The 68,886-nt window shown below is 54.0% G+C and overlaps 2 protein-coding genes across 2 annotated transcripts; both read left to right on the top strand.

Annotated features, from left to right (window-relative positions):
• Window positions 1-22,509: 22,509 nt before the first annotated feature.
• On the top strand, window positions 22,510-57,451 carry BRD4 (bromodomain containing 4). The gene is made up of 19 exons (XM_012662735.1): window positions 22,510-22,824; window positions 26,401-26,538; window positions 27,875-28,010; window positions 29,705-29,994; window positions 30,573-30,935; window positions 31,727-31,855; window positions 37,323-37,532; window positions 38,205-38,404; window positions 38,870-39,165; window positions 40,239-40,349; window positions 49,867-49,919; window positions 50,183-50,402; window positions 51,025-51,522; window positions 54,315-54,427; window positions 54,514-54,676; window positions 54,777-54,907; window positions 55,036-55,241; window positions 55,322-55,583; window positions 55,865-57,451. Exons 1-19 carry the CDS (start codon window positions 22,540-22,542, stop codon window positions 55,931-55,933), a joined length of 3,873 nt encoding a protein of 1,290 aa, XP_012518189.1. The 5' UTR covers window positions 22,510-22,539; the 3' UTR covers window positions 55,934-57,451.
• A 3,251-nt stretch (window positions 57,452-60,702) lies between these two features.
• Window positions 60,703-64,104, top strand: EPHX3 (epoxide hydrolase 3). The gene is made up of 7 exons (XM_012662753.1): window positions 60,703-61,150; window positions 61,335-61,420; window positions 61,803-61,960; window positions 62,117-62,245; window positions 63,291-63,394; window positions 63,484-63,620; window positions 63,731-64,104. The coding sequence occupies exons 1-7, from the start codon at window positions 60,908-60,910 to the stop codon at window positions 63,954-63,956; spliced, it is 1,083 nt and encodes a 360-aa protein (XP_012518207.1). The 5' UTR covers window positions 60,703-60,907; the 3' UTR covers window positions 63,957-64,104.
• The last annotated feature ends 4,782 nt before the right edge of the window (window positions 64,105-68,886 follow it).

Consider the following 68,886-nt stretch of genomic DNA (forward strand, 5'->3'; position numbering starts at 1 on the left):
AGGGCTCAGTTGCACAACACTGTGCTTCTAACTGACCGGCTGTAAATCGGAGTTTCCTTGACCCTCTCCTTGGATTCAATTAATTCATTAGAGAGGGTCACAGACCCCAGGGAAACACTTTCTTGCTGGTATCACAGAGGATACAGATGATGAGTTGCAAGGTATCGGGGAGGGGGCACAGAGCTTCTGTGCCCTCCCTGGGCATACCACCCCCAGGAACTTCCATGTGTTCGGCTCTCTGGAAGCTCTCTGGACCCTGTCCTTTTGGGTTCTTACGGAGGCTTCATTACATAGATGTCATTTATTAAATCATTGGCCATTGGTGATCAACTTAAACTTCAGCCCCTCTCCCTTCCCCTGAGGTGGAGGGGTGCGTAGGGCAGAAGGTCCCAACCTGTTAATCACGTGGTTGGTTCCCCTGACTACCAGCCCCCATCCTGAAGCTTTCTGGAGCCCCCAGTCTTCAGTCAGTTCGTTAACATACAAAAAGACACCACTTTAGAGATTCCTCGGGTTTTAAGAGTTGTATGCCAGGAAACGGGGATGGAGACCAAATATGTATTTCGCAGTACAACTTGCTACAACTCGGATAAACCTTGAAAACACTATGCTAAATCAAAGAAGCCAGACGCAGAAGGACAAATCTTGTGTGATTTCACTTACATGAGATACCTAAAATAGTCAAATTCATAGAGACAAGAAAATAGAATAGTGGGTAGTACAGTGATGTTATTGTTTAGCACCTAGAGTTTCTGTTTGGAATGATTAAAAAAATGTTGGAGGACACAGATGATGGTTGTACAACAGTGTATATGTACTTAATGCCACTGACCTGTACACCTAAAAATGGCTAAAATGGTAGATTTGTGATGTGAAAAAAATAGGTGTGGGGACAACTCACTTGTTACCGATCATATCCCCTGAGATTGGGGGCTGGGGCTGAAGGCCCTAAGCCTCTAAAACAACTGGTGCCACACAGATCAGCTAAGGCCGTTGGCCCCTGCCATGGCTGTTAAATTTTTGGCTGATTTTTTTTTTGGTAAAATGGTGTAGCTTTCTCCTGGACTGCTATCAGATTGCCAGCTGCTGCTTCCTGCTCCTGTGCCTTTAACTGCTGCTCTGCCCTTTTAATGGGCTGCTTCTGATCTGGTGTACTGGGAACCGAGATAAGCCTGCCTTCTCCCTGGTGTGGGCTTTGTGGTGGCCTTACCCGGTGCCACCCTCCTGGGACTTCTGGTTTGGGGCTGCATTGTGAGTCTCAAGGGGGCAGTAACCCCTCAAACAACCACTCTAGTTACCAAACTAAACTGTACAGTTTCAGGTTTGTTTTTTAGCTTTGGTTTTTACATGTGCATCTGAGGTTCAGCTGATCTTGTTTTGAGTCAAAGGTTAGTTTATTATTTGTTGGTTTTTTTACTCCAGAGGTTACCGTTTTGAGTGGTGCTGCCATTGGCCTCCTTGATCTTTTGGCATTGCCAGCTGTTGTGAAGACCCCCAGGCATGCACTTGGCATGTGTTCTGACAGAAGGAGTATCCTTTCAAAGATACTTAACTCCAAGAGGAGTTAAAGAGTAGAACACTTAACTCCCAGCAGTGAGCAGAGAGTTGCTCTCCTTCCTTTGCTGGAATTCTCTCTGGTCTAAAATTGTGAGACCCAGGACCTAGAATGCTTTCACTTTGGGGGTGTGGCTTTTCAAAGAAACTTCTGTAGATGTTTTCTTATTTGCTCACAGTGCCTTACTAGGCATGCAGTTTTCTCCATAGTCCATTGTATAGTCCGAATAATGCCAAGGGCTTCTGGATGCAGCAGTTCCAGCAGCAAACAGAGATACTTTGGCATACAGATAAGTCATCCAAGTCTGTAGCCATGGGTAATAGGATGGCACTGCCTAAGTGGCTGTGAAATGAAGCTCTTTTGCCTTCGGCCCATGGGAGCTGTGAAACTTCTGAGAAGACCAGGGTAGGGTCATTAAGCACAGTGGCTTGTTGCTATAACTCTTTTTGTCTTGTGTTTTTTAAAGCAAGACAGGGTCTCACTGTTACACAGGCTGGAACTCTCCTGGGTTCAAGGGATCCTCCTGCCCCAGCCTCTCCAGGGTATCTGGGATTATAGATGCAAACTACCACACCCAGATTTTTTTTTTTTTTTTTTTTGTAGAGACAGCATTTTGCTGTTTCCCAAGCTGGTCTCAAACTCCTGGCCTCAAGTGATCCTCCCACCTCAGCATCCCTAAAGTGCTGGGATTGTAGGAGTGAGACACCGCACCTGGCCTTGTCTTGTATTCTTGTTTTCTTAATTAAAAGTGGAACAGATTTGTGAAGTGAAAAACCTGGCTTTAATTAGCTGAGTAGCTGTCATTCAACTCTGCCTACAGTTGTGTTTATTTACAGAATCATTTTGTTACTATCTAGCAAAATAACTGGTGTACCAGAAGGAGTTACCACCCTTCTGGCTGGAATAGTGTAAACTTGGGAGTTGCTGTCATTGTAAACTGCCTGAGGGACGGAGTCAAGGATGACTGAATATCACTTGTCTCAGGAAAATGTGCATATGCTTGTTATAATCAATGTCTAGGCAAAATAGTAAAGCGTGCAAAACCACCGCAGTTGTAGTATGAGATTGGTTTTAATAAGCTGTGTTATGTAAATTCTCAAAGGTGTAAGTAAATTCAGTCCTTTTTCATCATCTTTGAAGATGATAGTTAAAGGTGCTATCGCCGAATGGAAGTTGTGGTATTAAGTAAGCCACAAACCCCCAGTATTCAGAACACATATCTATCTGGGGAACCAGCTTTAGAGTAATTTACACATGGATGAGATGTTCCAGTGGAGAAAGTTTGTCCCCTGGGCAGACTGTCCTCTGTGTAATGCATAATACAGAGGAAATGGGAAGAGATGAGGAACCACAGAGCCTTACTTGTGAAGGTCACAAGGAGTAGGAATTTAAAAGCCTTACGCCATCCGCCCCTTGCTCTTTCCTTTTCTCCATGGTACTTACCACCTCCTGGTACATCACATAATTTTAGTTGTTATTTTTTCTTTCTGGTTGTCCCTGTGAACCCACAAGGGTAGGTGTCTTTGGACTGAATTTCAAGAGCCTGCAGTGTTGCAGGGTATGTAGTGGGATGGATGAATCAGAAATGCTAAGTTTTCACCTCAACCAGGAACACCTCAAGTGACAGGGAGGTACACTGAGTCATCATCCCCAGGGACCTGCTGCATAGCCAGCCTCAGTCAACCAGGAGTTGGTTTGCAGCCTGTTCTTCACAGCAACACTCAGGAGCAGGTCCGATAGACAGGTACATGGTAGTAACTGGGTGAGGTGTGTGAGTGGTGGTGAGCACTAGTAGCTGGGTCACGGGAGCAAAGTTAATGAAAGGAGCAAGCTGACCCCTTGTTATAACCCACTGATTTGGGGTTTTGCAGTGTCTGAAGTGTCACAATGCTTGCTTCTTCCCATCTGGGTCCTGCTGGGACCAGTCAAACATACCATCTGCTTCTATAATGCAATAGATTTTTTTCTTTTTTATTTATAAAGAACACTTTTTAAAACCTCTCAATTCAGCCCTTGTGTGGAGATCAAATCTGTAGTAGCCTATATCTCTATCATTGTCTGTTGGAGATAGTGAACCCAGTCATGAGGGAACTTGTGTCTGTGGGGGGTGGGCACTGATATTTTCATAATTAGGACTAAGTATGAGAATGGAAAAAACCAGAAACATGAAATCTGTGGGCTCAGAGTGAGAAGGAGGTATGTGTGCTGTGAGCTTGTCCCTCTAGGGCAGAGCCTGGGAGGGCAGAGTGTGGTGGGGCCCCAAACTGGTCGGGTCAGTTGTTTGCCCCTGGAGGGTCTTCCCACAAGTTGGTGTTTTATATGTTAAAATGAATGAAATTCCTTTCTTCCCCAGGCCTGGAGCACATCTGTTTGGGTGGTGGTCTGGGTGTATACTTGCACCCATTTATTATTAAAGGAGTTTGAGTTGGTACTGCATTTGGTGAGGGTTTTTCTTTTTCAGCACCCGTGATGCATTTCTTCACCTGAAAGTATAATGCATTTTGATGCTATTTCTATGGCAACCACTGAACTCCAAGGGAACAAATTCTATTTTTGTGTTTTAACGTGGTAACTGGATTAGTGAAGGAACATTGAAAATTCCATTATAAGTCAGTGCTGCGTTTTGAAGAGAATTGAAATAGTCGAGTGCTAAATTTTTAACATTGACTCCATTTGAGCATAGTTCTAATAATCTACTTAACTTAGTCTTGGTTTTAAGTGTCATTAGGTTTTTTGGGAGCAGGAGGGAGGCCTTGATAGGAGCTTATTTTTAATCCCAAATGAATCCTCAGTAAAGTCCTTATGGACTTCATTCTCTGGGTTTCAGAAGTACACACACCTCAGTCGTTGCGGACTCATGTGTCCATTGTGTGACTGGTGACTCCTCCCACCTTGGCAGTCAGGGGTGGGTGTGTGTGTGTGTGTGTGTGTGTGTTTTAATCTGTCCTGACTTGAAACCAAACCTCTCCAAGAACTAAAACAAAAATATGAATTCCTCCTCACTCTTCAGGCTACTTCCTCAAGAAGCCTTCCTTGACAGGCCCCCTGTGTCTTCCTGTCTGTGTAGGCGGAGGCCTGACTGTAGGTGGCACCCTGTGGGCAGAACCCAGAGACTGGGGACTCCAGTGCCCTCATGAGCACACTCCTGCCATCGCCCGAGATCCGTACCTTTCCTAGCTTCCACTCTCCCAGTTTTATCAGATTTAGCTATTTTAAAAGTGGTCTTGAGTCGGGGAAGTAATGCCCACCTATTTTCTGATCCTAGCCTTTCACTGGAGTCATTTGGAGATGACATAAGAGAAGCATATCAAGCCTGCAGAGATTCTTTCTTCAGGGCCTGGCCTCTGGCTCCTGGGCCCTACTTGTCTGAACCCAGGACCCAGATAACAGTGGCATGGCGGGCTGGCTTGGGAAGGACGGGGGAGCCGAACAAAGGCAACCAGAGGTAGAAGATATGAAGCATTTCTGGTGTGGCTCTGCATTTTGCTTTCCCTGAATTGTTATGGACAATGTGGCTATAGCTCACTTTGTTTAGCTCCTCCTGTTTGGGGAACCTTGCCTATTGTAGCCACCTTGGCATGGTGGGGATCCCATGGCTATGGAGGGCTGAGGAGTTGGTGCCTGCTCCTCTGACCTTTCCCTCCCCTCAGCAGATGGTACTGTTGCATGTTCTCTGGCGCCAGTGAAAGAGCTCATTCATGCCATTCACTGAGCAGTGTGCTCAGAACTCGGCCCTCGTCCATCTGCTGGGGAACGCTCCCGCTGCCCCACTTGGTGGCCACCCTCGGGTGTTGACTTCCTCCTGTCGGCAGACAGCTCTGCGTGTCTGCTGGGGCTGAGCGCTGGCCTGTGTAGCAGCAGCTGCTTGGCTGCCATGGCGAGAACAAGGGAAGACTGTGAAGCCGAGCCATCCTCTGTGAGCCAGCAGGGTGTGGAAGGCTTAGGCAGCGTCAGTAGTTCTGGGTGAATTGTGTGTGTGCCTCATAAGTAGCGTCTGGGAAGGAGCTACTTTTTGATAGGGAGTAATCGTCCAAGTTATAACTGCGTTCCAGTCCCCTCCTTCTAGTGATAAGGGAAACCCAGGGGCCCAGCAAGGTATTTGCCTAGGCTTTGGAACCTTCTTTGGAAGTTAACTTTTCATCTCCCCTTCCCTCTTTTTGTGTATTTACCTTGGTCCTAAAGTTCCTTCAGTATCTGATGCCTTTGTGGGCCAGGCTGAGTGGCTAAGGCAGGAGGATTGCTTAAGGCCAGGAATTCAAGACCAGCCTGGGCAACATAGTGAGACCCCATCTCTACGGAAAATTGTAAAAATTGGCCTGGTGTGGTGACACACACCTGTAGTCCTGGCAACTTGGAAGGCTGAGGCAGGAGGATCACTTGAGCCCAGGAGTTCAAGGCTGCAGTGAGCTATGATGGTGCCACTGCACTCTAACCTAGGCGACAGAGCAAGACCCTGTCTCCAAAAAAAAAAAAAAGCCTTTGTGTACCTTACTTGTAACATTTTCTAGGGTAGATTCCATTTCCTCCCCCTTTACATCAACTGTTCAAGTCTTGGAGGACAAACCGTCTTTCCCCTACTCTTCTGATTAAGTTGCCAGCAGCCTGAGTCCATATGGCCCATATCTGCTGCCTTTTTTTTTTTTTTTTTGAGACAGAGTCTCACTCTTTTGCCCGGGCTAGAGTGAGTGCCGTGGCGTCAAGCCTAGCTCACAGCAACCTCAAACTCCTGAGCTCAAACAATCCACCCGCCTCGGCCTCCCAGAGTGCTAGGATTACAGGCGTGAGCCACCGCGCCCGGCCTCTGCTGCTTTTAACCTGCCTTGCTGTGTTGCTGTCTGAGATGCTGCTGGTTTGATACCCTTATCTGGGTGTGCTCCTCTCTGGACATAGATTTTCCGAAGTGGTCTCATTTAGCCTCATTACTGAGCTGCTGCTCTGCTCTGCTCCGCTCCCATAGGAAAGACCCAGGTAACCTGTTTGGGGTTTTTTTGTTTGTCAGTTTTTAAATCAGAGATGGAGCTGTCTTTGGAAATTTGGAACAATTTGATGGTTCAGCAGTTGAGATTGATCCCAGCTTCCTCATTGGCCTCAACAGTTGGGAGTACAGTTGATTCAACTTCTTAAATTATCTTTGAGTCTGACCACATCCTCCTCCTTTTTTTGATTTTGTTTTGTTTTTTTTCTTGCAGTAGCCTCCAAGCTAAACTTGCTCTCCATCCCCTCAGCAATGTTTCCAAAGCATGGGATGCCTAACCCCTAATTAAAGTGACTTTAGCTACTGCAGGAAGATCCTCGTCTTCCAGTTCCCTCAGTCCTTCTGCTCACTTTGAGGAAAAGATGCATCAGGTACTGATCTTCTTTTGTGCAAATCAGGAGCACCCCAGAACCTTGGGCCTGCAGCCATGGCTGTTTTCATTGTACTTGTTTTTACACTAGCTTTTGCTTTATAGCAGCTGATGCTACTTTTTAAATTAGTGATTCTTTTTTCTTTTTCAAACTTTTAATTTTTGTATTTACTTTTTATTTATTTATTTTTTTTAAAGACGAGGTCTGGTTTTGTCACCCAGCTGGAGTGCAGTGGCACAATCATAGCTTACTGCAGCCTGAACTCCTGGGCTCAAGTGATCCTCCCATGTCAGCCACCTGAGTAGCTGGGACTACAGGTGCACACCACCATGCCCAGCTAGTTTTTCTTTTCTTTTTCTTTCTTTTTTTTTTTTTTTAAGAGACACAGTCTTGCTGTGTTTCCCATGCTGGTCTTGAACTCCTGGCCTCAAGTGATCCTCCCACCTCGGACTCCGAAAGTGCTGGGATTACAGGTATGAGCCACTGTGCCTGGCTTAATGTTGAAAATTTTTATATCCTTTAAAAAGTAAATTCACCAATTAACATTTTGCCACATTTGCTTTATTTATCTGTGCATAATTTTCCCCTCCTAAGTCCTTTGATAGTAAGTTGCAGATGTGATATTATATCTCTGTATAATTCAGCAAACAGCTCTTTAAGAATAAGGGCATTCTCTTGAAAGCAGAAATCAGAACAGATACTCACACACCCATGTTCATAGCAGCAACTATGCACAATAGCCAAAAAGTGGAAGCAGCCCAAAGTGTTCATTGACGGATGAATGAATAAACAGAATGTGATATATCCACACAGTGGAATATTAATCAACCCTACAAAGAAAGGAAGTTCAGAGGTGCTATAACGTGGATGAACGTTGAAGACATTATGCTAAGTGAGATAAGCCAGCCACAAAAGGATAAATACTGGGTGATTTGGCGTATATGGACCTAGAGTAGTCAGAGTTATAGAGACAGAAAGTAGAAGGGTGCTTACCCAGGGAGAGGGTGGGGAGTTAGTGTTTAATCGCTAGGGAGTTCAGAGTTTCAGTTTTGCAAGATGAAAAAGTTCTGGAAATGGATGGTGGTGACTGTTGGCTGACAGCATGAATGTACTTAATGCTACTGAACTGTATCCAGTGAAAAATGCTTAAAATGTTAAATTTTATATTATATATACTTTATCACAGTGAAAGTAAATAAAAAGATGCTTAGAGTTTTTTACTTTTTTCCCCCTTTGGAATATGGGCATTGTCCTCTAGAACCTCAATAAACATTGTTACAAACAACAAAATCAACAATTGTATTGCGTATTTAGATTTCCCAAGTTATCTCCAGGAATGGCTGTCTCCCCCATCCGCACAGGTTCACACATCACATGTGACATGTTAATGTTTTCTTTTAAATAAATATGTTTTAGTTTGTAAAAAGCAAATTGATTTAAAGCACAGGTGGGTTGGTGGGTGTCGAACTGACTGGGGTCTAACCAGCCCTGAATGTGGAGTGGTCTGGGTCCCTGCGGCCCCAGAGCCACATTCCTGTAAGTACGTTTGGGACACCTTGGATATGTGAATCTACATTTTCAACTGCAAGGTTTATGGAATCTAAATACAGATAAAATATTTAAGTGTGGAGAGCATACTCAGATTTCAAAGAGTAAGATAAAAAGTTATATATCTCAGCTTTTTATAGTGATTACATGTTCAAATGATATTTTGGATATATTGGATTCAGTGAAATACACAATGAACTTCACCTCTTTGTTTATGTTCACGTGGTTACTAGAAAATTTAAAAGTGCAGGAGTAGCCGCATTACATTTCTGCCGGACACATGCACATGTGGTGCAAGTGTGGAGTTGCACTTCCATGCAGCAGCCCTAGCTCCTACCCTCCACCCAATCCTCCTCTTACTTCCCTTTCCGTGCTGCTGAAGTCTCTGGGTCCTGTTGTTTTTGGTGAATTCTTAACTGGAGTCTCTTTCTCATCCTTTGTAACTAGGCCTCAGGCCTGAACGCCCTGGTGCCTGATCATGACCTTTGCACAGCACTGGGTCAGCTTCTCCTTCGGGTGTTAGGCTGGTGGAAGCGGGGGGGCTCCGCGGGATCTCTCATCTGCTAGTGGGAGAGGTCAGAACTTTTTGGTGTTTCTGGATATGTGGGAGAAGCCCCCTTCCCCTCTCTGTCTGGCACCTGCTCAGGTCACAGGCATGGAAACCATTGGTGGGAGGGCACTGGGACTCAGGAAAGGGTAGGGGTACCCACTCAATTTGGCTCCTTCCCTGGATGAGACGGGCCCAGTGTGGCATCCGGGAAAACTTGGAGAGTGATTTGGAGGGTGGAGCAAGGGCGATGTGGGCCTGGTGCTGCCTGGCATGTGGGTCTGTGGCTTTCTCCACACATGCTTCCTAAGCCAGTTGCCGAACCAAGGGGAGTGCCAGTCCAACTAAGCTGGGTATCTCTCCTGGTGTGCCTCTTGCCCCCACCCATCCCTGGCCATTTAAGTCTCCTTTAAAGTAAAAAAGAAAAAAGAAAATCCTTCCGGATTGAAAAATGTATTCATGTCACTTTAGGAAGTTGGAGAAAACAAATATATAAAGCAGTAATAAAAATTAGCCAAAGATATCCATCTTGCGATCTCTTTTCTACTCAGGGGCATGCATGCATACACATTCTCATTTATTCGCTTACTCTTTACTGTAGACCCTGGTCTAAAGCTTTAAATGTGATGAACATTCTTTCTGCATCCTTAAATATTTTTAACATTTTTAGTACAAAGGTGGCAAGGAGTTCCAGAAATGCTGCAGGTTCAGGGGGAGTGTGATAGTCAGTGCCCTGGGATTTGGTTTCTGTCGGGCTGAAAGCTCCTCACCAGTAAGTGGCTCTTACGCCTCTAAGTGGACTTGAAGGACAAGCTGACCCCATCTGCAGGGGAGTAAATATAGGCTGTGGGGCGGACGCTGAGTCTGCAAGATGCCAGCCTGCCTGCACTTGAGGCTCCCCTGGGGCACAGCACCCAGGGCTGCTACCTGCGGGGGCTGGAGACAGGAGCCAGGGGACAGTGTATGAGCCCGGTGAGGAGATGAGACATGCTTTGTACCTTTTCTCTCCGGCACCTCCATCCACTCCCCTTGGAAGTTAGGTGTAATTAATGGCAGACAGGAAGATGAGTTCTCAGGAAGCAACACATCTCTGCCAAGTTCCTTGCTTCCTTAGCTGTTCTCATGTGAATGGCGCGGGTTTTGTTCGTTTGTCTCCTTTGCATTCTGAAAATTAATTCAGTTAGATTATCTGGGCAGAAGTAGACATTGAATGTTTGCTGGGGGCCCCCCAGCAGTGTGTGAAGGGGTATCTGGGTGTGAAGGGGTATCTTACTCTTGTCTGAGGAGAGAGAAGCCTTGGAACGCAGTCACGGCAGCAGGGAAGGCGGGGTCCCTTGGTCTGTTTCCCTAGGGCGGCACTGACTGTCAGAGGCTTCTGTGAAGATACAGGACTGGCCTTTTCCGTACCCCTGGGGCTGTATATCAGGTATAAATCTGGCGGTTTAGACACTGTTAGCTCTCACTGACTGGTCATCTTTGGGCTTTGATCAGTCTTTAGTTCCTGCTTTGTCAACCAAGGCCTGGGGTCTTTCCAGCTCTGACATTAATTTTGTGTCACTTTCTATATTTCCTTTTCTTTGAGAAAAGTGATTCTGTACCTGACGAAGGGTAAGGCAAGGTGTGAAAGGAAAAATCGTCTTTCCTAGAGCCACTTCTTGAGAATGCTTGGATGGTAACTGATGTAACCTCCTCCTTTTTTCCAGATGTTTGTTTGAAAACTCAAGTTTCACAGTGAAGGGCACAGGCCCAGGGTAGTATCGTTGAAGAAAAGATCATCCCATTAACCCCAGCTCTCTATCAGGGTAGCCAGGCTCCGGCATCTCTAAACACCGAGTCAGTGTGTATTCTGCCTTTTGTGGATCGTCTGTTCCTGGCTCCTTGCCGTGTCTCCGCATCTCCTCTTGGCCGTTGAAGGCCTAGTTTGGCTTTCCTTCCCAGCAAGGACTTTCGGTGGCTGTGGTTAAAGTGATCCTGGCGAGTGTCAGGGTCGTGGTATCTCTGGAAGCACTTGTGCTAGAGGGCTTTGTGTCCCTTTTGTGTCCCCAGCGAGCATAGGTGGGTTCCAGGGATGCCTTGAGTCACATTGTCCACTGCTCTGCTGCTTTGAGTAGAAACTTAGAGGCATGATTTATTCTTGCTTAGCTTTCACCCAGGCTGCTTCCCAGTGGGCGAAGTTCTAGGAAAGCTGATTGGAAGGTCACCTTCCCCACTCGTGGGTCTGTTCCATGTGTTCAGTGTTGTTTCTACTTACACGCAACAGGCCTGTGTGCTGAGCTGGCACGTTCTGGAACATTTCATCCACAGGCAACGTGGTTGTGGGCCATGCAGATCGTTCATCTCCCTCTCCTCAGCGCCCCCTCAAATTCCCAAACAGCTTGACCTTGACACATAGGTGGAAGTTGGCGCTAAGGCGCTTCCTTGGTGCGTGTGTGCTGGAAATGTCATAGTTGTCTTTTTTATGGTTTTAAATTTTGTTCCTGGGGATCATGAACTTGATTTTTACTCTTTTTTGTTTGAAGTGGGAAAATTCCAGAAGACTAGTGTGACGTCATCCTTGGAAGCTTTCTACCAGGTGCAGCCCAAGACCAGATTACCAGCCTAGTTTGACTGAACCTAGGTTTTTCACTCTTTAACTTTTTTCTCACTTCAATTCTTTGTGTCCTCCAAGAAGCCTCATCTCTGACTCTTGCTGCCTTGCAGATGCTTTCATTCTCCAGTGTCCCTGAGTTTCCTTCCTACTTGGACACCCCCCTGTAAGCAGAGGGAAATGCCCAGCCTTGCTCCCCACCTCGACACATTGCTCTCTGCCCATCTTGGAGTCTCTCTCAAAGAAGGGTTTTTCTACATAAATCCACAGTTTCGTTAACATTGTTTTACATTATGGTGTAGATGAATCTCAGTGCCGCATACCTGGCACCAGCTCTGTTGGAAAACAAATAACTGAAAAGGTATCAAGTGAAGACAAGTAAAGGAGATGGAGTAATAGCTTTAAAAGAGGCAACCAGGAGAAAATATCACTCTTTACCTGTGAAGGGCACAACCTGAGACACACCCAGGGCACAGCCAGGGTCAGTGGGAATGCATAGTTTGAATTAACGATATTATATTTCTGTCATAATCTTTCAGCTTCTAATTTGGGAACTTAGATCACGGCTGCTTTGGGAAGCAGTCCCTGGGGGCCAGCTCACCAGACAGGGGCAGACAGACACCAGCAGAAGCCAGTGGGGGCTTGTAAAAGGGGCAGATCGCACAGAGGCTGGCACTGCTGGCGTGTGTGCTGCTTGGTTGGTGGGTTGGCTGGCTTTTCAGTGGGAATAGGTGTGGTTGTCCACAGGGGTGTGGACCTGTTACCATATCCCACTTCATTGTAGGGTTCCACGTGCCCGCTTGCCTACACGGTGTTGCCTCATTTTGTCTGTAATTTTGCATTCTGCTTTTCTAATGCAATGTCACAGTGCCTGACCTTCCCCAAGTCTAGAAATCTATGGACTAGGCTGCAGACTGTGGCTTGTGTGCCAGTCAGTTTCATTGGCACATAGCCAGGTGCTTTTAAGGTTTGTCTGACAGCTTTCGTGTTCTGGCGATGGCAGAATGGAGTGTTTCAACAGACTGTGTCCTGCATCGCTGATAGTATTGACCCTTTAGCCCATTATAGGAAAAGTTAGCCTAGCCTGCCCCAGTGGGAGTATGTTTCAGCCCAACAGTTTGGATCTTGAGCACATCAACGTTTTGTTTTGTTTTTGCTGCATACTTCTCACAGGAACATTTTAAATTCACAAATCCATCAGTACCAGACGTAAGCCGCATGTAACAGTGGAACCTTTACTGTGCCTGGGCTGCTCATGCCTCCAGCTGCTGGCAGCTTTTGCAGGGCCCTAGTTTAATTGGCCTGCTGATCAGTTGCTAAAGCAAAGAGACGGGAATTCTGGCTGGCAGGGTTGTGGCCTGCCCAGTCCCTTTGTCCTCCTGGCTGTGCAAGGTTCTTGTGCATTTGTGTCCCCTCCAGTGAGGGACAGGGAGCTTGAGTGTGGCTCATGCTCTTCTCTAGCAGAAAAGCAGGCTGCAGGGTCTGAGGTAATGGGGCCCTGCTTGGCAGGTCCAAGGGATGGGGGGCAGGGCACATACAAGCTGCACGAAGGAGGATTAAGGCCTCTAAGAGCTGCGTCGGCGCACGGCCACTGGCCCGGCTCCAGGCGGTGCAGTCTGGCTGATGACACGAGTGCTGTTCTCACCAGCTGCCTGAGCCGGTCAGATGGAAAAGTAATCCTGTTTGTGCTCCCCCACTGACACAGATTGCGCAGTTAAACATGGCAGTCGTCGTGAACGTGAGGTAGCTGCCGCTCTGCACCCTGCGAGGGAAGCGGCCTTCTGATACCGAGGTGTGATGAGCATTTCAGCAAAGATATTCCTAGGATGAGATAAGATGTAAATTGACAATATTGAGAAATTACCAGGTTTTTACCAGAGTCGGGGGCCCTGTCCCCTTCTCTTTGTCCCTGATTAGAAGCTAGCATTTCCTCAAATCTTTACACAAGAACCTTGTAAGGGTCGAGAGGTGACCTCCTCTGCCTGACTGGTATGTGCTACTGTGACCTTGTAATTTCCTGAGGGGCCGAGATCAGCTGGCATCCGCTGGCATGAGGCTTGGCCTCAAACAGATTCAAGCCATGTCCCTTCGGGCCTCTTAACTGCTTGAGAGAAGTATAAATGACAACTTGGTGTCCACTCCCCTGTGCTGTACTCCAGGGCTTCCGCAGGGGAGTGTACCTCAGATTTCTCCTAAGTCGGGGCCTCGTCTCTTTGTAAGCAGATGGCCAGGTGCTGTGGGAAGTTGTCTGAGCTCTGATTTGTTTACAGGGATGAAATAATTCTTTGGCAATATCACTACGAGAAATCTGCCTTGAGACCCAGCTTCGTGGGCCATGTGTCACTTAGCTGCTTCTTCAGATAAGGCAGGCCCGCTGATGGGGACACAGAAGCGTGGTACAGCTGGCCAAGCCAAGGACCCACAGTGCTTGGTGAGCGGAGACAGCTATGGAGCAGAGCCCTGGAAGCACACGGTGCCAAGTGACCTCCAGCTGACTGTGTCATTCTACCTCTGTGTCACCATGGGGATGATGATGATGAAGATGAAGCCGCTGCCTGCTTTTTAGGGTTGCTGTGAGGATTAACTAAGCCGATGTAGGTCAAGTGCTTTTTATTTAGGGTTCCGGCCCAGGAAGCAGGTACCTCCTGGCGAATTTTCCTAGTATGTGTCATGATGGCTTGCGTAAAGCTCAGCTAAGTGTAGTCACCATATTTCACAGGCAAATTCAGAAAGCCTTCCCTTAACTGACACTCATCTTTATGACTGCTCCTGTTTTCCCTGGCATCTTGTTGTCTACATGCTTGTCACTTTAGGAGGCAAGTAAGTCTGAATGGACAGGACAGAGTTGAGGCAGGGTCACTGGGCTGAGAGACCAGGACTTCAGATGGAACTACAAGTACGAAGTATAGCTGGTCCCAGCCTGCTTGTTTTATTCAGTCGCTGGAACTGGGAACTGAATCTCCAGAAATCAGCTGGTTTCTGGGCAGTCATTTGTGGTCTTTAGTCTTTTCCTCTCTTGCTTGCCCTCAGAATGCCAGCACTGAACCTGCCCTGCACATCTCTTTATCTTTGTCCTGCCTCACCATCTCCTTCCTGGTCTGGGAATAGGTTTCTTGGAGCCAGGCTGCTTTGCGAAGAGTGGGCTCAGAACAAAGGCCCTGGAGACCCTAAGAGCCCCAGCAAAAGATAGGAGCTAAGTGGGGGTCAGGGTGGGACAACTACAGCTTTACAAGTGGGAGCTCCATCACGGTGGAAAATGTCCAAACTTTCTGAACTCGTTTTAGATTTTTTGTTTTCTGTACCTTTACATTTCTGGACTATTGGCTAGATTATAAATAAGGTTAGTGTCAAAGTAAATGAAATATTTTCTGTTGAAAGTTGGATAACGTTACCGTTGTGTTGTCTATTAAATACTATACTTAAAATTTTCCCAAGTCACTTAAATATTATGGTAGCATCGTTGAAAGCAGGCATGAACTTGGGAAACTTTTACGTTTTTATTTTCAGTATCCCAGAGGTTCCCAAACTTTCTTGATTCGCAACATCCTTAAATGTCTCAGCTTTTTCAGTGCTCCTAGGCCAAAGGAGAAATACCCAACATTTTGTTTATTAAGTAGTTTGGTACAAACAACTGAATAAATACTAATGTCCCAACAACTGTTTAGCTGTTTGAAAATATTTAACACAGGAGTTGAAAGGATAAATATTCTTACATAACAATATCCTTATGTAACAATGGTTACTTTCTAATGGGGTGTGTGTGTGCCTTTGGGCACTGCGCAGGTCCTCAAACCTTTGAACCAGGTTGGACACCACCACGTGCATTTCCTGCTCGTGTTGATTTTTATATGGTCTTTGCTTTTTATTACAGAAACTTTTGAACACTAACCTTTGCAAGCTGTGACTCTGTTGAGAGGAATATAGTGCAATCTAACGTTCAAATTACTAATTGCCTTGTGCTAATAGTCCCTGCAGTGTCCCTCTGAGTTCACCATGATATTCTGGGCACCTTGGCATTCAGTTTGGGAACCACAGCACTGTCTGTCTAACTTTGCTTCATCTTGTTCTTATTCCTATGAACCAGGAACACATAGGATTTCTATTGGGAGTAGATGCAAAAATAGAGCGAGCATCCAGTTGGATCATGTAGCTTCTTTGGGTTGGAAAAAATAGGTGAAATTTTTTTCCTGCCCTTTGACCTTCAGCTAGCTTTTAAGACAGTGAATGGTGGCTCCTGCTCTTTGCCACAGGTCAGTGTGAAGATGGAGAGGGAATGGGAGCAGTGTTTTTAATCTTTTAGGTAGAAAACTGGTTGAAGATACCTGCTCTGTTGCTGCTTTGGCCGCGTCTTCTCCCATCCCTCCCTGCCCCACCCACCCCACCATAGGCACAAATACTCTCTTCCTCCCCTCCCCAGTCTTGCTCTCTGTCTCTCCTTCAGGGGTGCTGCCCTGTCCCTGCAGGTCAGTGCAAGTCCCTCTCTCCCTGTACATGGCCAGAGCAGCTCTGTCCTCCTCATGATACTTGCCCCAAGTATTGCTTGATTAACCACTCTGGAGAGTGGCGTGTTGACTAGTCCCAGGGCCGGGCGTGTGAGGACACGTTGCCTGAGCAAGTCACTGAGTCTGGCAGTCGCCACATTGTCCACGTGAGAGTGTTTTCCATTTCCAGAGCTTCGAGATTGAGCTGGAAGCCCCGGGGTCACAATCTATGTGTGGTCCCTATAGGGTACACCTGCTGTGTGCTAAGAGGACAGGAGTGAGATAAAGATGGGCCTGCCCAAGGCTTCCCAGGTGCGTGCACAGGGCTGACCATGGAAGCCACCAAACAGATCAGAGAAGCACCGGGTGCTGTGTGTCTGTGTGTTTGCACGCCTGTATGTGTCCTGGCAGCCGAGACAGCAAATGAAAGGGCGAAGGTGACAGTGATGGAGGTCTGTTGTGGCTGTGCTGTTGGAACACAGATGCTTGGGGCCCTGGGTAGTGGGGGGCGGGGGTGACCGCTGTGGGAAGAATTTACCCAAGGAGGCTGACCTGGCCAGATCTGTGCCTTAGAAAAGTTGCTGGCTCTGATGAAGGACTTCTCACTGGTGCCTCCCTTCCTTGGCTCATCACACACTAGAAGTTCTGGCCAATTTCCCTTGTGTTTCTTTTCATTGTTGGTAAGAGTGGGTTCCTGAAGTTTCCTGAGGATTTTACTTTCCTACGGTCACGGGAAGGCTGAGCCACAACATGCAGGCTGTCGAGGCAGAGCAGCGTTGCTGTGGGTCAGAGCATGCCCCCTTGAGGTGTAGGTGCCACACAGGCCCAGAGTGGGCACAGAATGGGAGTGCTGGGCACCTCATGGCTCCGTGAACGTTACCTCGTGATTCCCCTTGTGGGGGCCATGGATGTCACCTGTCACTGGTGGTTATTGGAGCCTCCTAAAAGGAACTTCAAGGTACTGGGGCTCCCAAGTTTCATCTGTTGAACATGTCCTGCTTTTGCATTTGAACTACAACGTGCTGCAGTTTCTTTCCTTATGGACTTGACCTCAGTCATCTGAGTGTGTGGATCTTGTGTCTAGTTTATGTTAGTTAGGGATGGTGGCCAGCCTGTCATGACTCTGTATGTTGGACCATTCTGGCATGTGTATTCAGCTTGCTGGGGGGGGGGCTTCCGTGGTTAAAACACCAACTTAAACTGCCTAGGAATCGGGGTGCCAGATTTGGGACCACCCTGGCTGCTTAGACCTGGTCTTTCCACTTCCTGAATAAGTTATTTCTTTTTGCCTCAGTTTCCTTATCTGTAAAGTAATGAGGCTAGAAGCAATGTTAGAGTTACTGTGAGGATTTAACTGTTACTATGCTTGAAATGTGAGCTGACTGGCTAGCTAGGAAGGTGCTTTGGCTTTTTCAGTGGTTTAAAGTACAAAGATGAGGCTTTTCAAGAGTCCAGGTTTTCTGTAGAAAAATATCCCTTCATCTTATGAGCAGAAAATTCCGCTTTCTTGGCTCAAGGACCTGTCTGGGCCTGGCATGAAGGTAAAGAAAGGTGGTCACCAGCCCAGAGCACAAGAGAGTCCTCCATCCATCCCTTGGCTTTGCTGCAAGTCCCTTTGGAAAGAGAGAAGGCATGGCCAGTCCAGAAGCTCTAGAAATCAGTTACCTTGGCTTCATCTTGCCTCAGGGGAATTGCTTAGAGATTTCCAGAATGTCATTACTTAATGGAAAATTTATGGAGGCTGCTTGCACTTGGTGGGACGAGCTGGCCCCCTGGTGGCCTGTGTCCTTGTGGCTGACCTGCTCTACTGTTCTGAGGCGGGAGCTTCCCCTCCAGGGAGGGGCTGCCCCTGCCCCCACCTGAGACAGCCATGGCTCACCTGGCGTGTGCTCGGTGCACAGCGTAAGCAGTGTCTTTACTGAGCTGCCCCTGTGAGAAATCGGTAGAAACCAAACTGCATGGCTTTTTTTAACGTCACGCGCTGCACCCCACCCCCCTTCAGCTCCAGGCTGCTTCAGTGCTTCAAGATTTTCCCTTGTGTCAGGGCCATGTCAAGCTCATCCCCTCCTGTCCCTTTGGATATATTGGTTTTTCTGTACTGAAACCCTCTCCCAGCAGATCCCAGGCATCCTTAAACCCCAGTAACATATTTCCTTCTCTGTGGTATTGTCCTTCTGCCGGGACCAAGGCTGATACACTGGGCCCGAGGTTCCGGCGAACTGGCTTGTGGCTGGTGTCATTTTTCCCTTTGTCTTCTCCTGTCTCACTGCCCCCCACCTCGAGTTTCTGTAGTTGCCAAAGAAGTGATTGCCCCCATCCACTTAGCCAGGGAGGATTTGGGAAAAACGTTTTGCCGTCCTGTGATTGCCTCTTCATCTCCCTTCCCGCTTGTATTACTAGCAGTTCCCTGCAAACTCTCGTGGCCTCTGGCTTCTCAGTGAAGCCTGCAGTCTGTCCTGGCTGTCCCCCTCCCTGCTCTCACCTCTGGGGAGCCTCAGGGAGCCAGAGGCCCTCTCTGCTTTGACCAGCCCTCCCTCTGATCCCCCTGGGGTCCCACAGCTCTCTTGGAGGCTGCGCTGCCCTTACCACTTTGCCTTGCTCTTGGCTTATCTTGGTTCTCATATACTTAAAGGTGTTTTTAAAAGAATTGGTTTCCTGTTTTGTTTATGGTACACTTATTTTCAAAGGAGACTATATCAAAGCCATGCATGGAAATCAGTAAAATTAAATACCACGACAACAAAATGACATTGTTAGATTCTATCCAGATAACATAATTGTCTTCTAACACCTCTGAACTACAACCTTTTAGACTGGCACCAGGCTGGGACTTTCCTTGTCAGGTCAGATGAGAGTAAAAAGAGTTGGAAAGAGAGGAAACTCATCCTGAGTGATTACATGCCATCCACCTACAGCCAATCTGTGCTCCCCTAGTGGCTTCAGGGACACAGTCTGCAAACCCTCCCACAGCCCCACTCCGAGCCCTGTCATGGCACTCTAATGGTGGCTGTAGACCCTGCTTCTCTGAGGTCGAGGTACCTCCCATTAGCAGCTAAACTCTTGGCAAATCCTGTTGTCTTTCCATTCACGTCAGGAACAAAGACGCACCCTTTATGCCATCTCTTACACAGCTGGACACTGCTTCCAGGGTGTTGCCTCCCTCTCACCGTTCCTCAGGCTGGGCTGCCCCTCTCTGGTTGGCAGTGATGTGTTCTTAGCCAGACACCCTCCTCCAACACAGTGTCATGTGATTCAGCCGATGCCCTGAGTCTCTTATCCCTCTGTATTTTTCTCATCTCTGTACAGGCTCTTTGTGAGGTTTTGCACCTAACCCCCAGCCGCTGGGTGCTCCCCCTCCCTGGATCTGTGTGTGGCCTCCTTCCTTCTTTCATTGGGGTGCGTTTACTCAGGCCTCTGGGCTCCTGGGCCCATGCTGTCTTTTCCAAGCTTCCAGCCCTGCCTGAGCTGCCATCGTATTTCCAGGCCCTCCTCGTGCGCCTCCCTTGCACCAGCGGCATCTCCGTTCCTGTAGCCTTGTTTGGTTCATTCCATGGGCACTTCTTTCTGGGACCATGGGGCAGTTAGTTCTGTTCAGACTTGGACTAGAAGTACCCCTGATGGGATGGGGGATCGCCTGAAGCAGGCTCGCTCCATCGGACATCTGCCTTTAGAAACCACTGGAGTCTGTAGTGCTTGCTTGTTAAGCTGTTGCAGTGTTTCATGAGGCCAGTCATCAAACAGAGTTGCTGCAGGGAAACGCCCTGTCTGATCTTGTACTCCTGGGCTCACTTCTCTTTTTGCTGGGGGCATGCTCTCCACAGGCTGCTGCCCAGCTGTCACCAGCTCCAGTCCCTGTCAAACGGGGACACGAGGTGTCTGTCTGGTTTCAGCTTTGGGTGTCCCTTCTCCATCCCCAGCACTGTGTTTGGGAGAGGTACCAGGAGGTGGCTTGGCATCCCTGAAGCCCTCCCTGATCCCCTTCTTCCTGAGCTGGGTGTTCTCTGGGTAGGGCATACCCCCTGCAAGGGTTGCTGTCCGTCCCCTTGTCACGTCTAGGAATACCCTGGTAGGGCGTAGATTGTCAATTCTATCCCGGCATCGTGGGCATGGTTGTACCTCATGAAATACTTGTTTAGCAATGGATACAAAACCCCCTTTACACACCTAGCCAGCACCGCTTTAGCATGCCCTCCCTCTTCAACTCCTTGGACGTCTCTGTGTAGGTGGCGTGAGTGTGTTTCTTTCCACAGTGTTGTCCTCTCCTGTGAGCTGAAACATTAATGAATTCTTCAGATTTTTAAAAATGAGTCGCATCCCCACTCTGAATAGACAAAACTCAAGTATCTTAAGTCTCTCGTCTATTTGGTGAATAAAGCAAAGAAGGATTCAGTTCTCAACTGCGGTCATCCCTCTGTGTCTGTTGGTTCCACATCCAAGGATCCAACCAACCTCAGACTGGAAATATTCAGGAATGGTTTCAAGTGTACAGGAGGATAGATATTCATAGGTCATGTGCTAATATACTGCACCACTTTATGTAGGGGACTTGAGGGGTCCTGGGACCCACCCCCACAGATACTGAGGGACAGTTGTACAGTGTGTTCACCACTGCCAATTGTTTGCTGACTTCTGGGTTGGATTTGCACCCTGCTCCCCTCAGAGTCTTGTACTAGGTGGCCTTGGGCTCCTTCCAGACAGGTCCCTTCCCTATGGCAGCCTCTTCCTTAGAACGGTGCTCTCTTCATGCATTCTCTAGCCAGGTGATACCTGTGATTGCCATCAGCCAGAACATTGTGGAAGGAAGAAGCTGTCTCTTGGGAGATGTTCGTTTTTCCAGCTTCTTGTCAGCCCGTGGGCTCATCCTGTAGCCGGGACCTTGGTGTAGGGGGCATGTGGCCAGGATCCATGCGTCAGGCAATCAGCCTGCCAGCCACAGGCTGGGAGGTCCAGCTCGCCACAGCCCCTAAACATAGACTACAGAGTTGGCTTTCTGTAGCAAGTTATCCCCTGGTGCTTTTAAAATTTGCTAATTTGCCAGAACTGCATTTACAAGGAGGTTTGTGGGAGCCTTGGTTTAAATTATACTTGGACTGAATTACAAAGTAATTCATCGGCAGCTAGGGTGCCTAGTATGTGCTAGGCATGGAGCTATTTCTTGACCCACTGAAAGTATGTTCCAGAATGAAAGCCATGCCAGCCAGTCTGCCTTGTCTTTTCTTGTCCCTCTGTCTGCCAGTCTTGTGGTCCTAAAGCCTGCCCACTCTTCCTCGTAAACCCTTGTCTGACTCCCTCAGCCAGAAAGGTTTTCTTACCTCCCCTAGTTCCTATTTTATTCCTGAAGATGCTTGTCAGATGCAGGCAGCCCCTGGCTTACATAGTCTCTTGTACAGCCCGGTAGGAAACCGTCACAAGCAGGCAGTATGCAAAAAGGATGCAGGCAGCCAGTGTATGTTTGAGTGGGTGTTCGTTAGAGTATGGGAGCTCTCAGCACCGTAAGGGGTGGGGTGATATGTTTCTGCAGGGCAGTTTGGCATGTGTAGCCCCTGAATTGTGGTTACACATCTTCGAGTTTGTCCCATTGGAATAAACGGACAGGTATACAAAGTCACTCTTGCAAGGATGCTGGTGGCAGGGTTTGTGGGGCTGGCATGGCTCTCAGGGTCATCCAGGTGTGCGGAGGGCACCAGAGGGGTGGGGTGCTCAGACAGGCACTGGTAGTGGGGGCCTGTGTTGCCACAGGAGGCACCCTTTCTTGTTAATAAAATGGTAGGTTGAGTATAGATTCATTTTTATGTTGTCAGCAGTAAACTTTTAGATTTCTCTCATCAGCAAACATGCATTTTTTAAGTTACCAAGAAAATGTTCTCAGCCTGAGGCTTTGCCCTGAGCACTTGGCAGTGGACTCTGTGGACCATCAAGGGTGGGTGGGCCTGGCCTTCCCGCCCCTCCCTGCCTGGCCCACCAAATGGAATTACTGACTAGTCTCCATACCTCCTGAGCCACAGATGCAAACAAGAATAGTAATGTGAATATCATACCTGAGGGCCTGCAAATCTTCCTCTCCCACACACAGGCAGCATCGGTAAAAAGCTCGCAGGTAGAGAAAGGGAGGTGCAGGTTTGTGAGACGTGGCTTTATTGTACCTCCTTCCTCGGAAACTCCATAGCTCCCAGAGCCCCTGCTGGCCCCTCTTCAGCTCTTACCTCCACCCCTGTTCCCCTCCGTTGGTGCATCAGTTTTCTTCCCTGCTGGATGGTGAGTCTCTGAGAGCAGCAGGCAGTGGGTCCCTTTAGGCAGTGCATGGAGTGGCTCCCCCAGCCGACCTGACCAGTTACTGCCAGCAAAGCTCAGTCCTTGGAGGCCACAGTCAGAGGGACTTGTCATTACCGTGGTACCTGTCTGCTCACTGGTCTCTGATGGGGACTCTTCTCTTCCTTGTAGAGTACCCAGTGAAGAATGTGATGGGATCACTAGCATGTCTGCGGAGAGCGGCCCTGGGACAAGATTGAGAAATCTGCCAGTAATGGGGGATGGACTAGAAACTTCCCAAATGTCTACAACGCAGGCCCAGGCCCAACCCCAGCCAGCCAACACAGCCAGCACCAACCCTCCACCCCCGGAGACCTCCAACCCCAACAAGCCCAAGAGGCAGACCAACCAACTGCAATATCTGCTCAGAGTGGTGCTCAAGACACTATGGAAACACCAGTTTGCGTGGCCTTTCCAGCAGCCTGTGGACGCCGTCAAGCTAAACCTCCCTGTGAGTAGCTTGGGCAGGGCCCAGGGGTCCTGAAGGTCTCCTCCTGCAAGTTTGCTGGTGAAGGCAGGCTCCCGGGGAGGATGGAGACGCATTTGGAGTCGTGGTGAGAGCTCAGGGCCCAGGTCTGAATGCCAGCACCAGCAGGGCCCTTGAGGGAGTGGTTTCAGCAGTCTTGAAGAATCGCAGACGGGGAGGAGAATGAGTGAGCTAATTGGCTTAAACAGTAACTGGTTCCTTGGACATCAGGATCCTGGGGAAAATTGTGTAAAGGTTGAAACAAGGGGGGATGGGATGCTCCCAGATTCCTTCCAGTCCCATGGTGAGCTGAAGTCAGAGCACGTGGACAACTTGGCCCCCTTCTCTTTTCAGGTGTGGCCAGCTAGGCCCAGGAGAAGTAGATGTGGCTGGTCAGACTGTGCTGGAAGGGCTTGTTCCAGTGGTGGTCACTAGCAGCAGCAGTACCACTTGGGGCACAGGGTAGGGAAAGGTAGTAGATTCTTTCCCAGGGAGCAGATACATGGAGGTGGCCCTGGCTGGAGAGGGCGAGTTGAGAGGTGGCCTTGGCTGTAGCTGCACAGCTGTGCTCCCCTCCCTGTCATGGCTGCAGTGCCCTTGCTCTTGTTCTTTTGTACCCCCACCCCTCTTCTCTTTCTCTAGAGTTTTCAGCTTGCCCATGTCCCTAGCAGACAGTTCTGCAAGCACAACTTACATCTCTCACTGAGCTTCAGGGAGCAGGCAGAATAATACATGCTTTAATTTTTTTTCTCTTTTTCCTTGTCTTTGAACTGCCTTCTGCTGTTTGCTGGGTCCCATATACCCCCAGGCGAGTGGATTAGGTGGTCGTAGCTGCTGGCACAGACTGGATCTGCAGGTGCTGGGACTGCTTGTGTGCAGGGCAGCCTTAGCCTCTGTCAGGCATCCAGACTCGAGAAGAATGAACGCTCCAGTGTGACCATCCTGGCTTGAAAGTGACACCTGTCCAGTGCTATCTGTCCACTGGATATGTGTCGCACGTACTCGGGGGAAGAGAGAATTGGGAGGGGACACTGAAGATCTGGGTCATGAACTGCCTCTGGAAAGGGGTGCAGGCAGAAGAGGGGCCACACTGGCCACTGACCAAGATAAGAAGCGGAGACAGTCGGCCGTAGTATCTTGCAGGTCCCTCAGGAGAGGCTGTGTTGGTCTCCAGCTGGGCTGGGCAGGGCCCACAGTTGAGAGTGACATCTCAGAGCAAATGCGAAGAACCAGGAGAGATGTAGTTAGAGGGGGTAGAACCCATGGGGCAGCAAGGCTTTTGGGGGGTGGTGGAGCCAGAGGACTCCAGAAAAGCGCAGTTTCCCAAATTTCCACATTGTAGGCTACAGGGGGGTCAGAGAGGTGAGGATTCCGACCTGACCATCCTGTTGGCCTTTAGGAGGGCATTGGTGACCTTAGGACGATGTGATGCAAAAGTAGAAACCAGACTTGCCACAGTGTGAATGAGAAGGTGAGGATGCAGAGCCACCATTTCGAGAAGCTTGGCTTTGAAGGGAAACCGTGTCGGGGCCAGGAGAGCGGAGGGGTCGGTTTGTTACAGGAAAACGCATAGGGGACTGAGGCGTTGAGGGCTGAGAATGGAAACAGGGCTGGAGGACTTGAGATCACCGGGGAGGCAGCAGCGTCATAGGTGACATGGAGGGAATGGTGCTGGCCAGCGGGACAAACACTTGTGGGTGGTCAGTTAGGCCAAGGGGTTTGGGAGTTCATGGTCAATCTCTGGAGTGGAGGATGGGCTCCCGAGGAGGCCAGGACTCTGAATGCACCTGTCCCGGTAACCGTGGACATTGCCCTTAGCAGCTCTGACATAGGAAGAAGGGGACGATTAATGGTGGCACCAACCTGATGTTTTCAGACACTGGAGACTGAGGGGCCCAGGAGGGAGGTTGCTTTGCGCAAGTGCTCTCAAGGCACTGGTGCCGGCTGACCCAAAGGGGCTGGTTGCTTGGGAGCATCATCATGCTAAAGCCTAGTTTTCTGGGGGACCCCCTCCTTCAGGAGATGTTAATAAGGTGAGCAAAAAGAAAAAAAAAGTCCTCCTTTTTCTGGTTTCTGATGCCTTACAGATACTCACCTGCATTTTGGCCTCCTTTCATGCCCCTAAACCCACTGCTCCCGCTGTCGGTTCCTCACCCCCAGTATTCTGCCTTTGTTCCGCCTCCTCCCAACCATTTTTGGAGACCTTTGGCCATAGGATAAAATCTCAGTTTCCATTGGGGCAGATGTATTTGGACTTGGTTCTCTTGGGAAAGGAGGTCAGAGCATAGAAAGTTCTGTTTAAGTCTCCCCTCCTGGCCACCTGCCTGGGGCGGTTGGGTGTGTACTTAAGCCCTTACCAGGGCAGGGCCGTGACCTGTGCCAGCCCTTTACCTGTAAGTGGATGGCTTCCACCCCTTTCTCATGGGTGTCAGAGCAGGTCAAAACCCGGTACCCCATGCTCGCCTTTCCAGTACTGTCCACTGTTTCTGGACAGTGGGTAGCTCTCTCCTCCTGTAGCAGCCTCTCTGCCCCCAGCCTGCTTCTCTGCCATTGGGACCCCACTTGTCCTCAGTGGGAGGTACTAGCTGCAGAGAATTGGTTCTCAATGGAACGTTCTGAGAGGCCTGAGCTGGGCCAGCCACCGGGGGCTTGCTGTCTGTGTGCAGCCCCCCGCTGGCCCTCTTTGGTCCTCCAGCCTGGAAACCCGGGCCCTGCTTGATCTGGCCCCAAATTCCTCTGGTAGTTCTCAAAAATAAACTTCATTTTAAAATAGGTTCATGGTTAGAGGAAAGTTGTGAGGATAGTGCAGAGTTGACCTCCTTGAGGGTTATAAGATATTTATACCTGCTGTCTGGCTCCTGTGTGGCGCTTGAAGAGTAAGATCTGAAGGTTTGAGGATTGGGTCTGGATATATTTTTTTTAACTGAGGATTTCTAAAGCTGTCCAGATTCTTCATTTGGCAGTTAACCTGATTAGTTGTTATACCACGTCTGGATACTAGTGAAACCTTAGTGGTAGTCTGGGTAAGTAAAAGAAATGTAAGTCCAGTGAACTTGACTGAGGTTCTTCAGCGTGACAGGAAGTGGGGAGTGCGGTGGCTATGGGTGGACTCCAACACTGGCGCCATGGGGATTTGCATTTTATGGACCTGTAAAATTTTAAATGGCAGGGACAAAGTATTACCTTCCACGCGTTGTTTTACTAGGTAATAATTGTGTTTTAAAAAGCCATCTGCTTTCCACGTTATTTATTAAAAATGAAAAAATATTTCAACATCGAAAAGAAAAGAAAAAAACATAAATTTTGATAAAGACAACCTGATCCAAGATAGGACCATTAGCTAACTTGTACGTTTTCCCTCCAAATTGCCAACCAGCATTTGGGAATCCTTCCCTGATCCACTTTATCTTGAGTCCCCTCTTATCCCTCGCCGATGCCGAGGAAGGGCTTCAGCCTGTGCCATAGCTCCTGTCGGTTTACCTGTGGAGCAGCCCGGCCAGCCCAGCGTGCGCACCATGCGGCTGCTCAGGTGACACTGGCCCTTTGCTCTCTGCTCTCCAGGATTACTATAAGATCATTAAAACACCTATGGATATGGGAACAATAAAGAAGCGCTTGGAAAACAACTATTACTGGAATGCTCAGGAATGTATCCAGGACTTCAACACTATGTTTACAAATTGTTACATCTATAACAAGGTGAGCTGTGGGGGCAAGCGTCCAGCTGCCCTGGGGGAGGCGGCGGGCGTGTCAGGAGCCAGTGGGCAGGGGTGCTTCCAGCTGCCGGGCTTCGAGTCTGGCAGGAGAAGACCCTTGGAGGTGGAGGTAACGGGACCTGTGGTTGTGCCTGTGACTGGGTGTGTTTCTTTTGTGGGGAGGAGGGTGCTGCCAAGTTTAACTTGCAAGCCGTCCTTGTTAGCCTGAAGCATGTGCTTCTGAAGCCCTTGGGATTTTGGTTCCTGAGCATGTCTAGTAGAGAAGGTGTGAGGCGGATAGTGATGTCCCATCAAAGTCCATTTGGGTGACGTAAATGGTCAGGAAAGAGCCTGCTACAACGTAGCTGTGCAGAGGTGTGCACAAACAGAGACCTCCATGTGAGAGAGGGTGTGATGGGGCCAGCGCAGAGCTCAGCTGCTCTGGGTGATGGTCTCCTAGAACTGTGGACGTGACTGTTGCCATGGAATCGAGTGTCCCCCTAATCTTACTTGTAGACCTGAAGGTCACTTCCTAACCCCGTAGCCAAACCTCTCGGCTCGGCTGTGCCATGAAGCCAGATCATTTGTTTACAGTTCAGACCACAGATGTGATTAAAATCAACCCTTTCAAATAGAACGACTCTGGAGGGAGACACTATACAGAACTCAGCTTTTGACCTCTGCTGGTGTAGTGGGTAAAATGGCCCAGAAGAGATGGGTAGGTGAGTTTCTTGAAGTTTACTGTGTTTTTTAAAGTCTCAGCTCTCACCACTTAGGTTTGAGCGAAATGTGCACACCAGGCTCTCAGTCTAGCTGAGTGGGCACAGCATGTTATGGACGAAGTGACAGAGTGGGGACCCCTAAAGCAGTGTGAGATGGACAGTGCCCAAGAGCCCTGGTGAGCTGCCTTGGGGGTACCTTGGGGAGCACAGTTGGGGCCCTGTTAAAGTATCCTGGCAGGAAATCCTGTGTCATTCACGTATTTCTAGTGAAGTCAAAATGAGTCAAAGGAGGTCCTAATGCAGGGAGAGCCCCGGTCAGTGATTGGCTGAGCTTGGTAGATGCTTAAGGCATTAGGATGGTTTCGTAGACAGCCCAGAGCTTAAAAGATGAGAAAGGGAAGTGCAGGCAGACAGGTGCAGGCTCAGCACACCTGTAGGAGCACAAGCCTCCGTGATACCTGGTAGCCTAGCCATCATGGCTCCTTGGGGTACAGATTGGGGAAGGACCCTGAATACAACGCTTCAGGCTTTGGGGCAGGGGGTGGCGCACGGGGTGCCCTGTCTACAGAGGTCGGGAGGGGAGGGCTTTCTGACTGCCCCATGTGTCTCCTTATCCAGCCTGGAGATGACATAGTCTTAATGGCAGAAGCTCTGGAGAAGCTCTTCTTGCAAAAAATCAATGAACTACCCACGGAAGAAACCGAGATCATGATAGTCCAGGCAAAAGGAAGAGGACGTGGGAGGAAAGAAGCAGGTAGAGTACTGAAATAGCGAGTACGTCGGCTGTACTTCTCCCCCGGCTCTATCCCTTTTCCAAGTTCAGGGGAGGACTGGGAATGGCGGGAAGACAGACAGTATCTACTGACTGGTTGGCTACAGTTTGGTCGGAGTGGGAGCGATTTCAGTGTTGGAGCCACCCACAGGGTCACGCCTCCCCCAAGCAGAAATGATTTGGCCCTGCCTTTTCTGAGGGTTGTGGATGGACTTAGGTTATAAAGAAAGTGTAAGCAAGGTGGTTTTTTTGCTTTTCCATTTTAACGAAATCAAGGTGACCAGAAGCATTTTTAACTAATATCCCAATCCTTGAGGTTTGTTATTTGAATTATCTTAGTGCATGCCTATCAGAAGCATGCCTGCCTGGTCATCTGAAGGCAAAATTAAGCCGTCCTTGTCTGTGTCTGCATGTCATCCCTCTCAGTTCCCCCCTTCTGCCTTGATGCGGGATTCCAGAGGCCAGCTGGCAGAGTTGCCCACTCAAAGAAATGTTTCTCTCTAGGAAAATCCCTTAACAGCTGCTGTCTGCGTCGTGTCCCTTGCGGCTCTATGCTGCAGAAGGGCGATGTGTGCAAGGTGCTCCCTGGGTGTGAGTTGCTTCTCCCTCCCCTGGCCCCACCCTGCTCTGAAGTGGTGGCGGAAAGGGGGATGGCTGGCTCCCCTGCAGTGCCCAGGGGTAACCAAGGAGAGCGCGTTTGCGTATCACCCCTTCCCTGGCTGTTTTACATGTCAGGTCATATCCCTTTTCCTTACTTTAGAAGCCCGGTCTCAAACTCTGGGACCAGGGGTTTGGGCTACATGCTGGGCAGACACGGTGATAGCTTCTCTGTCCCAGTCTGGGAGAAGCCAGGAGTGGCGCCTGGGGAAGGAGAATTGGAACCCTGAGCAGAACCTCGCCCTTGCTCCTTGATGCACACTGGTAACCTAGGTGCTGCCCAAGGACAGCCAACAGGTGAAGGCTACTTTTCTGAGGCACCAAGTATCAGTCCATTTTCATGGCAGCCCACGTGCATGCAAAGGATGTGGCAGTCCGGGTTGTGCTCCCGGACTCTGATGCCCTGGTCCACCTGCCCATGTGAGAGCTCTAGTCATAACCGCTTGTGTTTGGAGCTGGTTGGCCGTGCCTGTGCCTGTTGTGTGCTCAGGATTGCCTGCACAGCTGCTGGGAGGCAGCCCAAGCCAGTCACAAAGGGCAGCTGTAGTCCAGCCGCCCCCTTTGGCTCTGGGAGGTCGGGGCCTGCCAGTTTCCAGAAACCTTGGTGAGGGCAGCCACTGCCAGCCCCCTGCCAGAAGTGCTTACTCACCAAGCAAGCGCTTCTGGAATCGAGGGCAGCTGTGGCTGGAGGCGCCAAGGAGCATTTTGCTGCTCCGCGTCCACGGTTTCAGTGTCCACACTCAGCATGTGTTTGCTGCGACTTCAGCCCAGGCCTCCTCACTTTATGAAGGGGTCTTTGTGCCCAAGTTGGGAGTTGCTGCCAGGACGCCCCAGGAAGCGGGAAATGCAGTTTGCCACTGCTCCCTGAGCACTGGGGGCAGGTGGACAGGTTTGGCAAAGTGAAGTCTGGGGTGTGTGGAAGTTCTGTCTTTCAGGCAGATGGGTGTTTGCCATGTGTGGTGCTGTCCCTGTGGTTGTCCCCACAGCGTCTGACTCTCTGTCCTTTTTATGATTGGCAGGGACGGCAAAACCTGGAGTCTCCATGGTACCAAACACAACTCAAGCATCAACTCCTCCACAGACCCAGACCCCTCAACAGAATCCTCCACCCGTGCAGGCCACACCTCACCCCTTCCCTGCTGTCACCCCAGATCTCATCGTCCAGACCCCTGTCATGACAGTGGTGCCTCCCCAGCCACTGCAGACGCCCCCACCGGTGCCCCCCCAGCCACCACCCCCACCCACTCCAGCCCCCCAGCCCGTGCAGAGCCACCCACCCATCATCGCGGCCACCCCACAGCCTGTGAAGGTGAGCGTCTGGGTGCTGACAGGCTGCTGCCTTCAAGGACAAGGGGCTTGCAGGAGACAGGTGGCCCTGTCCTTGCCTGTGCTTTATGTAGAGCCTGTCCTGGCTCCCAGGCACTGGTGGGTGTTTCTGGGTGGATCATGCCATGTTTAAATCACAGTCCAGAAGCGGCTGCTCTACTGACCCAAAGATCCCATAATCATGTCACAGCTTCCAGTGGGTCCCTGCCCCGTCTCTAATTTAGACTGTATATATTTGCAGATAACCGTCTAAATACTCTTTGAATCGTGTCCCTCTGCCCCATGGGCACTGGCGGGGAGGTCCCTGGTGGTAGGTAGGAAACGGCTTCAGGAGGTTCTGTGGCCTCCGAGTGAGCGGCTCCTGCGCTCAGTTGTGCACCTTCTCCTGCCGCTGGCAGGACCCGTCCTAGCTGCAGAGCAGAGTTGTGGGATAAGATCTCCCTGTTCTCAGTCCTGTATCTGCGAGTGTTGGGACCCTAGATAGGGCCGGGCTTCAGGGGTGACCCTGAGGGGCAGCTGTGCCACCTCTGACTGTGCCTGTCACGCCTGTGCTCCTGGCAGACAAAGAAGGGGGTGAAGAGGAAAGCAGACACCACCACCCCCACCACTATCGACCCCATTCACGAGCCGCCCTCACTGCCCCCGGAGCCCAAGACCACCAAAGTGGGTCCCCGGCGGGAGAGCAGCCGGCCTGTGAAACCCCCAAAGAAGGACGTGCCCGACTCTCAGCAGCACCCAGCACCGGAGAAAAACAGCAAGGTCTCTGAGCAGCTCAAGTGCTGCAGCGGCATCCTCAAGGAGATGTTTGCTAAGAAGCACGCTGCCTACGCCTGGCCCTTCTACAAGCCCGTGGACGTAGAGGCGCTGGGCCTGCACGACTACTGTGACATCATCAAGCACCCCATGGACATGAGCACAATCAAGGTGAGGGGGGCGGGGGGGCCCAGCACAGGCCCGCCCTGGCCTGGGGCTCCTGAACTTATGTGGCTGTGCCGACCTTTCAGCGCCCTCTCCTGGAGCTGTGGGGACGTGCTCCGAGATAGTGTGCTTGGCACTCTGTGCTGCCCCTCCCCCTTGTCCCCAGAATAGCAAGAGGAGCCCTCTGGGCCCCGGTTCCTGGTGCAGAGGAGATGCTCCATGAGAGTTCAGGGCTTGGTGACTTTGCCAGGCGCTCTGTGCTGGAGAGGCCCCTCTGTGTGGAAGGCACGCTATACGTGCTGGCGTGTTCACTGTAGTGTTTTAAGGCCTTTTTGGTTTTGTTGGTTTTAAGATTCTTTTGCATTTTTCTGCTTCTGGTAGTGGTGTAAGTCTGCCCAAATATGGTGTAGCCAGAGTAGGGGACAAGGCTGTGCCCTTTGACCAGCATCCTGTACCGTGTCGGCAAGACAAGCATGTGCCAAATCAGAACTGGTCCCAGCCCTCCTTTCTTCTCTCCTTCGGTTCTAGCTGAAGCTCTGCCTCCTCTGTGGAGTCTGTGTCCCCCTGCCCTTCAGGCAGGCGCGGGATCCTGGTGGGTGAGCTCGGATGCGGGGAGGGAAGTTCCCAGCCCTGAGACTTGCTGTTGAGTGTCTCCTCATCCACCTGATGCTGAGAACTAGGGTATGGCCTGTCCCCCTACTAGGGTCTGGAGCAAACCAAGAGAGCCACTGAGAAGCCTCACCTCCCTGTTGGAACATGAACGGTCATGGCTAATGGGGACCTATCTTGTTTTCCAGTCGAAACTGGAGGCCCGTGAGTACCGCGATGCTCAGGAATTTGGTGCTGATGTCCGATTGATGTTCTCCAACTGCTATAAGTACAACCCTCCCGACCACGAGGTGGTGGCCATGGCCCGCAAGCTCCAGGTGAGGCTTTAAGGACGGCATGGCCACCTGCAGCAGAGCAGACTGACGTCCTGGTGTGACCAGACCTCTATGGGCTTTGGCAGATTTTATTTCTCTTGTGTTCCTAGGATGATGCCATGTTGCTTTGGAAAAGTGCACTCAGCTCAGGCTGATGGATGTGCTTTCAGTTGGGATTATTTAATTATTATTAAAGCAGGGTGGCGGCTGGTGGTGTTTTGGCGTGTCCCACCGAAAGCCCTCTCCCCATCCTCCACCCACACTGGGCAGTTTGGCCAGAAGAGCATGTGTGTGCTGTGCATGGGGTCAGTCTTTTCTCAAAAACAGACCTGTCTCAGGTTGGCAGGGGGCACTCTGGCCTGTAGTAGACGCCGTCACGGTTACAAGCTGAAGTAACTGCTTGGCTGTGGGTATTTCTTCACCAGAGCCTTGAAACCCTTTGTTTTACCTTTTAGTTGCAGACTGGCTGTTTCCCCGTGACCCCAGTTCCCTGGTGGGTGGTATTCATGGGCCCTTTCCTTGAAGTGGAAAGTCCCAGGCGGTGCACACTGCAGAGTGCACATGCGAGCAGGGAAGGGGGACAGATTGCAGCGTAGATGTGTAAACTAACTGCACTTTCTTTGTTTTAAAAAAGGGAAGAATACACACCCAAGATTAAATAGTGATTACCTTTGGTTAGTAAGATTGGGTGGGTTAAAAATTTTGGAGAATAAAGTCAATATTTAGTATTTCCATAATCTTTTAATTCTTTCAAATTATACATACACAATCATAAAGATTGCCAGCCTCTTCTCCCCAAGGCCATGGGTTGCTCCTGCTCTTGGGGTCAGAGAAGGCCGTGTGGCTGGGCTACCTGCTGTCGGTGAAGTGTCATTGTGCGCTCTGAGGGGCGTCTGTGAAGCGCTTCCAAGGCAGAAGTGATGCTTGCGCAGCCCTTGGTGGTGTCTGTGCTAGGCAGAGGTCGCCTGAGCCCCACTGCCCGCCTCCCTCCAGCGTCTGCTAGTTCCATGAGTTCTCCCAGACTCACCACCGCCGCGGCACCCCGGCCTCCTCCACTGCCTAAGGCACCCCCCTCCCCCCGCCCCCGGGGCTGCCTTTGGTTCAGAGGACATGGCCTCACATTCTTGATGTAGCAGAAAACCACTTCCCTTGGGAGGTTGGTTGGGCTCGTTCTTACTAGTATGGACCTGGCTCTTGTTATTTAAGTGCATGCTCAGACTTTAAGGTTTGTATTTCTACTGGTCGTTCCTTAGTTTTATTTTCTCTGACTCTGGAGGTGGGGGTTTGCTCTCTCTACAATTTGGTATTGTTTGTGTGCTTTTTCTTCACAAAGACCACTGCCCCTTCGTTGTTTATGTTTGTATTTCCCACCCTTGAAGTTGAGGCTTTTTAAATTTTAATGCAATTTTTGCACAGGGCCACGTGGTGGCAGTGGTGCCTTCAGATTTGTGCCTTAGGCTCCTCCATCTTTCCCTCCCACTTTCTCAGGAAGATGGGGGTAGCTTTGCCCACACTACCCAGATTGATACCTGTACCCTTTATTTGCCCTCATGGAAACAGCTAAACCAAAGCACGCGTCATCTACCAGCACCAAAGATTGCTATTTTGAGCTACTTTATTAAAAGAAAGGGAAAAGAAAGAGAAAACACCTCTCCTGTGTTCTAGGTCTCTCTTCCTAATTTTTGTGTCTCTCTTTTCTTGTCCCGTACTGACATCCTGGAGCCACCTCCTTTTCAACAAATCTCTGCTTTTCCAGTAAAAGTTTTTTTTTTTTTTTTTTTTTTTTCCCCTCTTTTTTGGCATTTTTCTCTGTCTGGAAGTAGAGTGAGTCTGCCTAAACATGGAGTTCACCTGTAGCACGCGAGGCCACTGAGATGTCTGCCACACAGCAGCCTCTTTAACAGAAGAGTTCTTTGCCTGCCCCAGGGCAGGTCACCTCTTCACACCAGTGGATGGATGGGGGTGTCTCTGCTTTGGCAACAGAGTCAACGTGGAGCTGTTCCTGGGCAGGCTTCTCTCCTGGCGGGCAGTTGTGTTTGTGGCATTTGAGGCTTGTTTTTCTTCTTTCTCTGTGAGTTCTTCTATATTGGCATGGTTTAGAGAGCTAGCTTCTTCATCACAGACAGGAAAGAACAAAGCCCCAGCCCTCATTCACCTCTTTAAGGGGTTCTGGGACCTGCTTAATTAGATCTGTTAATTAGACTGTGCTCAAGTTGTAGGATTTATTTGGAAAGCTGCATGGAAAGTATCCACTTGATTTTCCTCTTCCAGCTTCTGAATGCTAGGCCTGACAACTATGGCCTCAAAGATGACCAGGCGCCTCAGGGGTCAGGGTTTCCTTAGGAGGCCAAGGGTGGCTTGGACTGAAGGGTGTTGGCACAGCTGGTGGGCCTAGGGCTGCTGGTGGCACCCCCCTTCACTCTCTGTTGTGAAGAGTATTTAGGAAGTTGGGTAGTGATTGTGACCTATGGGGCTACCAGAGTTTTATTTCAAGAAAAAAGTGGCAAATTCGAGGAGGTATATAATTGTTTTTACAGCAGAGAAAAGTAAACTGAAAAGTATATTGGGATCTGCGTTAGATCCCGGAGGCAGGAAGCTTTTGAGGTAGGGGTGTGTGTGTCGTGTCTTCCCCTCACAGCCGTGTCACCAGCACCTGATGGGCCTCCCGCTGCCCGCGGCCTCCTAGCACCTGAGCATGTTTATTTTATTAAAGGGGGAGGCTTCCCCCGTGGATCTTCCCCCGTGATGTAACCCAGGGTAGGCGACCCTGCTCACAATTCTAGCAAGAACAGATACTTGTCTAGAGCCAGTGGGGTGTGCTGAGGTCACGAAGCACATCATGACCCACAGAGGAGCGGGCTGCAGGTGATGGGATGCTGGGCGGGGAGCTGGGCCCCCTTTCCCCGATGAGTTCTGCCTTTGGGGGTCTGCTGCTCCTCACCACCACTGCCCTCCCTCAGGAGACACCTGCCTCAGTGCATCTTGTTGGGTTTCACTGTCTTCTCGCTGGCCCCACGGCAGCCTGACTTCGTTCTTGCCCCTCTGTCCTTTCCCTTCTTGGTGCCATCCTGCCTGGTCTCTGCAGCAGCGTTTGTCTTCCGGCATGTGGCCTGGGGTCCACCTTTTGTGCTTAGGTTTCAGCACACCCTGCTGTCTCCCCCTTAGCACCGAGCACATTTACCATTGTTCACCACTCGCGGGGCTTTCTGTTTCCCATAGACTTTGAGCTCCTGGAGGGTGGGATTTCGTCATTCCTGTGGACCACAGAACTGGTGCTTGGGGGCAGACGTGGGACTATTGGAGCCACCCAGCAAGGTTTTCCTGCAGCAGCCCTGGGTCCACAGACATGAGTGTCCCGATACACCTTGTATTTGGGCTAGAGCAGGGTTCTCGCGTCCTATAGACAGGAGGGTGATGGGGTCGTATAGCTGGACACCAGCAGCCCCAGCCCCACCTGATGCTGGTTTCTCATCCCCCTGGCATCTTGTCTTGTACTCCATGCTGTTTGGTCTGGGGCCTTAGGAAGGCCAGGGCCACGAGCACCCGGGGAACAGCAGGCCTCAGAGCGAGTGCCGCCTGCCCCAGCTCCCCGTTCGCACAGCAGCCCCAATCTGGAGCGCAAGTGCGCATGTCCTCACAGCAGGGGCAGTGCTGTCTCTAAGCTGGGCAGGGCGACTGGGGGGACCAAGCTCACAGACAGAGTGGCCTGAAGCAGCTCGCACTTGATAAAGGGCCTTCCCTCTGACCTGGAAGGAGAGGTGGTCACCTCCCTTCATGATGTCCTGTCACTCTGAGGCACATTTGCTTCTCTAACCTGCTGCCCCTTGGAGTCAGTCGGGGCCCCGAGCCTACCCACGTCCACGGCCCTGCGGGTGGGGAGGAGCACTGCTGTCTTGGCACGTGGCCAGCTGCCGCAGCGCTGGGGGCTTGCCCGCTTGCCCCACTGGGGGCCTCCGCTCTGGTGTGAAGCTGCTGCCTTTTCCTGCCTGGGCCCCCCTCTCCCTGGTGGGCAGGGTGGTGATGGTCTCTAGTCGTCCCCTCCCATGTATCTTCTTCCTCCCCTCAGACCTGCTCAAGGATTTATTTCTGAAGAGCTAAGAAAGTTACTGCCCTTCCAGTACTTGGTCAGCAAAACTACTTAGCAGAATACAGGCAGACGCCTTGCTGGGAGGAGGACGCTACTCGCTGGGTGGTCTGGAGGGAGAGGAGCAGCCCCACAGCTATGTGGGACGCCTGCAGCAGAGGGCACCCTCTCTCCCTGCTGCTAGGACAGGAGACCTCAGGGCCTGTCTGCTGGACCGTCAGGAAGGGCTTCTGGGGCTGCTCCGTTGAGTGTGCCCCAGGTTCCAACAGCAGTCTTGGTTCTTGAACCCATGTGATGCTCTCTGAAGTATCGACACACACGTGGGGGAAGAGTCCTTTCATTTGAGTCAGTTGCCACGTTGATCAGTTTATTCCAGGCTTAGAGTAGGTCCCAGAATCCTGCTGGGAAGCCAGCCCTGTCCTCTGAGTCATCACTGGCTTGATCACAGAGCCCCCCCCAGAGTAGGACAGGACTGGCCAGCTGGTGGGCAGTGCGTAGCCAGGCCCTGTGTGTCCAGACAGAGCTGCTGTCACAGAGCTCCGTGACCCCACATGGTTCCATTCGATTCCTGGATGTTAGAGTCGAAGAGTCTCAGTCTCCTGGAGTGAGGGCCTGTAGCCTCCGCTTAGATTGCTTGCACCTCACAAGGTGGCACCCTCCCTTAGTCTGTCTTCGGCACCCCCACACCTGCTGCCCTTGCCCTGCATACCCTGGAGACACTTCAGCCAGCAGCTTGGCACTGCTCGGTTAGGTGTCCCGTGGGTGACCTAAGGAGTGGGGAGGCGGACTCAGACATGTGCCCACTGCCGCGGGGCCTGGCCCCCGAGTGGTTGCGTGCTCTGTGCCAGGTACACTCCTACCTTGGGGCCTTTGCACGAGCTATTCGTTCTGCCTGGAAGGCTCTCTAAAACCAGAGACCCCACCACTCCCACTGGAGTGCCAACCAAAGGCAGGCAGAGCCTCCTGCCTGGGAGTCATGGACCCGGCAGGAGCCTTAAGGGGCTATTTCCTGGGGGTTGCCCTTGGCCCACCATCTGTTGGGCACCCCCAGAGTGACATCTTCAGTGGCTGGCTGCCTTCTGTGGCCTTGGTCACATGTCCTTAGGTGGGCTGTGTTCCCCAGGGGGTGAGTGTCCAGCCACCTCAGGACCACCTTGCTCTTCAAAGTGAGAGTTGAGAGAAGAGTATTGAAAGAGTTGTTAGAGGGCCTCGGCCAGCTCCTTGACCCCGTGTTAGTGGCAGAGAGAGGGTCACCATGCTTGAAGCCCTTTTCACCTTCTGATTGCTTCCTGTTGAGTTGGCCCCAGCAGCTAGTGAGGCCAAGGTGATGCTGGGTCACGACCTGGGCACCCAGCAGCCCTCACGGGCGTGGCTTTCCCTTCCCAGGATGTGTTCGAAATGCGCTTTGCCAAGATGCCTGACGAGCCTGAGGAGCCAGTGGTGGCTGTGTCCTCCCCGGCAGTGCCCCCTCCCACCAAGGTTGTGGCCCCGCCCTCATCCAGCGACAGCAGCAGCGATAGCTCCTCGGACAGCGACAGTTCCACTGACGACTCCGAGGAGGAGCGAGCCCAGCGGCTGGCTGAGCTCCAGGAGCAGGTGAGGGCACTGGCAGCTCCATTCCTGGCCCCTAGCGTCCATGGACCAGGGCAGTCTCCCCAGAGTGTTCCAAGGGATGCTCTTGGCTCTGAGGTCCCACGGATGCAGAATTCCCACTGATCACCTTGTGGCCTCTTCCCCTCTGCTAGGTCGAGTGCATGTTGATCATGCACATATGTATACTGTATGTGTCGAGGTTGGGGGTGCTTGGCTGTTTTATGGGTAGAGATGAGACTTCTGAATCCTTCCAGTGTCTGGAAGGAAGAGATCGAGCTAGGATGTCTGTCTCTCCTGGGCCTGCCTGGTTGTCTCTCTCCTTGCAAGCCAGTCATCAAGCCCTTAGTGCCCGATATGTATGTTTTGCCCAGCCTCTTAGGGACCCTCCTCCTGGGACTAGGGTGGCCACCGGGCTTAGCATCTGTCGTCTTGAGCAGCTCCTCTGGCATGGAGCACACCAGCAATCCTTGGGGTTCAGGGCATGGGCACTTGGGGAATCTGGTTACCATGGTGGGTCACAGAGCTGAGGGCCAGCCCTCCCTCTGCCTCCCTCATGCCCGCACCCTGATGCCCGGGGCTTCACGCTGTACCATGTGGTTGAGAGCAGATGCCTGGGCCTCGTGTGTTGGGAAGGAGGTCTCAGCCCTGAGTGTGTCTTGTCTGTCTGGTCTGCAGCTCAAAGCCGTGCACGAGCAGCTTGCAGCCCTCTCGCAGCCCCAGCAGAACAAACCAAAGAAAAAGGAGAAAGACAAGAAGGAAAAGAAAAAAGAAAAGCACAAAAAGAAAGAGGAAGTGGAAGAGAATAAGAAAAGCAAAGCCAAGGAACTTCCTCCCAAAAAGACAAAGAAAAATAACAGCAGCAACAGCAATGCGAGGTCTGTGCCCCCCAAGTCTGCCCTGGGTGGGGACCCTTCTTCCAGGGGCTGCTTTGAGGCCATTTGGGCCCTCTGGCCCATTCTGCCCACATGGTAGAGGGGCTCACCCTCTGCAGCATCAGCTAGCCCAACGGGGCTGGCAGCTCTCAGGTGTGGGACTTAGCTGCGCACTCTCTGCCCTGTTCTGTGGGGTGAGCCTTTGGAGCTCAGTGCTTTGGTGAAGGGGGATAGCGTGGTGCAGACGCAGGCTCGGGGCCACAGCACAGCCCCACCTCCAGCAGCCCCTGGGGTCATGGTTTGCTTTCACTCTCCACTGGGTGCTCCCGGGGGTCGAGTTGCCCACGTCCTGTTTACTGTGAAGGCCAGCAGGTGGGGTGTGGGAAGCCGCCCACTCACATAGAGGAATGAGTGCCTGGCTTCCTCAGGGGACCCACTCTTGACAGTGTCTGCATCGTCCCTTCATAGCAAGAAGGAGCCAGCACCCATGAAGAACAAGCCCCCTCCTGCATACGAGTCGGAGGAGGAGGACAAGTGCAAGCCCATGTCATACGAGGAGAAGCGGCAGCTCAGCCTGGACATCAACAAGCTCCCTGGCGAGAAGCTGGGCCGCGTGGTGCACATCATCCAGTCTCGGGAGCCCTCGCTCAAGAACTCCAACCCTGATGAGATCGAGATCGATTTTGAGACCCTGAAGCCGTCCACGCTGCGTGAGCTGGAGCGCTATGTCACCTCCTGTTTGCGGAAGAAAAGGAAACCTCAAGGTGCACTAGGGCCCTGTGGGCTTTGGGGGTCCTTCCCATGGGCACCCTCAGTTAACTATCCCTTCCTCATTCAGCCCTTTCCCTCTGCAGGCTTTTGTTCTAATTATAAAAATCTGTGCCCTTGACATAGAAACTTCCGGAAGGTCACAGTCAGCCCTGGGCTATCAAGTGCCTTTCCAGACTCCTTTAGCTGGTGGCTGTCTGAATCCACCCAAACCTCGGTGTCTTGACCCTTGCTTTAAGCAGCAGCTGCTTTCATCCCAGCTGACTGGTGCTGAATCCGCCCTGAAAACCACCTCCCGCCTCTGTGGGGCATGGTTTGTGGCACGTGGCCACGAGAAAACACATGTCTGCAGTGCCTTAGGGGCCTGTGTGCTGATGCGGTGGCTTCTGTCCTTCTCCAGCAAGGACAACTTGGCATGGCACCCCTTCTGGGGACACTCTTCCAAGCATCTCTTTCGTGTTATATATGCCCCGTCTTAGCTCACAACTTTTCTGTTGAGACGTGGGACTTAGGATCTGTGTCAAGATATTGCACACGGCCTTTGATCCCTGCTCAGACTGGCTTGTGGGGTCCTTGAGCCTCTCCTTGGGGTATACCACGTGGTGACATTCAGGCACTGGACATCCATGCCAGGAAAGCCCCGGGGCTCTCTCCTTATCCTGCTCTGTGTCTGGGTGTCATGTTCCCTTTGGGTCCTCTTCACTCCCTCCCAGAAAAGTAACTGAGAAAACCCAAGCCCAGCAGTAACTGTGTTAGGAAATTACTCCTTGCCTGGTCTCTGGATCCTTGATAAACCCCCCAAAGGATATTCTGAGAGGTTGGAGGGGCCTTGAATTTCCACCAAAAGCCGAATCTTTGACTAGTGTACAGCAGGCTACCAGTGGGAACCAAGGGGCCACCCAGGGCCTTGGACGATGGCAGCTGGTGGTTAGGAGCAGCCCTCATCAGCTCACAGGGCACAGGCTTCCCACTGGTCCTTCCGCCCGGTGGGTGGGGTATGTCTGTGGCTATGGCATCCTTTCCTGGATCAGGGCCCTGCCTGACACGCTTCCTGTTGCTTGGATTGCAGCTGAGAAAGTCGATGTGATTGCTGGCTCCTCTAAGATGAAGGGCTTCTCGTCCTCTGAGTCGGAGAGCTCCAGTGAGTCCAGCTCCTCTGACAGCGAAGACTCCGAAACAGGTTAGGTGACTCGTGTCTTAAGCATCTTGTCGAACTCCACGCACCTGTGCCTGGCACCAGCTCGGTCCTGTGTCCCTGCTGCTAAAGAGCCCAGAGACGGTGGTCATGAGAACTTGCTGGGCCCTGGTACCTGTCCATCCGCCATGTTAACGTTCTCCCTGGGGGTGGTGGGAAGCCCTGTGCCCTGTGCAGCGGTGTCCATTCTCTCCACACGGACCTCACACTGTGCCTGCTCAGGCTTGGACTTCGGGCACTAGTGGCCAAGGACGTTGGCACTGCAGAGCCCAGGGTGGGGGTGGGGACTGGGCCATGAGGATTGTGGGGGTGGGGTCCAGATGGTGCCATTGACCTTGGTGTGACCCCACCCAGCCTTCTGCCCCAGAGGAGACTCTGCCACCCCTACCTTCCCTGCATCACAGTCATGCAGCATGGCTGTTCCAGGGCAGGTGCTCTACTGGGTTCTGGCGGGTGTGGAGCCACCTGCAGCTGGCCGACGGCACAGCTAGTCTGCTCTCGGCCAGCATCGCCAGGCCTCTGAATGCTGCCTGCTCTGCCCCGGAGTGTGAACGCTGCTGTTGGCTGCTCCCGACCTTGCTTTAACTCTGCACGCACCTGGACATGTGTGTCCCGCACTTCTAACAGCCCCCCTTCTCTCTGTGGGCCCACACGTCTGCCCCTGGCGTCCCCTCAGAACCCACCTGAGCAGCAGCCTCATCCCTCAGAGTAGGAGGTGGGAGCAGGTGGTGGAGCTTGCGGGGTGGGGAGGAGCTGCTTTCCTCCAGGTGTGCACTTCCCTCATTATTCTCAGGGGAGCAGATGCTCGGACTGGCCTGGAGGGGAGGATAGGGAAGGAGCCAAAGGTGCCCAGGAGGCCTGGCGACCAGTGTGTGCTGTGAGGCAGAGCTGACAGTCTGTGTCTAGGGCAAGGGGGGTTGCAGGTGCGGCTCCGTCAGCTGAGCTGGGTGTGCTGCTGCCCACCGAGAGCCAGCCCCAGGGTCTCAGGCGCACTCCCCCTGGCAGGCAGGGGAGTGCAGATCACAGTGGGACATGTATGTTTGGGCAGCAAACATTCCTCGTGGGCTCTTCCGTGGACCTTATCCCGCCTCCGGAATTTTATTCTAACTGGAAATAAGTGCTAACCGCCACGTAACCAGTGCATGTAGATAACACTTTGATCGTGCCAGGGAAGGTTGAGGATCTCTCACGGCAGCTGCGAAGAGCCACCTTGCTCCGAAGTCCATGTGCGTAGGATGGGTGGGGACAGGGGTGCCTCTGGGCCTTGCACAGCCAAATGCCTTCTGCTTCCCAAGTGAGTGAAGGGTCTCACCTTGGATTGGGCCGAGGGATTGCCCAGGACCCCAGATGCCCTGGACTACCTCCGTTTTGATGGGCCCAAATGAGATGAAATCCCTTAAGCCACATTCTGTATCTCTGGCATGATCGTGTGCAGAAAATGCCCTGGACAGCTCGCTGGGCCAGTGGCACTCCATCACCATCCTTTACCCTTTTTTCTCTCTCTCTCCCCTCTCTCCCCCCTCACCCACCCCATGGTGCTTTCTATGCATTGCCCAGCAGAGGGCGCTGCACCCCACGGCTGCCCAGGAGGGATTAGGGTTAGGGTTGAATGGGGTGAATGGCCATATTCTTGGGTCCAGTTAGCATTCCTGGTAGCCGGTGACTTTTCACTTTCAGCCAAGCCTCAGGATTTTTGCGACTCCTGCATTTTCTAGCAGACTGCTGCTACCAGGGGCTTTGCAGCCTTTTCATCTAAGGATCCTAGTGACCAAAAGAAAACCTCAAAAAGCTGAAATTGGCCATGAGGGGACTACTTTGGCCCCGACAAGGCACCTTAGGGTGCTGTGGTTGTGGCCTTTGTCCCTGGCCCCCACGTCCCTCTTCCAGGTTCTTCTACTTTAGGTGGGAATACTTCTGGCTTCTTGAGTGAGTGCCCTGCACCCCTCCCACTGCCGCCTTCTGTGGGGGTGGCCATGACGGCATTTCCAGCAGCTCCGTGCTGCTGCTGAGATTTTTTTGTTTTTTCACCCCCCCACCCCCCAAAGAAAGTGGGAAGATTGTGCAACAAGTAATCTGAGAGTCCTGGGAACAGCTGTTCTGGCGGGAAGGAGGACAAGATTTACAGTCTTGGAGCCTGCTTGCAGCCGCCGGCTCCCAGGCTCCCGGCTCTGGCAGTTCAGCCCTTGCTGTGCTGGGCTGCCTGGGCTCTGGCGTCTCCCTCTTCCCAGGCTCCCTCCCCACCTTGGGTTTGCCTGGCTCCCTTTTGTCTTCACCATCCTGACCCTCAGGGCAGCCGGCAAACAGGAGCTTTTCCTTTTCCTTCTGTGTGCACTGGATGAGCTGTGTCTGGGCCGGCAGGGTACTTCTGCCCTCAGGAAGGGCCCACTGCGTGGGTTTTGTGCAGCAGATCCCAAAGCGGGAACCCACGCCCCAGTGAAAACAGCCTTCCGCCACCGCATCCCACACACTCTTCCTGGCAGGGGTTGGGGGCAGCTGCTCTCCTGGGCCCAGGAAGCCGGGCAGCCCCAATGTCTGTGGCCAGTTATAGGCAGCTCTGCCTTGGGGAGGTGGGGGGGAGTAGGGCAGGATGGGGGTGGGTATTGAAGGTGTTTCTCTTTGGTCTTTTGGGGCTTAATTGTTTTGCCCTCCTTGTTCTTGTGTTTCCATTTGGATTGGAGCCGAAATTCCTGAAAGGGCCTATTTTTGTCACTTGTTCTAAGGGTCAGTTCTGCTGACACGGCCCTGAGACATGAATCACCAAAAGAAACCGAACAGAGGCACTAGATTGGGGTGGGGGCGGTACATGGACCCCTACTCTGGCAGCTGTCCATAGACAAGGATGCTGTAGACTGATGGGATGTGGGGCTGGTCCTCTGGGGCCAGGCTGCAGTTCAGGGAGGCGGTGCACAGACAGATGGGAGGGGGGCAGGAAGCTGCTTTCCCAGCTTCGTCCCGGGGCCCCCCGTATTCCCCTGCCTCCTGCCCCAGCAGCGTGCAGTGCCAGGGGCCAGCCCTACCACTTTCTCTGAACCCAGCTGTTACTAGTAGGGCTGTGGTCTTCCATTGAGTTACAGTGGCAGCTGAAGCCTGGAGCTTGCTGAGGGTTCACTATTGGGGCAGGCGGAGGTGGGGCACAAATGCCACCCTCCCCTCACCCCAGGGCATCTATAGACCTGGGCTGGGCAGGCTGAAGGAGGGAGGTGTGGTTCTCCCCTTCCCACTGCTTCCCAGGTGGGCTGTGGGCAGAGCTGAAGCTTTGCTGTCACCAGTGCTGGGGTTGGGTCTGCCTGGATGTGGGGCAGGGCATGTCCTAGGACTCTGCCCTCCAGCTCGCACTTGTCATGTTGCTGATGTCTGGCTCTTCCTAAATGCCATCCACAGGTCTTTGTGGGCAGGGGTGGCCCCACAGCTTGTGTCCTTCTCAGGAGCACCCCCTACCCCCAGATCCCTGGGCTGGGACAGTGCCAGGGGGTATGGGGAGACCCTCTCCGACTTTGGCTTGGTCTTCTAGTTGCAGCCAGGAGCACAGCCCAGCTATTTTAGTCTCCTAGTTTCCTTTTCCCAGGATTGGTGCAAGTGGGTGTTTCTTAATAGCTCCAGGGGAAAAAGGAATGCTTGATGTTTTGGAAAGATTTGAGCCGGGAAGTAGAGACAGAGGCCATGGGGTGTTCTTACCACACAGCCAGCCTCGGCTTCCTGACCCCCAGGTCTTTGAGGAACTCGTTCCCAGTCACATCTCAGAGCCTGCTGCTTGCCTGTTCAAGAGTGTGGCACTTGCCTTGGGGAGAAGGGGTCAGGCCCCTGGAATGGGTGGGAGTAGAAAGAGACCTGAAAGGTGGGGCTGCAGCCAGTATGTGTGCACAGCCAGGTGACATCCCACACACACCCTCTAGGAGTTGCAGCTGGAGGGATTCTGGGGCTTCACGGGCCTGTGAGGGGGCGAGCCTTGTGGAATGTAGCCGGGAGTGAGAGGCCACTGGTGGGCGGGTTTTTCCCATGCATACACTTGGGGGCCAGGGATAGTGTGTCAGTTGCATCCGTGACTCCGGCAGAGGCATCCGCTCTGCTGCGTGGGTGGGAACAAGCCCAGTGCTCCTCCCTGGTCCAGGAAGCCATGTTGGATGCCCTGGAAAAGAAAAGAAAAAGGATGAGACTTTTCTTCCTTGACCTGTTTCTGTTTCCTTTTGCTCTCCTCAGCAACGCATGTCACTGGTTCCTCTCTTTATAGCTTGTGCTTTTGGTTTTGGGGATCTAGAGGAGTGCAGAGGTGAGGCTGTTGGCTCTTTCCCTCTCAGCTGGAGGTCTGGACTTGGGACCCTCCAGCAAGCGCCTCCTTCCTCAGAGACCATGAGAGACTATACAATACACGGCCCCCAGGGAGATCAGCTCAGAACCAGTGGACGCCTGGTGGGCTTGCCACACCTGGCTGGTGGGACAGGCAAGGCACCTCTCAAAAAGGAGCAGCTTCAGGAGCAGCGAAGAAAACGCCGGCGGGTGCTCATGGGGGGCACACATGGATCTCGTTAGCGAGAGCAGTTCTGTCTAGCAGCGTAAACAGTCTCGGAGCGGTTTTGGAGATGTCCACCCATGCTGGATCCGTGGCCTTTCTGAAGGGGGGAAGGTGGGTCTGTCCCCGCCGAGACTGGCCAGGCAGGGGGTGGGGCTCCTGGTCTCCAGCGCCGTTCTCATGCCCTGTCAGCCACCGGGGCACAGGAGGCTGGCTCGGTCTGCGGTTCTTCTGTTCTTGTGACTTTGAACGGTACATTCCACACCATTTCTCTCACACTGGTTTCTCTCTCCCTCTACGTAGGTCCTGCCTAATCATTGGACACGGACTCTTAATAAAACGGTCTTCAGTTCCAGATTCCTTCCCAGCAAGCTATAGCTTAAGTCCATTTTCTTCCGTGAAAGGGACAGGACTCCATCAAGTTATGGAATTCCTCAGAGCCCTGGGCCTGTCCCCTGGGGTGGATTAGTCATGTCCAGCAGCACACGCCTAGTCCCGCCTTTGGGAAGGCTGCCTGCCTGGCCAGCCTCCCTGTGTAAAGACTGCCTGGCTGTCCCGCCCAGCCTCCCTGGTCACCTGGGGTTCTCTGGGTGGGTGACATCTCCTGGAGGGTGATGACAATCCCCCCACACATGCATACATGTGGTGCTGTTCCATGTGCAAAGCCCCATCCCAAGTGTGTTTTCTCTCTTCGTCCCCTCCCTCTTTTTCTGGGACTCTGAACCCTAACTGCTTCCCTCCCGGACCTCGCAGTGACATTAGCCCGGGAGAGCTCTCGCTCCGTGTGAGGAAGAGCACTCTGGCCTCTAGAGCTGTTCCGTAAGGAGTGTGTGCTTTAGCAGTGAGGCCGCTGGGCCTCGAAGGCTTGGCGGGGCTATCCCACAGTGCACCTTCTGTCTGGTGTCCTGTGAGGCTTGAGCCACAGCTGACCCACAGCCTCCTGAAGTCCTTCCTCTCCATTGTTCCTGTGCATTTCCAAATGCTTAAGTTACCTGGAAGGCATTTTCCCAATTTCTTTGTCTTCTTCTCAAGTCATGTAGGGGAAATACCTCCTAGGCAGCTGCCCATCCCTCCCAGGTGGTCGTAAGCCTCTGCTCCATGAAGCCGGCTGCAGTGTGCAGCAGCCGCCAGGCAGGCCACTGGTGAAGGGGCCCTTGGCCTGTCATGCTCACCCCAGGCAGGGGCAGAATCTGGGCCAGTGGACGAGAGGGCATCACAGGCCCTCAGGCTGTCCAGTGCACATCTCTGAGGGGCATTACCACTGTGGACATCCTCCCAGAATGATGACAGCCCCTGGGGCTGGGGCAGACAAGGTTGGCCGTGTCATCCAAGCCCTCCCCTGGGCACTGAATAGGCTTTTTGCTCTAAAAATAAATATCGGCCCTTTTTTGGGCACAAATCCAGCATCTCAGCAGAAAACTGCCTGATATAAAAAGTCCCCTAAATAACTGTGTCTGCATTTTGGGGGCTTTTCTTTTTTTTTTTTTTTTTTTAATTGTAATTTGTGTGTACTTCCTAAAGACCTGTCCATCTTCTGGAGCTGGAAGCAGGCTGAGGAGGTGCTCTCACTATCGGCAGGCCCCCAGGCCCTGGCTCCCTGCCTGCCTGGGGAAGCCCTGGCAGCTCTCCCCAGCTCCTTGGGTTCTTGGGCTCAAGCTGCTGTAACTGCCCCAGATTTGCCCTGGCCGTCGGGTCTAGCCTCAGCCTTACCAGAGCCTCCCAGAGCCCCGCAGCACTGCTCTGGAGTCCCAGGCTGCTCCTGATCCTCTCTGGGCGTCCAGCTTCTAGTCAAGCTACTTTTGCCAAACAGACTATTTTGAGCTGCCCTTTGGCCTACGCCTGAATGTGTTCCCAGTGCAACTTGGCCTGGCTGGGATGGGAGCAGGCGGGGGAGCCTTCATGCCCACAGATTCCCACAGGATGGTTGGGAAGCTGCTGGCATTGTCTTTCTGGGAAGATTCTGCTGTCTTGGACCAAACGACAGCTTGGATTCCCACAGTGTTGGGCCCGTGTGCTGCCCCCACCTCCACCCCTCTGCGCACACGGGCTGTGACCGCAGGCTTTCCAGGGATCCCGCCCTTCTTGCCTGTCGGGCTCCCATCTGGCAGAGAACGCCCAGGGCCCGTTGAACTTGAAAGCTCTTTAGACTTAAACCGTCACCTGTGCTTGATGCCCCAGAAACAGAGCCAGAGAGGACAGTGCCCACTCACTTCTCCCTGTTGGCAGCCTCCTGTGTGTGTGGGCAGCGGGAGGTGCTGGCGGCGGCTACACCAGCTGGCTGTGGGTCCTGAGGAGCTGTGGTGGGGGTGGGTGGGAGCCAGTCAGCGCTGGTGAGAGCTCCGTTCCTCTGCCCTGACCCTGTCCTCCATCCTGTCTCCTTTGCTGGAGTGGGGCCCGGGGGAGGGGGTTGTTGGGGTGGGAGAAATCAGTGTTTTAATCAGATTTTACGAAAACATTTTATTTCTTTGTACAATTACCATCCTATGTAAAGATGAAATTTGTGTTGAGTTGAAGATTGTCATGGAATAAAGATCACACCATGCTTGAGGCCATCTTCATGTAACCCTTTCTAGAGAGTTTTGTGTGGGGGGTGTCTTGGGGCTGGTCTGTTGTGAAGTCGTGCACTTCCCGTCTTGTCTTCTTACTGGTAACTCTGACACGAAGCTCGGGCCACGTGAGCCAGACAGGGCTGCCCTCAAATCGGCACCAGCACCCCTCGGTCCCCACCACCAGCCCCTAAGTCATCTCATCCTGGAGGCTGCCGTGTGCCTCCTGCCTTCTCTCCCCACTCCAGGCCTGCCCTGCCTAGGTGCCCCAGCGTTTCCGAGGGGCCCTGGAGACGAGCCCTGGGATATACTCCCTGTGACCTTTCCAAGGCAGCCAAGACACACTCCCTGGAACCCCCAGAGGCCCCACACTGAACTTTGCCCCCATGCCTTCTCCTGCGGCCTCTCCTCGCAGCCTGCAAGCAGATAGGGAGGGGTCAGAGCAACCACCTCTCTTTTATCGTGGGAAAAAACAAGGCTTCCTCCAAGGCCATGAGACACTGACCCTGGTGTCCCCCACTCCCCTCCAAACCTTCTCCCCATGACTTGGTGGCATCTGGGCACATCTCTGAGGCTTCTCCTGGCCACACTTCACATAGTGGCCTTGCTGCTTCCCCTGGCTTCCCTCCCCTGTCCCCAGGTCCCCTCAAAGGCATGCCCAGCATGCAAGCAGCTGCCCCAACCATCCTGGGATAGGAGCCTGTCCTAGAGGAGCTCTGGCCTTTCGTCCCACACCCCTGGCTCAGTGGCCTCAGCTGCTGTGAGGCATCAGGGCTCTGGGGACCGCACCTCCCCTGGCATGGTCCTGGGGCCTCTGCAGCCAGCGCTCCTCTTCCTCGCTACAGCAGCCGGCCCTGACCCTGCACATTTACCCAAACTGTCCCCTTACGCACATCTCGCCCGCGAGAGCACCCCTCACCACATTCGTCCTCACCCAGAGTCCAGAGCCCTGTATCCTGGCATCCGGGTTTGGGGTTGGGCCCCCAGTTCCCAGGCATTCCCAGTTGCTGCCCTTTGCCATTTGTAAGAGGATGTGTGTCTGTAGCTGCTGGGGTTTGTGTCCGTGTCTTGTCTCTTGCATGGAGTGCTGAGCTCTCGCAGGGCACAAGGTTCCTTCTCATCCCTTTTGGTGGCCCACTGCACCCCGGGAGCCGTGGACCTCACAGAAGCTTAGCATGGCCCTTCATGAAGCAGCTCCAAGCAGAAGTAGCCTTGATTTGGGCAAAGCATGTGTCCTCCAACACCAGCAGCAAGAGCTGGCACCCTGGCAAGGAACTCGGGGGAAGCCAGGCAGAGCCAGGAGGTGTTTCTCGGTGAAGGGAATCCTAAAGGCACCAGACCACAGGTCCAGCCTCCACTCAGTGGTTGGCAGCTATGTTACCTGCCAGCCTGGGAGCACTGGCCAGGGCTCGTCTCCCCTCTCTAGGGCTCACACATTGTCTGTGTTTGGCTTTGGGGCATCCAGCTGGGAGAAGTCCCTTAGCATAAACCTCTGGGGTGGGGACAGAGGTGGGCACACTGGCTCTGGAGCACACACAGTGGAGGTGCCAAGCTGTCAGCTCCCAAGGAGCCAGGGCATGTGCTGCCTTCTCTCTGCACCATGTGGACTATGTCCCAGGGCAGGGACTTCGAGGTCCATCTCCCATGAGCAAAGAGAAGCTGGCTAGCGTCCTCCTCTGCTGTCCCTGGCAGCAAGCACCTACCCTGTTCGTTCCTTGTCATTCTAGGGAGGCCAGCCTGTTCCTTCCTTCCCTAAAAATGCACACACCATGGGTCTTTCCATTGTCACCTGCTGGCACTTTCCTCAGCACTTCCGGGATTCCGTGGCCAGGCCGTGCTACATTGCCAGCACCCTTGTCACTCCCAACCTGAGCATCTCTGCTTCTCCTCAGAGGACGGGAAGGAGCGGGCCTCAGTAGGCCGTGCAGTTGGAGGCCCCTGAGTTGCTTCTTTTTAGCTGCGTGACTCTGGACAAATCCCCTCACTTCTCAGAGCCTCACTTTCCTCAACCATCAAACAAACGTGATCATTTCCAACAGCACGGGTTGTTCCAAAACAGAGCAGGCTGGGGTCCAGAGCACGCAGACACTTGGTCACCATAGCAGCATCTGACCTGCAAGTAGGGCAGGCGTTGGGTGAGGGCTCCGTAGCTCAGCTTCCTATGCAGCCATGGCTCAGCCTTTAATGGCGCCGGTGGTGTGCCGCTTGGCAGGAGAGGCTTTCTCAGGCACAGTCCCTGCAAGGAAACACAGCAGGCCAATGGGTAGGTGACGCCTCACGTGTCTTTCCCTTCCCTGTGATGACCAGCTCATCCTGGACCGAACCCGGCCACCCTCTCAGCATCACTGGTCCTTTTTCTGAACGTGCCCGGTTTTCTCCTGTCTCTGCGTCCATGCCAGCTCACGTTCGTCTTTCCCAGAGCCTCACCACCTTCTCTTTTCCTCTGCAGAGATGGCTCCGAAGTCAAAAAAGAAGGGGCACCCTGGGAGGGAGCAGAAGAAGGTACGTGGGCTCAGGGGCCTCCTCCACTGGCTGCGTAGGCCCTAGCGGGACCCTGGGCCTGGCCTGGGCTTGTCCTGCCTGCCTGACGTCAGCCTGTCTCTGTCTCTGTCTGCAGCACCACCACCACCACCATCATGATCAAAACCATCATCACATAATCTTTATAAGCAAACCACCACCACAATAATCATCATTAGCAGCAGCAGCAGCAGCAGCAGCAGCAGCAGCCCCCACCCCCTCCGCCCCCGCCCTCCCTACCACAGCAGGCAGCGCCTGCGATGAAGTCCTCGCCCCCGCCCTTCATCGCCACCCAGGTGCCCGTCCTGGAGCCCCAGCTTCCAGGCAGCGTCTTCGACCCCATCGGCCACTTCACCCAGCCCATCCTGCACCTGCCGCAGCCCGAGCTGCCCCCTCACCTGCCCCAGCCGCCCGAGCACAGCACTCCACCCCACCTCAACCAGCACGCGGTAGTCTCTCCTCCAGGTGAGCCGTGGCCCACCGGGTGTTCTCCCACCTTGGTCCTCCACGCAGTGACTGGGCACTCTGGGCCATCTTGGAAATTAAGGGAGATGCCCCGGGACACAACTTGCATGGAGTTAGTATGTTGATTCAGAAGATTTGGGTTCCGTTTTTCTGCTAGGCTAGGTGTTAGCTGAGAAAAGACGGGACTCCTCTGCAGCTCCTGGCCAGGGCTGGGGAAGCAAGCTCATCCTGATCAGACTCCTCCTGTGCAGCCTGGACAGCATGTACCTGGGGGATAAAAGGGCAGGGTTTGCCCACCTACGGGGCCAGGAAAGGGTTGTACGAGTGGGTGACAGAGCTCTGCATGGAGACCTGAAGGGCCAGCATGAGCATTGGGGGCATAAGGAGGGAGGGAGACCGACCATAAGTCAGGAAGACACAAGCCAGGAGCCTGACCCTGCACCCTTGCTGGAAGCCGTCTTTATTCCGGAGTCTGGGGTCATGCAGGGTGGGGAGAGCTGGCCGGTTGGAGGGAGGCCAGTAGGAGGCCACTAGAGTCCAGACAAGGTCAGCACGGGACAAAAAAGCCGGGTTGGGGCTGCAGCCATGCAGGCCTCACTGCCATGGTGTTGTGTCCTTACAGCTTTGCACAACGCGCTGCCCCAGCAGCCATCGCGGCCCAGCAACCGAGCCGCCGCCCTGCCTCCCAAGCCCGCCCGGCCCCCAGCCGTGTCACCCGCCCTGGCCCAGCCCCCCATGCTCCCACAGCCCCCCATGGCTCAACCCCCTCAAGTGCTGCTGGAGGACGAAGAGCCACCTGCCGCACCCCTCACCTCCATGCAGATGCAGCTGTACCTGCAGCAGCTGCAGAAGGTGCAGCCCCCCACGCCGCTACTCCCTTCCGTGAAGGTGCAGTCCCAGCCCCCACCCCAGCAGCAGCACCAGCCCCCGCCACGGCCTGTGCACTTGCAGCCCATGCAGTTCTCCACGCACATCCAGCAGCCCCCACCACCCCAGGGCCAGCAGCCCCCTCACCCGCCCCCAGGCCAGCAGCCGCCCCCACCACAGCCCGCCAAGCCTCAGCAAGTCATTCAGCATCATCCTTCACCCCGGCATCACAAGTCGGACCCCTACTCAACAGGTAAGCGGCCCCTACCCCAGGACTCCAGGGAGACCCAGAGTTTTGGCCTCGAGAAGCCAGGAGTGTTAGCTTGTACTTCAGACTGCAGTGGGCTAAGAGTTGAGCCTCAAAGACTCTGGCTAGTTGAAGGGGGTGCCTGGAAAGGGGGCGTCGGTGCTTCCTGCGGCGTCCCTATCAGATATCTGTCTTGTTTGCAAGCCGATCGCCCAGAATAATGCCCCTGTTGGTCCTTCTCTTAGAATTTACTCAGGAATGTGACAACATGCCCGCATTCCCTGCTAGCTGGGGAAGCCAGAGCCCAGGGAGGTATCTGATCCGCCTCTGGGGCTTGGGGCAGGCTTCCTGGAGGAGGTGACCATAGGACACTTAGGAGTGAGTTGAGTAAGCAGGGTGGGGAATGGAGTCCAGGCAGAGTTGGGGGCAGGCCTGGGGCATTGTGGTCTGCTCCAGGCCCGCGAAAATGGGTACCTCCAGCCTGTAGGGCCCTGGGGGACCCAGGGGTACCTGCTCTTGGCCTTGCGAGGCCCACTTGGCAAATCCAGGACGCCATGGCGGGGAGCACTGGGCAGGAGCGTTTAACACATTAATTACCGTGTGAGTTGTATTTAACTCACGCTAGTTTTGAGCCCAGGTCCTCGTGAAGCATATGTAACTCATCTTTTCACCTGGGGAGCTGCATGAATTCATGTTTTCGAGTTGCATATAACTCACGCACAGAACAATAAAAAACCACAAATTTTTCATTAAATTGGAAAGGATCGTTTCGTTTTTGAAGTTTTATTCTGTTTTCATAATGAAACACTGTGGCCCCAAGGAAAAAAAATTTTTTTCTACTGTGGCAGTCAGTATGTTAAGTGTTAATAACCAGAGTGTCCTGGCCGGCCCTGGCAGGGGGACATTCCAGTTGATGCCAGTGGCCTGGTGATGCTCCAGGGTCAGGGTGGAGGTTCCTGGACTCAGCAGTGTAGACTTTGCAGTCTGTCTTAGGGGTGCACCGAGCGCTGCCTGCAAACTGAGCAACAAAGCAGCGACTACTTCTAAACCTCGCCGAAACAGCTTGGTGCCAAGTGGATTGCTGCATGCTCTGAGTCGAGAGCAGCTCTCTGTCCTCCCTGGGAAAGGCTGGTGTGGGCCCGGCAGCTCTGCCGCTGCTCACTCTGGGCTTCCTTGTGGGGAAGGTGATGGACAGGGATGCAAGGCCTTCAGAAGAGCCAGCACTGGGTGTGCGTAGGACCCACAGAGGCCAGGGCAGGTCCCCTCTGGCCCACTCTGCTTCTAGTCCCTGGACCCCCACCCCAGCTCCTATAGCCTAGGATGGGGCACAGGGAGTGGCGTGGATTGGAACCCTGCTGGGGACTTTGGGCCAAAAGCAAAGTTGTCAGACTCCCAGGGAAGCTCAGCAGGCATCCCTGGGCACCCAGCCAGCTTTCAGGTGCCATCCATGAACCACTGGGCCTCCCCTCTAAAGCTGCCAGCAGGTGGGAGGTTCCTATAGACCACAGACCCGACGGCCTGCCGTTGCCCAAGTCGGCCTCAGCAAGTGTTGCCGAGGCCATTGCCCTAGGTTGCAGGCTGTCCCATTTGTGTGCCTGTCAATCGCTGGGGGCCAGACCCAAAGCCTCCCAGCACCAAACAGGGATGGCAGTGTCCAAAGCGGTCCTGATGTGCTGGAATCGAAGGAAATGTTAAGGCCAGAAAAATCAGCTACAGGGGATGGTGGGCCTTGCCACCATGTGAGCTCCAGGTAATTGTGATGCCTCCTGGGGTTAGGGGCGGGCCCTGGCTCTAGAAAGAGGCAAGTGGGCCCACCACATCTGGGGCGTGATAGTCTGCTATAGGTACCTCTGGCCAGTGGGGCCCCTGGGAGACGCAGGGGTGCCTGTGCTGGCAGGCAGTGGCTCGCAAGAGGGCTCTGGGCGTCATCAGTGGAAGAGCTAGCATGTGGAGCCAGGTTAGATTGTCGAGCGTGAGGCATGGGACCTGACCAGGCACCGGGGCGTTGCAGAGAGGCAGTTTCCTCTTGTGGGTGGTTTATCAAGGCCCCTTTCCTGCAGGGATTCAGGCAGAGGGTGTCCACATGTTGGGCGGCAGGACTTGGCTCTTCCAGGGCTCCATTTGCTCACCGCTGAGGCTGAGGAGTTAGATTTAAGTGTCGTTGTTCCTTTCCCAAAGGCCAGTAGTACCTGTGCCGTACGTTCCCACCCGTGGCTGCCTGGATCCGCCCCAGCCTTGGGTTGGACGTGGGTGGCAGGCTAACCGGTTTCTTAAAGGAACCCTAGCTCCAGGCTTCCCCCTCTGTGGGGCAGGCAGGCTAAATTAGGGAGCAGGACTATGGGGAGGGTCCTGAGATCCCCACCCCCGGAGACCAGGACACAGGGACAAAAGCAGGCGCCTGGGTTGAGCTTTGCGGGGTTGGAAAGTACTGATACCCAACCCCACTCGAGACCGATGTGTCAGGATCTGTGTTTCTCAAAGCTTTGTAAGTCTGACACACAGGAGACTCGGACACCAGGACTGGCGCTGCAGGGCTCCCAGAGCCTGCTGCATGCTGAGCGGGCCGTGGGCCCCGCGCGCAGGGCATCGGGGTACCCAACCCCCAGGGGGAGGCGGCTTGTCCTCAGCAGGCCTGGTTGGCGTCCGTGGGTCTCCACTCTTGAGCCTGGCCAGTGGACCCTATGGCCTGGCTGGCCACGTGCTTTTGCCACTTCCAGCCTGTCCTTTCCCCCGTTATGATTCTCTCAAGGCCCAAGTGGCCCTCAAGCCCATGACACACTTCTTGTCCCCTGTCCTAGGTCATCTCCGCGAAGCCCCCTCCCCGCTTATGATGCCCTCCCCCCAGATGCCGCAGTTCCAGAACCTGACCCGCCAGTCTCCACCCCAGCAAAGCGTGCAGCCTAAAAAGCAGGTAAGGCCAGGGCTGGGCCAAGGCCCCCAGGGCCGGCCAGGGGGCGCCTGCCGACCTCACCGGCCACCGTGCCTGTGCTGTCCCAGGAGCTGCGTGCGGCCTCCGTGGTCCAGCCCCAGCCCTTGGTGGTGGTGAAGGAGGAGAAGATCCACTCACCCATCATTCGCAGCGAACCCTTCAGCCCCTCGCTGCGGCCGGAGCCCCCTAAGCACCCGGAGAGCATCAAGGCCCCTGTCCACCTGCCCCAGCGTGAGTGCCCTCCCTGCCCACAGCTGGGACTCAGGCCCCCAGGCCCGTGTTGGACACGAGTTTGCTGGTGGCCCAGGCCCATGGGCTCTTTGTGTTCCAGGGCCGGAGATGAAGCCTGTGGACGTTGGGAGGCCTGTGATCCGGCCCCCTGAGCAGAACGCACCCCCACCAGGGGCCCCTGACAAAGATAAACAGAAACAGGAGCCGAAGACTCCAGTTGCACCCAAAAAGGTAGGGACGGGAGGCCCGCGGGTGCCCCGCCCCTTGTCCCGGAACAGCACCATGGTGGGCATGTCCTCCTGCCATCGCCTTCGGGCACAGCAGGCCCCTCACCTGCCCCTGGCCTCTCTGCCCTGCAGGACCTGAAAATCAAGAACATGGGCTCCTGGGCCAGCCTGGTGCAGAAGCATCCAACCACCCCGTCCTCCACAGCCAAGTCGTCGAGCGACAGCTTCGAGCAGTTCCGCCGCGCTGCTCGGGAAAAGGAGGAGCGCGAGAAGGCCCTGAAGGCCCAGGCAGAGCACGCGGAGAAGGAGAAGGAGCGGCTGCGGCAGGAGCGCATGAGGTGGGCAGGGCTCCCCGCGGGGCGCGGGACTCCTGGGGTTACGCTGGGGACCCCAGGCTGACAGGCCTGCCCCTGCCCAGGAGCCGGGAGGACGAAGACGCACTGGAGCAGGCCCGGCGGGCCCACGAGGAGGCACGCCGGCGCCAGGAGCAGCAGCAGCAGCAGCAGCGGCAAGAGCAGCAGCAGCAGCAGCAACAGCAGCAGCAGCAGCAACAGGCAGCCGCGGTGGCTGCCGCCGCCGCCGCCGCCCCCCAGGCCCAGAGCTCCCAGCCCCAGTCCATGCTGGACCAGCAGAGGGAGCTGGCCCGGAAGCGGGAGCAGGAGCGAAGGCGCCGGGAAGCTGTGAGTCGGGGGTGCCCCAGAGGGACGGTTGGGCAGGGGTCTACCCTGGAGGGGCTGGGAATGGGGACCTGGGGCCTGGAAAGGGTGCGGAGCCGGGGACCCCAGGCCCTGCTGGTCTGCAGTCAGCCTTCGGGCTCGGCGTGATGGCCCCGTGCCACGAGGATGCAGGGCGGGCACTGAGGGAACAGTCCCTGGGAGGTCCGAGGGCCACTGCAGCAGCAGGGGCAGTGGGTGGCTGGGTCACCCTGCCTCACTCCCTCCTTCCTTCCTCTCTCCTTCAGATGGCAGCTACCATTGACATGAATTTCCAGAGTGATCTATTGTCAATATTTGAAGAAAATCTTTTCTGAGAGCACCTAGGTGGCTTCTGACTTTGATTTTCTGGCAAAACGTTGACTTTCCATAGTGTTAGGGGCAGTGGTGGAGGCGGCAGCAGCGGCCAGGGGGTGTCTCTGGGCCTGGCCCTCCTGCATGCTATGCCCGGGGCAGGCCTGACGGGCAGCTGAGGATCGCAGAGCCTGTCTGCCTTACGGCCAGCCGGACAGACGTCCTGCCACCCGCCACCCCCTCACAGGACGTCAGCTCAGAGCACGCCTCGTTATGAGCAAGTGCCGGCCGGACCCAAGCCCTGCGTCCCCACATAGGGGACAGAGGCCCTTCTCTCCGCCAAATGTCTACACAGTATACACAGGACATCGTTGCTGCCGCCACCGTGACTGGTTTTCTGTCCCCGAGAACATGACGTTTGTGACGTCCCACCCACTGGGAGTTCTTCCCCACACCCCAGCCATTGCCGCCCACTCCCAGGAGGCCAGGGCAGGCCCACGTGGACTGGAGGCAGGCGAGGCCTGCCCACCCCCTTGCTGGCACTGACTTTGCCTTGAACAGATCCCACCCCTCCCTGCCCCCCACAAGCCTTTAATCGAGAGCCGCTCTCTGTAAGTGTTCGCTTGTGCAAAAGGGAATAGTGCCGTGGAGGTGTGTGTGTCCATGGCAGTTTGGGGCGAGGTGACTGTCCCGCGCGGTGTGGGCAGGCCTCTCCTGGGGAGTGAGGCCACCAACCAAAGTCAGTTCCTTCCCACCTGTGTTTCTGTTTTTTTTTTTTTCTATATATATATTTTTCGTTGGATTCTATTTTATTTTTAATTCTCTCTTCTCCTCCAGACACAATGGCACTGCTTATCTCCAAAATGGTGTGATCGTCTCCTCATTGAGCGGCGGCTGCCACCGCGCTGTGGGTAGTGTGTGACCGTGGCTGTACTGTATAGTGAACATAGTTGGCATATCTTTGTTTGAAGTTTGTTGGTGACTCCACCAAACTGGTGTAAAAAAAAAAAAAAAAACTAAAAAAAAAATCTACAAAAAAAACAAAACACAACACAAAAAAAACAAAAAAAAAACAAAAAAAACCTGCCTATATTTTACTCAGTTTCAGACTTTATTAGTCTATTTTTAATTATTAAACCAGAAAGCCGCGATTTCTTTTATTTCTCTTCCTCCCCTACCCCTTCATTCGTTGGCTTCTTTGTTTTTTAATGTCAAATCTGTTTGAGTTGTTTTTTACCAATAAAGGAAGGGCCAGGGGACAAGGTGGGCACCAGGCGCTGAGGGCGGGCCACAGACTGAGGCAGAGGCTCCCCGGCCCTGTGCCCAGCCCCAACCAGCCGGCTGCTCCTTCCCACGCTTTTTTTTAATTTTATAATTGGAGCCCTTGGTGAGGTTATGCGTGCCATGAGAACCCACTCTACACCACAACGCTGGTGCCTCGGTGTTGGCCAAACTCTGGAGTCGCTGACTGGTTTGACTTTCATACGGTGAATATGCATTTGGTCTGTACTGATCATGGAATAAACACATCTCTCTTTTTTAATGCTGGCGTCTCCCTGACATTTCTTTGTGAACCAACTGTTGCCTAGGCTAGGCCCAGGGCCCCCCTCTGGACCCCAGACCACCTCTATATAATAATTACCACCAGGAGCTACCTAGCCTCTCTCCCTTGGCCTGTCCCTGCTTTCCCTGGGCAGGAGCCGCTCAGGCTAGTAGCAGCTACCCCAAGCTGAAGCTGTGACACGGAGCCCAGGTACCCATTCTGTGGACCCTGGCCTAGGTGGGCGACATGCTCCAGCAGAACCCTGGCCAAACTCCAGACAGTATTCTTCCCCTTCACCCTCCTCCGTCCTGGTCCCCAACTCACCAAAGGACTTGGGCCACTTCTCCTACCTTGCTTGCCTCTACCTAACTCCTTTCATTTAAGCTCAGGGTTAACCAGATATTCTTAGATAAGCGTACATCCCCCCAAATAGGATCCTTGTCCCCCACACACATACACACACGCGCACACATTCCTGCCCGAGAAAGCCCACTGGTGGCCTCCTGGCCAGCCCTGCCTGTGTGCCCACCTGTATGCACATGCCCTACCCACAAGGCACGGGTGGTACCCAAGAACAGCCCCCTAGGATGTAAGATACAAGTATATAATTTATATGTATGCAGAGACAAACTGAAATATTTCTAGCACTGTTTATTAACCTACATCCCCCCTTTTCAGCCTGAAAGGCCCTTTATTGTCTTGTGTTTAGATCTGCCAAACCTCCCAGCGAGGGTGTAGTTTGGGCATCCAACCAGGGGGCCCCCCCACTTCATTGACATCCCTACCCACCCAGGCACTTCCTCATATACCACTGTGCCGGTTCAAGTGTTCTTTGGGGTTTCTTCCATCTCATCCCTCCCCCTGGTTTTTGTTCCTTGTTTTGTTCAGAAACTTCCCCAGGCCGGTCCAACTGTTCAGCTGGAGAGATGGTTTTTTATGCACCTTCCTGCTGAAGATTTAACTCTGCCATGGCCTTCCTCACACCTCCTTGATGGGTGTTTCTCTAACTGGGTTGTAATTAGAACTGGGATCTATTTAATTTCTCCAGCCATTTCCCCATTCTTCCCACAGTACTAGAAATCTTAGTCCTATACAAGAGTAAGAGGTGTGTACAAGCCCCCAATGTACTGTATGCACGGATCGCTTGGCCAATAATTATGTCAGTGAATCTGAGACTTGTATTAAACACTTTAGACATTTGTAGAAGGGAATTCGTAGACTTTTCACATATACTAAAGGTTCTTTTTTTTTTTTGTGCAGTTCTCATTGCAAAAATAAACATTTGTACTGAATATAAAGTTACCTTCCTGTGACTACCGCTGTCTTTTTGTTTGAGAAGGAGTTGGGAGGAGGTGAGGTGAGGGTGGGGGTCAGTGATGTGTAGCAGAGGAAGACTGGAGGTCCCCAGACACCCACCAGCCATGCAGCCAGATTAGAGGACTCTGGGAGATCCTGAGAACATCAGATTGTCAGAGAATTGATTTGATGGAAAGTGTAAAAGAAACCAAAATTATGATACTAGGCTAATCATGCAAGAAAAGAAAGGTAGGTGGTTAAGTCCAGGGAGAACAATGTGGGACAGTGTAATCATAGACATCTATCTGTTCCACTCTGAGATGCACTGTTTACTGAGACAGAACACCATAAACCACTCTTCACCTTTGATAACCTCATGGACTTCATTATGGTCCCAGGACACTATGATGTTTAGCAGCCTTGACAATAAATACAAAGGTATATAGATAAAAGTGGGAGGTAGAAGAAGGAGCAGGAGGTGACAAAGGATGGTGGATGGTTTAAAGTTAGATGAAACCAACAGAAAAAATAGCATGTCCAGTGCTGGTGATGTGAGCAAGTCTGTAGGTAATGCCCCAAGTTGGTAAATCAAGAAATAGTTACAGAAGCACATTTAGTGATATCTAGGCAACCACCAGAAGATATAAGGGCATTCCAATGGCCGCCCCCAGGAGGAAGGGAGGTGGAGACAGACAGATTGCTGTCTTTCTCCGTGTCATTCTGGATTGCTGTTTAGCCAGATTTATAGCTTTAAGGCAAATGACTTCATCCCCGAATTTCAGGTTCATGATTTCTACTACAGGGATATGATAATATTACCTACACTTAATAGAGTTGCTATAAGGGTTAAATGACGGGCGTCCCTAAAATGCTGAAGGATCTTGGAGGCAGGTTGCAAAACAGGAGGAAGAAGCTGGTTCCTTGCAAGGACGGGGCTTTGTGACACCGGGCCCTATTATGCCTGGCCCTGCCCTGCTTCCTCTTTCCGCCAGAGCCCCAGTGACTCAGTTGGCCCGGTCCTCCTCTGGGGAGCCGGGCCTGCCCTCTAGGAGTCAGGGTGTCCCGCCGCCATTGGCAGCTACCAGAGCCCGTGCCTCACCACTTGCGGATTGGCTCCCCGGCTGGGACCTGTCTCTCGGACATCAATAGCCGCCGCCATCCAATCACAGCCGTGCACGGGCGGGCCGGAGGGCCTGCTGGGCCAACAGGAGGACGGCGGTGGGCTGAGGCCGCTGGACCCGCCGTTGGAACCACGGCTGCATGAAGGTGCTACTAGGTCTTCGGAGCCAAGCCGAGGAGAGGGTCTTTCGCTCTGGGACGGGGAGCTCCCGGCGGGCGGCGGCCGGGGCTCCCGAGGCTTCCTCGGGCCGCCGAGATCGCCCGCGCCTGCCCCCTAATCCTAGCCATAGCATTGCCTGTCCCTCTTCTTCCGCTTCCGGGCCCGCCCGACCCGCCATATTAGGTTCCGGCCCCGCCCCCTGTCTCATTGGCCCAGCCCCTTCACCCAGGGCTCCGGCCTTCGCTGCCCAATGTTAGGCCTCACCTCCTCTAGGTTCCACCCACTCTCCCGCCCACCCGGGCAAGCCACGCCCCCTAGCCCTTACAGCGCTCCTAGGCCAAGTTGGGTCCACCTTTCCGGCTTGAAGGCCGCACCTACTCTGCATATACCCCGCCCCCTCGCTCCTGGCTCCGCCCATTGCCCTCAGGGTTTCCTGCTCCAGGTTTGTCCCCGCTCCGAATCTAGAATCTACCTCTTGTGTGTATTAGGCACCGCCACCTGGTACGGGAGTCCTACTAGACCTCCGCACCTGTCTTAAGCCCCGCCCAGGCCTCCCACGGCCCTCCCATCCCTCTTTTCCTCACAAACTCCTCCCCGGCTCCCGCGGCCGGGTCCCCGCAGGCTCCACCCCTGCACCCTGGCCCTGTTCCCCGTCCCTGGCGTGCCCAGGTGTTTGTTTACCTGGCACTTAGGTGAGTCTCGAGCTGCGGCGGTTTCGGTCCTAGCCGCCCGCCTCTTCCTTCAGCGCGTCCGGCAAGCCCCGACGGCACGGAGGGGCCCCAGACCAAAGGCGGTGGGCGCCCCGCCTCGCCACTGCTACGCGCGCCCCCGACCCAGGCCCCCGACGGCAGCGCCACCGCCGTCCCCGAGCGCGGGGACATGCCGGACCTGGTGGTGACGGCGCTGCTGGCGCCGTCGCGCCTCTCGCTGAAGCTGCTCCGCGCCTTCATGTGGAGCCTCGTGTTCTCTGCGGCGCTGGTGGCCGCGGCGGTCTACGGCTGCATCGCGCTCACGCACGTGCTGTGCCGGCCCCGGCGCGGCTGCTGCGGGCGTCGCCGGCGCGTGGCTCCCGCCTGCCTAAGCGACCCCTCGCTGGGCGAGCACAGCTTCTTGACCCTCAAGGTGAGCGTGCGCTGGGCGGGGGGTGGGGGGTGCTGTCGGGGCCGCGGATGCTCTTGGGGGCGCCGAGGAGCGAGCAGAGCGGGACTGGGTCGAATCCTTACCCGGGTCAGCACAGAGGCCTGGGGTTCAAGCCTAGGGAAGGGGGGTTTCCCAGGCCTCAGACCATGCCCCCCTCCTCCTCCAGAGCTCTGGCCTGCGTCTGCACTATGTGTCAGCTGGACGAGGCAACGGACCCCTAATGCTATTTCTGCACGGCTTCCCCGAGAACTGGTACGTCTGGGGTGCACGGAACTTGGGGCAGGTGGAGCTCGGACCAACCAACCGCTATGGCACCCAAGAGGTGGGGATGAGGGCTGGGTAGGCTGGGACGCGCAGAGCATATAGGGCCCAGAGGGGTTGCCAGGGGACAAGGGGACTGCGCCAGGATGCCTGGGATCCGGAGGACCTGAAGGGATGGGACAAAGGGGTGTTGAGGTTGAGATGCCCTGTATTGGGGATGCAGCTGGTCTTCTTAGCCTCTGCCTGGGATTCCCCATCCTCCCTTCTGGGAAATCTGGAGCAGGAAGCTGGGGTTGCCAATGGTCTCTGCTGGGCGTAGGACGGAGGTGCAGCCTGAGCCCTGACTCAATTTCCCTCCCCGCCCACCCGGCAGGTTCTCCTGGCGCTACCAGCTCCGGGAGTTCCAGAGCCGCTTCCACGTCGTGGCTGTGGACCTGCGTGGTTATGGTCCTTCGGATGCGCCGCGGGAGGTGGACTGTTATACCACCGACCTGCTGATGGCGGACATCGAGGATGTCATCCAAGGCCTGGGTGCAGACATGCCCCCATCCCAGAAGCCACCTCCCCCATCCTGCACGCACCCATCCCCCCTTCCCTCTCCCCCCTGCTTCCTCCTTGCTGGGACCCATGTCCCCACCCCTGCCTTAGCCATACCTAGCATCTCACACCAGCTTCTCTGACCCTCAGGGTACTCCAAGTGCATCCTCGTGGGCCATGACTGGGGTGCTCTTCTTGCCTGGAATTTCTCCATCTACTACCCGTCCCTGGTGGAGCGGATGGTTGTGGTCAGTGGTGCCCCCATGTCAGTGTACCAAGGTGTGTCGGGGAGTCTGGGACACTGGGCTGTACCTGCGTGCAGGAGCGTGTGCATGTGACTACATTTGCAATTCTCTATGCACCTGTCAACATGCCAGGGGCTGGGGGCACAGCAGTGAACCTGGGTTTCTTCCCTTGGGTCACTTCTCAATCTCAAATCCATGACAATGCACTTAGGAGTAACCCACATTCTTTGAGCACTTACACAGTAGCAAGGAGCCTGTGTACAGTAACCTACTCAAGGCTCCTGGGTTTATGAAAGTGTTATTCCCCTATGTTACAGCTAGGGGAAACTGAGGCAAGAGAGGTTAAATGACTTTCTTCTGGCAGGGAAGGCACAGATAGCAACTGCAGTAGCATGAGATGCTGTCTTTGGCTACCCACTGTCTATATCATATCGCCTGATTTTAGTTCCCGGCATTGTAGTCATAAGTGCATCATCTCTCTCTCTCTCTCTCTCTCTCTCTCTCCCTCCCTCCCCCTCTGTCTCCTTGTGGTTATCATATCGCCTGATTTTAGTTCCCGGCATTGTAGTCATAAGTGCATCATCTCTCTCTCTCTCTCTCTCTCTCTCTCTCTCTCCCTCCCCCTCTGTCTCCTTGTGGTTATTTCTTGCCTGTCTCTCCTTCTAGACTCTAGGCTCCCCTGAGGACAGGAAGTTCTGTTTGTCCCATTCACTGCTATGTCTCCAGGGTCTAGAACAGGGCCTGGCATACAATAGGTGCTCAATAAATGTTCGCTGAATGAAGCAGGGGAAATGCATGCTGGCCTAGGCAGCAGATGCACACCAGTGAATGTGGGGGTTCCCTGGAGCTGCAGATGGAGGAGGCCCCCCCCATTCTGTGGATAGTGACCACCCAGCACCATCTATCTGGGTAGGAGGCTGGTACCTGGGCCAGGAGGGCTGTCTGGTGTCTTCACAGACTCAGGCAACGCAACAGTGACCTTCCTGAGGCCTGTGTGCCTGACCTGGGTATGTGTAGGGGTTCAGGTGTGTGTGGGGCCTAACAGGCCTCACATCTGTCCCCCCACCCACCCACCCCAGACTACTGTCTGCGCCACATTGGCCAGCTCTTCCGTTCGAACTACATGTTCCTGTTCCAGCTTCCTTGGCTGCCTGAGAAGTTTCTGTCCATGTCTGACTTCCAGGTGCAGTGGGGTGAAGGCCTGGGGATGGGGGGAGCAGGTTGGGGTTGGGCTGGCTGGGCACTGAAGCCAGAGTCCTGATATGTGCCCAGATCCTGAAGACCACCTTCACTGACCGCAAGTCAGGCATCCCACACTTGACCCCCAACGAGCTCGAGGCCTTCCTCTATAACTTCTCACAGCCCGATGGCCTCACCGGGCCCATCAACTACTACCGAAACCTCTTCAGGTGAGAACAGATGCGGGGCAGAAGCTCAGGAGAGTTACAGGGGCAGGGGGTGGGGGCATCCATCCTTCTGCCTGCCTGTCTGTCTGTCTGTCTGTCTGTCTTGGCCACAGGAATTTCCCCTTGGAGCCCCAGGAGCTGGCCACACCCACACTGCTACTGTGGGGGGAGAAGGACAAGTACTTCGAGCTGGGGCTGGTAGGGGCTATTGGTAGCCGCTTTGTGCCAGGCCGGTTGGAGGCCCACATCCTGCCAGGGGTGGGGCACTGGATCCCACAGAGCAACCCCCAGGAGATGCACCAGTACATGTGGGCCTTCTTGCAAGACCTGCTGGACTAGTGGGCCCTTTCTCGCCAGCCTGCCCAGGTGCGTGGACAGTCAGGAACACACATCTGCTATTTCTGTGTGCCTGGGAATCCACACAATGTACGTAGGCAGGTGGACTCTTAGATTTCCCACAGGTGTGGGACTCCTGGATTGTACATAAATGCATGTGTGGGTACTCACAGGTGTCCCTTAGCTCCGTGGAGCCAGGTGCTGGGACCAAGTGTCCTGCCTCTCCCCTCCCTGGGACCCCACTCTGCTCTTTGCCATAGCCAGCGAAATCATAAACTTTGACCTTCCCGTCCCTGGCTTCCACATCTAGTCTGGGTCTTTGGCTAAATGCTACAGTGCTGCTAGCCATGTCTGGCTGATTCAACTGAAATGTAAATTAGTTTAAAATGAAATACAATTAAAGTGCAGTGCCTCAGTCATGCCAGCCATATTGCAAGTGCTCGATTGCCACATCAGTGCCGAAAGATCCTTTAGACAGTGCTGAAGAGGGTATTCGTAGCTTAAGAGTAGGGGGCCTCCCTGCCTGGCGTTTGACACCCTTACCAAGCAGGGGACCCTCGTGGGCAGGCAGGTGGGTGTGCAGTCTCCTCTCCAGCCAGACCCAAGGCAGCTCCCACGATCCCCCTCCCCATCCTGACCCTAGGCCTTGTCAGGTCAAATTCTCTCACCCCAGCCTGAGCTGGCCTGCGTCTGCCATCCTTGGGAAAACAACTCGTGGCTCTGGAAGGACATGTGAGATTCTGGACTCAGCGCAGGAAGAAACCAGCTCCCAGAATGTCCCTTTGTGATCTGAAGCCTGCCTCTCCAGCTCCTGGAATCTCCTGCTCCAAATTAGCTGCACTTTCTGCTGATTTTCTGGAGGCCTCTGGCTCCAGCTTCCAAATGAGGGGGTGACAAGTGGAGGGTAAGCACCCAACTCCAGGCTTGTCACAGCATCAACTTCTATCTCCCTGGTGTCTGCCTAGCCTTTGGGGACAGTGTCATTCGTTACCTGCAGCATAAGGACCTAGGGGATCAGAGAAATGCATTCTCCTGTCTCGGATGGGCCTGCCTGCTGGTCGCCCCCCCATGCATCTCCCTTGTCCCCAAATATCCTTTCACTCAACAGTGTCAGGCACTGTTCTAGGGAGAGAGTGTGAACCAGAAAGACACAGCCTTCCTCCCATGCAAGCTGTGACAGGGCCTATGTAAGGCTTCCCTGAGGAAGCACAGGAGGGACCCTAGCTTTTGGGGGGACGCACTTTAAGGGGGAGTGGAAAGCAGTGAATGGGAAAGTGCGAGGCGGGAATAGCCCGGCTGTTGGAGTAACAACGTGGAGGCCGGCAGGCGCTGCGAAAGCAGAATGAGCGAGGAGCCCCTGGGAGGAGAAGAGGCCACAGCCAGACCGCCAGGGACTGCAAGGAGTTTGAATTCGATTCTCAAGGGGAGGGTTTTCAGCAGGAGAGGGACATGGTTTGCATTTTGAAGAGCTCCCTGTGGCGGCCGGACAGTCCCACGCAAGAGTGCGTGCGCGGAGGCCGGCGGGGGGTTGCGTGCGGCCTCAGCCCAGGGCGGGCCCTGGGCGCCGACGGAGCTGGGACCCCCCCCCCCAGGACCGGGCCCCCTGCCAGGGTGGGAGCAGCGCCCCCGCGCTGAGGCGAGCAGACAGGCGGGAGGCGCGGAGGGCCCCTGAGGCCTGGGGCCCGGGGACCCCGGAGCTGGGGTGGAGGTTGGGGGCGAGGAGGCCTGCGGACAGGACGAGGACGATGTCCAGGGGGCGGTGGGGCTGGCGACGGTTGCCAGGGTGACGGGGGAAGGGTTGATGGTTAACCGGAACGGGTAGCGGTTGTCTGGGTGACCGGAGGGGCCCAGGCAAAGGCTGACGGGAGGCCTGGGACAGTTGCCCGGGCGACTGAGGTCCGCTGACTGTTGCTAGGGTAACGAGCCGTCTTCCGCCTCCGCGGCTGCGGCGAGAGGGAGGAGGGGCCTCCTGGAGGAAGCGATCGCGTTGATTGGGCAGAGTCCTGACGAGTGAGCCAATAGAAACTTGCGGCTAGGCCTAGGCCCGCCTCCCCCAGCCTGAGCCAATCCGGACGCGCCTTTCTTCTGGCCAAGGGGTTTGGCGCGCACGTCGCTTCAGGCGGGAGCTGGGACCTCGAGGGTTCCGGCCGGGGCTCCTCCCAGGACCGGCCTTTTTGAGTCTCCCTGCCCGGAGCCCCTGCCTCCAGACCACTTTCCGTCACTTCATTCATTCATTCATTCATTCATCTGCCCCTGCCACCAGCTCTACGCCCGCACCCGAGGACGGGCGAGGGAGACAGCGCGGGCCACAGACGCGGACAGCAGCGTGTGGTCGATCACCGGTGGAAGGAGGAACCGGGAGGGGCACTTACCTCCCGGGAGGAAGGGAAGGCTGCCTGGAGGAGGCGGCCTTGGCGCTGAACCTTGCAAAATTGTGCTCCGACCCACGGAAGCCTCCCACGCACGGATGATTTAGGGTTTCCATGAAACTGGGAGGGAAGTTTGGGATAGGAAGACGTGGGATGGTTGAGAGCTTCACGTGCCAGCAGGGGAGGGTCTCAGACAGGTCTGCGTGTCTGGAATATTCCTTGGGGGATGGTGAGGGGGCGGTGGGGAGGGCTTGAAGGAGGATGGGCGTGGTCCAGGCACTGGAGAAAGAGCAGATATGCGTGGAAGGCACACAGGCAGGTCTGGGGCATGTTCAACCTGGGGCAGAGGCAGGGACCTGGAAGAATCATGGGTTAAAGACAAAGATGGCCCAGCCAGCATCAGTGTGTGGTGGCAGATGGAGGCACCGAAGCTGGGAGAGAGGGTGAAGTCCCCCCAGAACAGAGTGGAGGATGAGACAGGAGACTGGGCCCTGGGGGCCCCCAGCATCTAAGAGACAGGCCGAAGAGAGAGACCGCAGATGTAGGGCACAAACCAGGCAGTGTGTGGTGCCCCGGCACTGGAGGAGCGGGGTGTGTCAAGGAGCAGGGATACAGTCTGGTGTCAAAAGCTGCTGAGCTATCAAGCGAGAGGACTGAATCACGCAAATCCCAAAGTCGTGGGGAAGGAAAGTTGGGATTGAGGACGGAGGGCTTGGATGCTCTGAGTGAGGTTAAACAGGGATGCGGAGGGGAAGATGGGGACCCTGGTTGGGGGTCCGGGGGAGAGAACTGACACATTCAAACAGGGTAATTTGAGACAGGTTTACTACAGGGACTGTATACAGTGGGGTGGGCAGGGTTTGGGGAAACCAGCAGGGGTTAGCACCTAGCACCCGGGGCAGGCACCCGTGGAGAGCCGTTACCATCTCTGGGTGTTCCGGTTGGGGCAAGGGGAAGGAAGGATGTTAGCAGAGCCCAGGGAGAGGGTTGTGTGGACAGGGCCTTTGGTTAAGGGACACAGCCAGCTGAGGTGACCCCACAGGGAGTGATCCAGGAGGATTAATGTCCCATTCTCACTTTCCTCCAATGTCATCTGGCAGTGTCTCCTACTGGCCAAACCCTTCCAGAAGCCAGAGGACAAGAACATCTGTGCAGGGGACAGAGTGAGTGGAGAAGGGAAGAATGAAGTTGGGGGGTGGGAGGAGGTGCAGAGCAAGGGGAGGTGACGGGAGCTGGGGCTGGGCAGATGTGAGATGGGCATTCACTGTGGATTTCACTTTATCATGGAAGACACCTCAACCTATGGCTCAGGGACGAAGTCATGGAAGCCCAGGGGAGTCCTCCTCTTCTCTGAAGTAGGAGGAAAGGGAGTCGAGGGGGACAAGTGCCACCCCTACAGGAAAGAGGACAAGATTCAGGGGCCAGGGAGGCAAGGACAGGCAGTTAGGGGACATCAGAGCATCGTAGTTTGGAGGTGAGCAAGAGAACATGAAGTCCAGAGTGAGGCCACACAAAAGGTTGGTGTGGTCTGGAGCTCAAGAGCTTGAGGGGTCAGGGCATCAGACTCAATGCAGGGTCCTGGGGCAGGGAAACCACTCCTCGCTCCCCTGGAAGAATGGAGAACAGCCTCCCCTCTTCCCCTTCCCCAATCTGCAGACAGAGCTGCAGGTGCTCCATTGAAGTGGGTCCCCTTCCCTCTACTTCCCTTTCTTCCAACTGTTCTCACGTCCCCTCCCAGCCCCCCCAAGCCCCTGTTCTAACAGGGGCTGAATGTATCTGTGTCCAGACAGGGAGTGTCCCGGGGGGCGTTCTCAAGGGCTGGCCTTGGGTACATTCAGGTCCCAGCTCCTGATTCATTCATTCAACTGACAGTTATTTCACTTGCTGGGCACCGGGCTCTATGCTAGACACTGGAGATTCAGCGCTGAGCAAGGCAGATGCCCACAGAGCTCGGAATCTGATGGGGGAGCTGGGCAGGACCAGGTCAGGGCCCCGGTTGAGGAGGAAGCCGTGGGAGCCCAGAGAAGGCCGTGTGAAGGACCAAGGAGGGCTCCCTGGGAGGAGAAGGCAGAACTTCCAGAGTGATAGTTATAAACTAAGTTAGATCCGCTTCCCCTGCTAAAACCCTCCAGTGGCTTCCACTGCGCTTGGGCTAGAATCCCAGACTCTCTGGACTCCTGGGACACTGCCCCACCAGCTTCCCTGACTTCCTGCCCCTTGCTTAGTCTGCGCCCAGCACCCTGGCCACTTCGCTGTTGCTCTTCTTCAACCACCCCTTTCTCCTCTGGGCCTTTGCACTTTCTGTTCCCTCTGCCTGGAACACCCTTCCCCTGGCTGTTTCCCTTGCAGGCTTCTCTCCTCCCTCAAGTCTCAGCTCTGATCCCACGCTGAAATCTCTTCCTCCCTCTGAACCCTCTTGTCTCGATGGTTCTTACTTGTTCACCTTCTTGTTTCTCGTGTGTCTGCCCCATCAGGGACAGGAACCAGCTCTGATTTGGGTCACCTCTGTGTACAACAGGGCCTGGCACCAAGTAGATGTCCAATGAGTGTTTGCTGAATGACTG

Source organism: Propithecus coquereli, unplaced genomic scaffold (genome assembly GCF_000956105.1).
Source record: "Propithecus coquereli isolate 6110/MARCELLA unplaced genomic scaffold, Pcoq_1.0 Scaffold776, whole genome shotgun sequence".
Lineage (NCBI taxonomy): Eukaryota > Metazoa > Chordata > Mammalia > Primates > Indriidae > Propithecus > Propithecus coquereli.

Coding starts and splice junctions, on each gene's coding strand:
- BRD4 (XM_012662735.1), top strand. CDS start 22,540: ATGTCTGCGGAGAGCGGCCCTGGGACAAGATTGAGAAATCTGCCAGTA. Junction 31,856..37,322: donor CCATGGCCCGCAAGCTCCAG/GTGAGGCTTTAA, acceptor TTCCCTTCCCAG/GATGTGTTCGAAATGCGCTT. Junction 54,677..54,776: donor CCCTGTCCACCTGCCCCAGC/GTGAGTGCCCTC, acceptor TTTGTGTTCCAG/GGCCGGAGATGAAGCCTGTG.
- EPHX3 (XM_012662753.1), top strand. CDS start 60,908: ATGCCGGACCTGGTGGTGACGGCGCTGCTGGCGCCGTCGCGCCTCTCG. Junction 61,151..61,334: donor ACAGCTTCTTGACCCTCAAG/GTGAGCGTGCGC, acceptor CTCCTCCTCCAG/AGCTCTGGCCTGCGTCTGCA. Junction 62,246..63,290: donor CCCCATGTCAGTGTACCAAG/GTGTGTCGGGGA, acceptor CACCCACCCCAG/ACTACTGTCTGCGCCACATT.